Genomic DNA, 72,089 nt, shown 5'->3' with positions numbered 1-72,089 from the left:
CTTCACTTTTCAGTAGAAGAGAGTATTTTGCTGTGTTTCTGTTTATTTCCCTCCCTAGGCTGTTTTCCTGTGGCAAGTATGCTGCCATCTTACACAGAAGTCCAACAAAAATGATTTCAAATGTAAAAAATAAATGGAAGATTGTATTTGTTTAAAAAAAAAATAGTTGGAGCTGGCTGTGGTGGTGTACATGTTTAATCCCAGCACTCAGGAGGCATAGGTAGGAGGTTTGCTGAGAGTTTGAGGCCACCCTGGGAATACAGAGTGAATTCCATGTCAACCTGGGCTACTGTGAGACCCTACCTCGAAAACCAAACTAAAAAGTAGTTGGGCATGGTGGCACATGCCTTTAATTCCAGCACTTGGGAGGCAGATGTAGGAGGATCACCATGTGTTCAAGGATACCCTGAGACTACATAGTGAATTATAAGTCAGTCTGGGTTAGAGAAAACCCCTATCTTGAAAAAACAAAAAATAAAAATAAAAATTTTTTAAAAATTAAAAATTGGAGGGCTAGGGAGCTGGCTCAACAGGTAACGTGTTTGCTGTGCAAGCATGAGGACCTGAGTTTGGATCCTCAGAACCCACATATAAGCCAGGCATAGCAAAACACACTTGTAATCCCAGTGCTGGAGAAGCAGATACAAGTGGATCCCTAGGGCCTACTGGCCAGCAAGTTTAGCTGAATTGCTAAGGTCCAGACTCAGTAAGATACCCTGTATCAAAAAATTAAGGTAAAGTGTGAATAAGGAAGACATTTGATGAATAACCCCTGGCCTCCACACACACACACACATTTACATGCAACTCCTTACACATGAATATGCATACATGCCCATGCCATGAGTGCACACGAACATACACACACACTAGGTATGCAAAAAAAAAAAATCAAACTAAGAGTGGGGACACATGCCTGCAATCTCACCACATGGGAGGATGAGAAGTTAAAGGACCATCCTTAGTTACATAGAAAGATCAAGGGCAGCCTGGGCTATATGTGACCCTTGTCTCCAAAATAACAACAACAAAACAAAACAAATGGAGCTGTACTATGCATGTCACTTTATAAAATGATTTTTTCTCATTTGGTATTGTCATAAATATTTTCTAATGTATTTGAACTTTCTTCTAAGAACCCTTAATAATACTATAATATTTTATTTATTTTTAAACAGTTTATTTATTTATTTGAGACAGAAAGCGGGAGAGAGAGAGAGAGTGAGAATGGGCATGCCAGGGCCTCTAGCCACTGCAAACAAACTCAGATGCATGCACTACCTTGTGTTTCTGGCTTACCTGGGACCTGGAGAATCAAACCTGGGTCCTTACACTTTGCAAACATATGTCTTAACCAACAATCCGTCTCTCCAGCCCTTATCATAAAATGTGCTATAACTTATCAACAAATGCTATAATATACAAAGATGTAATATACTTAATATTACACAATTGTATAGTTAAATATGATTGAGTAGTCAAAGCAGAACTTCAAAACACAAACCAAAAAGTAGCCTAATTATTGAAGTGTTAGGATGATTTGACTTTTTGCTATTGTAAAGTTTCACAATGAGCAAAATGAGTTATTTTTGTGCATGAATAAATCCCTGCTACCTCTTTAGAAAAATTCCTAAAATTGGAAGTGTTAAACTAAAGGGCATGAACAAGAACAGAGATATCTTCAGTTTTTAGAACATTTTTATTTATTTATTTGAGAGAGAGTATGGGCACACCACAAACCAACTCCAGACACATGCACCACCATGTGCATCTGGCTTACATGGGTACTGGGGAATTGAACCTGGGTCCTTTGGCTTTGCTGACAAGCACCTTAACTGCTAAGCCATTTCTCCAGCCCCATCTTTATTTATTTTTTAAAATTTATGTCAGGCCCTGGTGGCCCAAGCCTGTAATGCCTGCTTCTCAGAAGGCTTAGGTAGCAGGATCAAAAGTTGAAGGCTCTGTCTGAGGAATTTAGTGAGATGCTCTCTCAAAATTTTTAAAAAGAGTAAAAGGAGAACTAGGAATTTAGGAATGTAGCTCAATGACAGAGCGCTTGCCTAGCATGAATGAAATCCTAGATTCAATTCCGAACACTGCCACTCCTCTCAAAAAAACTGTGGGATTTTTTTCCCAGAACATAGCTAAAAGTAAGTAAATGAACTCCATCTCAATAAACAAATACTGATAGACATAGTAACTATACCTGTATTCCCAGCACTTGTGTGGATAGAGACTAGAGGATCAGTAGTTCAAAATCATCCTCACAGAGTGAGTTCAAGGCCATCCTGGGATACATGAAACCCTGTCTAAAAATTGAAAAAAAAAACAGAAAAAGAGAAAAATATTATTAATATTTTGGTGACTATACCTAGATTTTTCTTCTTTTGTATATAGCCATAAGTAGACAATTATATATTTGGTAACCTTAATTTTATCTTTTTGTTTGTTTTTTGAGATAGGGTCTCACTCTAGCCCAAGCTAACCTAGATTTCACTATGTAGTCTTGGGGGGGGGGGCTCATACTCACAGCAATTCTCCTACCTCTGCCTCCCAAGTGCTGGGATTAAAGGCATGCGCCACCATGCCCAGCTTGAATTTTCATATTACAACTCATCATAAACACCTTTTCATACTGACAAATAAAGGCAGAGAGTCATATTTCACTTCTGTAATACATTTTTATGTGTGATTATATCATAAATTATGCAATTAATATTATATATTTTTTAATATTTAGATTTTTTTCCTAGGTTTTCTTTTTTTTAATATTTTGTTCATTTTTTATTTATTTATTTGAGAGCGACAGACACAGAGAGAAAGACAGATAGAGGGAGAGAGAGAGAATGGGTGCACCAGGGCTTCCAGCCTCTGCAAACGAACTCCAGACGCATGTGCCCCCTTGTGCATCTGGCTAACGTGGGACCTGGGGAACCGAGCCTCGAACCAGAGTCCTTAGGCTTCACAGGCAAGCGCTTAACCGCTAAACCATCTCTCCAGCCCTTTTTTTTTTTTCTTGAGGTAAGATCTCACTCTAGTCCAGGCTGACCTGGGATTCACTATGTAGTGTCAGGGTGGCCTCAAACAGCGATCCTTCTACCTCTGCTTTCCAAGTGCTGGGATTAAAGGTGAGTGCCACCATGCCTGGCTGAAATAATCATGTTTTTAAAATATTTTATTTATTTATTCATTCATTCATTCATTCATTCATTCGAGAGAGAGAGTGAGAGAGAGAGAGAGAGAGAGAAAGAGGCAGATAGAAAGAAGGGGCATGCCTGGGCTTCCAGCCAGTGAAGTGAACTCCAGACTCAAGTGCCACCTTGTGCATCTGGCTTTATGTGGGTACTGAGGAATCAAACTCAGGTACATACGCTTTGTAGCAAGTGCCTTAACTGCTTAGCCATGTCGCCAACACTAAAATATATTTTTTGAAGGTTTCACAATTTATTTATGTACAAAGAACTAGCATGATCTTTTACTGAATGTATGGTATTGGAACATTCCATTCTAGGAAGGTCGCTTAGTCCTACTTTATGGAGCTGATGTCCTTTGCATACTGGCGGAAACACTGCCGGCACATGTTCAGCCCCTACTACCAGATCAGACCGAGGCAGTTCGAGCAGACATGGCAAGAACGGGAACTCTGGCCGAATTTTCACGGGTGACTCCAGTAGAGCTGTTGGTGACCCATCTTGCCTTCAGAAGTCAAACAAGGGAAAGGCAATGAACTCCAGATGTATGTGCCACCTTGTGCTTCTGGCTTATGTGGGTCCTGGGAAATTGGACCTGGGTCCTTTGGCATTGCAGGTAGCACCTTAACCACTAAACCATTCCTCCAGCCGTAAAATATATTTTAATAAATATACTTGTAAACAAATATACATATAAATACATTATAGTTTAAAATTGTAAAGAAAACTGATTAATGGACAAAGGGATTTAACAAAACTTAAAATACAGAAAGGATTAACTAAAGTTGGGTCAACACTAATTGATTCCAGGGGCAGGTGCTTGCAAGTCTAGTGGAGGGAGAAATGCCAAAGGGACAACCAAAATAAGTCTTGCCTATCTGCTGCCTTTGCTCAGGGTCAGAGATATTATTAACCATATTGGTGTGTCTTAGATATTCCACCTCATCTTGTACTGTTTTGTATTACATTAATTCCCATTAATTAATTAATGGGAAGAATGGTAAACTGTACAATTTCAATTTACATTGTTGAATAAAATTTATAAGTGATCATGGTCTTAGACTTTTGTATAGTAGGTCCCAACAGATCAGATTAAAATTCAAAATGAAGTCATTTACACTAAATTTTCACTCAACCAAACATGAACTAAATTTTCATCTGATCTCTTCAGAAATCAGGAGAGGTAATAATGAAATTTCCCAAACAGGGCAGTTTCAGTCAACATGATCACAAAATTCCACCTAAGGCTGGAGCGATGGCTCAGCTGTTAAAGGCACTTATTTGCAAAACCTGACAACCTGGGTTTGATTTCCCAGTACCCATGTAAAGCCAGATGCACAACATAGCACATGCATCTGGAGTTCATTTGCCTTGGTATATCCATTCCCTCTCTCCCTTTGCAAATAAATAAATAAAAGCAGGTTTTTTTTTAAAGTTCCATCTGCTTTAATGCTTACCAAAAATAAAAATAAAAATAAATAAAAAAAAATAACTAGACTTACCTGAGTACTCATTGGTACAACATGTACTTGGCATCAATGTTGCCCTGGATTCAGTCCCTAACCCTGAAAAGAGGGAAAGAAAAAATAACCTATACATTCTTTTCAATTATTCTGGCTCCCCCCCCCCTTATTTACTGTTTGTAAATTTGTCTTTTGACAACACAAATAAAAAACAATGAGTCCATTTCTTGCTGCTGCCTGAGTCTGATGTCCTACTTAGGACTCTAGGACTTCTTGATTAATCAGGAAGTCTTACACCAAAAATGAGACAAGCAGACTCAACTGATGCTAGTGCTGAAGAAAGAAAGGAGGAAGGGCTGGGTGCAGTGGCACACTTTAATCCCAGCACTCAGGAGGCAGAGATAGGAGGATCAGCATGAGTTTAAGACCACCCTGAGACTACAAGGTGAATTCCAGGTCAGCCTGGGCTGAAGTGAGACTCAATCTCCAAAGACCAAGAGAGAGAGAAGATAGGGAAGAAGCAAACTCACTTCTTTCATGCAGGGTGTGGAAGCCTTCAAAGTGAATCTGATTCAAGTAATAACTCCTTCAAAAGTAAAAGTTGGGGAGGGGAACCACACTTGTAATGCCAAGTTTTGGAAGGCTAAGGCAGACGGATCATGATTTCAAGGATTACCTAGCCTACAGGGTGACACTCTGTCCTCCAAAGCAAGAAATCAATTTAAAAAGTGACACTGTGCTGGGTGTGGTGGTGAACACCTTTAATTCCAGCACTTGGGAGACAGAGACAGGAGGATCGCTGTGAGTTCAAGGCCACCCTGAGAGACAACACAGTGAATTCCAGGTCAGCCTGAGTTAGAGTGAGACCCTACCTCAGAACACCAAAAAAAAAGTAAGTAAAATAAATAAAATAAAAAGTGACAGTGTGCCTTCAGTGCACTACTTTCTCCTTTCTTGTCTTTCAATTACTCCTATACTGGATGACACACTTACTTTATTTTAATTTATTCCTTTTTTTTTTTGGTTTTTCAGAGTTTTGAGGTAGGGTCTCCCTCTAGCCCAGGCTGACCTGGAATTCACTATGGAGTCTCAGGGTGGCCTCAAACTCATGGCAATCCTCCTACCTCTACCTCTACCTCCCGAGTGCTGGGATTAAAGGTGTGCGCCACCACGCCCGGCTTAATTTATTCTTTTATTCATTTTATTAACAACTTCCATGATTGTAAACAATATCGCACGGTAATGCCCCCCCCCCCACTTTCCCCTTTGAAACTCCATTCTCCATCATATCCCTTCCCCCTCTCAATCAGTCTCTCATTTATTTTGATGTCATGATCTTTTCCTCCTATTTCTTGTGTAGGTAGTGTCAGACACTGTGAGGTCATGGATATTCAGGCCATTTTGTGTCTGGGGAGAGCATGTTGTAAGGAGTCCTACCCTTCCTTTGGCTCTTACATTCTTTCCGCCACCTCTTCCACATTAGACCCTGAGCCTTGGAAGTAGTGATAGAGATATTACAGTACTGAGCACTCCAGTCACTTTCCAGCACCATGAGGCCTTCTGAGTCATCCCAAGGTCACTGCCATCTGAAAAGAGAAGATTCTCTACCCAAAGTGAGAGTAGCATTAATATAAGGTTATGAACATTAAGAGAAGTGCTTACTGGGCAGTTTGATAAGCATAGTCTATACATTTAGCCAGACAGCAGCAGACGTTACACCCCTAGGGCTCCTGACTACCCCTGTTTTAAGTTTTCAGTATCAGGGATGTATTCCCTCCCATGGAGTGGGCCTCCAGTCCAATTAAAGGACAGTTGGTTTCCACCATGACAGACATGCCACTATTGTACCCGTTGGCTCATTTGGCCTGGCTGGCCAAATATAAGGCTTTCAGTGTCCACTGTTGAGTACTGTCACTGGTGATTTCTCTTTCTCCCATTGAACTGCATGCAGAATGGCTTCTTCTAGCTTTCTATCACCTGGTCTACATGGAGGAGGTTATCAGCTTAGTTCCAGCAGGATTTCTCAGTGGCCTTGCAGCCCAAGTATGTGGAGTCTTCAGCAATAGGGTCTTTCCATCTATTCCTGTGGGAAACCAAGGGCCTTGGCAATGGCCTATAATGTTTTGGGGGCATCAGGGACCTCTCTGGCCAACAACTCACTGGAAGGTATGGGGGATTATTCTTTTATTTTTGATGCAGGGGAGAGAAGAGGTTGAGACAAACACTGGCCCTTTATCTTGTTAATGGAAAAATGCAGCTCTCACCTCAGAGGATAAAAGATAGTTTATTCTGGAGCTAAATATGAGTGAATATGTCCTTGGAGCACAGATTTAGGTTACCTTAAACTCCATGTTCCAAGATGGTAATAGTCTCATGTAATTTTTATAGTAACTGAACGAAGAGAGCCATAAATCAACACACTTTTGAAATACATTGGTGGAAACATCCGGTAGATGGGTTACAGCAACATGGGGAAATCTGTGGTATAGGCCTCAAATGTTATCTAATGATATTCTTAGCCTCTGGGTTTGTGGAAGCTACTGACCTATTAGCACATTCCAAAAGGTTTCACCCGAGAGTCGCAAGGATATTGTAACAAACAGAGGTGGGCAATAAATGGCAATTAACAGACTACAGATAGTCCAAAATAATCTGGCTCAGAACCTAGAACATTCTATCTCTCCACAATCCCAGTTCTAATCATTTAATCAGCCTTGTTTGAAGTAGGTGTAGCTACTTTTTAGGAACTTTAGTGCATAATCCCATGCTGTCTTCAAATTCTAGATCCTACTGCTTAGAGTTCTGGGATTATACATGTGAGACATCACACTATGCCTAGCAAGAAATCAGTAATACCTTTCTGCCTGCCAGTTTGTTTTGCAGAGCTAGAGACTGAACCCAGGGCCTTGAACATGGCAGGGAAAGGGCTCAGCCACTGGGCTGCATCCTCAGCCCTCTAACTTTAAAAAAATAATTATTTTATTTATTTGAGAGAGATAGAGAGAAAGAAAGAGAATGGGCACACCAGGGCATTCAGCTGGTGTAAACAAACTCCAGATGCATGCACCACATTGTGCATCTGGTTTACATGGGTCCTGGGCAATCGAACCTGGGTCCTTTGACTTCACAAGCAAACGCCTTAACTGCTAAACCATCTCTCCAGCCCAGCCCTCTCTCTATCCAATCATCTTTGAGAAAATATATTTTATCTAGCTTAGTGTTAGATAGAAGATGTGTTTAATATATTCAAAGCCCTACCTGGAAAAAAAAATACAAAATATAGCCAGATGTGGTGGCACATACCTTTAATCTCAGCACTCGAGAGGCAGGGGTAGGAGGATCACCACAAGTTCAAGGCCACCCTAAGAGTACATAGTGGGGGCTGGAGAGATGGCTAAGTGGTTAAGCGCTTGCCTGTGAAGCCTAAGGACCCCAGTTCAAGGCTTGATTCCCCAGGACCCACATAAGCCAGATGCACAAGGGGGCGCACGCAACTGGAGTTCATTTGCAGTGGCAGTGACTGGAGGCCCTGGTGCACCTATTCTCTCTCTCTCTTTCTCTCTCTGTCTGTCTCTCTCTCTCTCTCTCTCTCTCTGCCTGCCTCTCTGTCTGTCACTCTCAAATAAAAATATAAAAATATTAAAAAAAAAGAGTATACAGTGCATTCCAGGTCAGCCTGAGCCAGAGTGAAACCCTACCTCAATCCCCCCCCCCAATTAAAAACATATATATGCAAGGCAGTGGGTACCATCCTCAGAAAGTGATTTTTTTTCTAAAAAGCTTTTTACATTAATGTGATGATTGAGATATGCCTCCCTCAAAACTTGTTGTGACTGGACACATTATACTTCTGGTGTGAAAAAGAAAAAGAAAAAAATTTATGTATGATTCACTTGACATTTTTTTTGTTTGTTTGTTTTTCGATGTAAGGTCTCACTCTGGCCCAGGCTGATCTGGAATTCACTGGGTAGTCTCAGGGTGGCCTCTAACTCACAGTCATCCTCCTGCCTCTGCCTCCTGGGTGCTGGGATTAATGATTTAAGCCACCACGCCCGGCTTCATTTGACTTTTTATTGAATCTATTTTGTCAGAAGCAGTGCACACTTAGAAGTTTAAACTTAGCTCCATTATTTACTAATCATATAATAGGTAAATTTTCATTTTAGTATCATTTCTCACTTATATGGACTTTATTATTCTTCACTTATAAAATATTCATAAAGCCAAGTATGGTGGCCATAAGTTTAATGCCAGCCTGAGACTACATAGTGAATTCCAGGTCGACCTGGACTACAATACGAAGCTACCTTGAAAACTTAAATAAATAAATAGAATGTTCATAATGACTTCCAAGGTTTTTGATGAGAACTAAATGAGATATGTGCTTGTTTCTCTTACATAGCATGAACACAATACATGGTGGCTATTATTGTTTGACTGAAGTCTGCCTTCCTAGCACTCCTCTGCAAATAAACAAATCATGTGGAGGAGAACATCATTTAAAATGAAAATTCCCAAATTGGCGTGGTGGTATAACTCTGTAATCCCAGCATTCAGGATGCGGAGAAATGAGGAACAGTTGCTACAAATTCTTTGAGGCCAGTCTGGTCTACATTGGCAAGTTCTACATCAGCCAGAGCTGTAGAGAGAGACCCTGTCTCAAAAACACAAAATGTATAAATAAGTAAGTAACTTGTTTAAAAATGAAAACCCCTGAGTTCTACCCTAAAACATCTGAATGAGAATCTTAGGGTAGGATTTAAATCTGTATTCTAATCAGGCACTATTCCTATCTCCCTGGGAGCATTGAGAGACAAAGAGTGTGAATGTGGCTTTGGGATTTTTCTCTTGAGCCCCTGGGGGAGGAGTCGCTAAGAAGGGAAGGTCATCATGATACTGGGAAAGCTGGGGAGGGAACTTGTATTAAAGGAGGGCCCCAGAGGAAGCAATGGAAAGTATGGGGTCATGGAGAACAGTACAGATGGAAATGGCAGTGGATTCACAGCTGACCTCTATGGAAAGGTGAGTTGAAATGGGTGTGGACCAGAAGGGTTTGAAGTTTAATGGTGAACAAGGAGACTGGAGATAAGAAGCAAAGATGTGAGACAGCTTTGTCTCCAAAGAGAAACTTGGTATGTAGTTGTTTGAAGTGAGAGATAGTCCATGATCAACCTGATTCAACTTTCAACATTTTATTCTTCACAACTTAAATAACAGAGAACCCATGTATTAAAATAGGTTACTAATTTGAGATAACATGAGTATATCTTTTCTAATTCCACCCATCCATTGTCTATTATACTGCTCTTAATTTGTTGTTGAATTCGTTTGCAACTTTCTAATGACTTTAGCATGAGTTGGAAAATTGTCCTGCGTTTTTTTTTTTTTTTATGTTTGGGTATGGAAGGCCCACCAGACTGCTTCACTTTGGTGGGTAACTTTAAAATTCTCAGAAAGCATAAAGTATAAAGAAAACTCTTTCATGGCTGCTTGACTAGGAAAAGGTATGGTTATAAGCATACTCTGAATACCTCTAATAGAAATGTAATTAGGAATCATTTTATTTCTGGTATGCTGAATATTAACAATTGTTCCTATTTCTATAATATATTTTGCTGGGGTTAGCCATGCCAGTTAATTAAGTTACCGGGCATTGATGAGAGGAACAATAAATACCACAATGAACTTTTCACTGAGAAACAGTTCTTAAGGATTGAAAGGTTTTCAATAACAATGCTAGTATAAACAGGACATTTGCCTGGCGCGTGTCTCCAATCCCAGTTGAAATGGGGCATTGTGCTGTTGAAATGAAAGCAGTTCTAATCATTACTGATAGGCTCAAGCAAAGATGCAAGATGCTGGTTTAAGGCATCTGGGCTAGAAACGCCTCCCACAGACTGTGAAATGGCTGTGTGCTTGGTATGCTTTGCTCCATAATCATCCTTTTTACTTTGTTTTCTTCTGTTTCCTTGGAGTGTAATAATAGTACAAAATAATAGGTTTCATTGTGACATTTTCATGCATGCATATAATTTCTTTTTGTGGTTTTTCGAGGTAGGATTTTACACTATGTGGGAATTCGCTATGTCATCTCAGGCTGGCCTCAACTCACAGCCATCCTCCTACCTGTGCCTCCTGAGTGTTGGCATTAAAGGCGTGCACCACCATACCCGGCTGAATTTACTTTGATCATAATAATGCCTCCAGTACTCTTTGATAAATGCAAACCTATAAGTGAACTCCAAAGAAGTGTTTGTCCTGGGTTTGGGCAATGGAATCAACACATCAGCATTAGCTTGTGTGCATCTTGACAAGACAACATAAATCATAAAACATCCATAAAGAGCTTTAAAATTGTTCAGTCAGTTCTTAGTGTAGTGGTTCACACCTTTAACAACAGCACTGAAGGAAGATCACTATGAGTTTAAGGCCAGCCTAGGCTAGAGTAAGACACTGCCTCGATGAAAACTTTAACTAGTTAATATGACTTTTATTTTAAAACCTCCTCAACAATTTCCCATTGGTTTAGGATAAATCCAAAATATGTAATAGGAGCTACATGCTAATTTGTTGATTCATTCAAGAAATAGTGATTAATACCTATTATGTACTTTAGGCATAGAAAATGCAGCTGTGAGGGGGTGGGGCAACGAATTCAGTTCCCACGGAGCTTAAGCTTGGCCAGCAGGAAGACTGACAGACTCCAAACATCTAAATAAAATCAGTAAATAAACTGGCCGGGGTGGCACACACCTTTAATCCCAGCACTTGGGAGGCAGACGTAGGAGGATCACCATGAGATCGGAGGCCACCCTAAAACTACATAGTGAATTCCTGGTTAGCTTGGGCTAGAGTGAGACCCTACCTCAAAAAAAAAACAATAAATAAGCAAATAAATCAGATAGATTCTTATGTGGTAAGGGCTGTGAAGAAAATGAAATGACATCTTTGCTAGCCAAAACAAACTACTCTTTCAGTACCCCAGTCTACATTTTCTTACCCCTGGGGAATTCATAGGAGGCTATTCCCTCTCTCAGGGTTTCTCACTTATCTTGATCAACCATTCTTTCTTTAGGTCTCAGCCACAAATGGCGGTTTCTCTTGGTTAAAGATTCCCTTTATATACTTCCATTTGTACACCTTTGTGATGTTCTGTACTTTGGTATTTGTTTAATGCCTATCATTAAATACCTATCACAGAGCCGGTTTAATGCCTATCATTAAATACCTATCACAGAGCCGGGTCTTCTTGTGTATGGTTTTATTGACACTCACTGAGAGATCCCTTACACAGAAGGCAGATGCTTGAACAGAAAGAAAAAGTATGTGAGCAGGAAATGCAATTAAGCTTAACAGAAACTAAGTATTGGATGATTGTTTCAGAGGGTTCTAGAGTTAATTGAATGGCATCATGGGCTAAATTTTGAAATTTAATCTTTTTCTAGATTTTGGAAATAAGCAACTCCATACTTTCATGAGCATAGAAGAATAGATGGAAGACAAAAGGAAAGTGTATATTTGAGTCATGAAAGGAATTAGTGGTTGGGGAAATAATCCATTTTCTTCTGTTCTTTTTTTATATTTTAAAAGGATTTGTTTATTTATTTATTAGAGAGAAACAGGCAGATAGAGAAGAATGAGAATGGGCACACAAGGGTCTCCAGCCACTGTAAAGGAACTCCAGATGCATGTGCTACCTTGTGTGTCTGGCTTATGTGAGTCCTAGGGAATCAAACCTGTGTCCTTAGGCTTCTTAGTCAAGCACCTTAACCCCTAAGCCATCCCTCCAGCCCCATTTTTCTATTTAGATATTTTATCTTTCTAAATGAAAGTGGTTCTCACCGTTCAATACCAAGTAATACATATGTTTTAAAATGTTCAAGACAACATGAAAAAAGGTAAAAAAAAATTAAAATGATTAACAACCATCACGTTTTACATATATGTACATTACACCTTTTTCTAGGTGTTTTCTTCTTCTTGGTTTGGTCTCAGCTTCAGGTGTGCACCTCCATATTTGGCTTTATCCATGTCTTTTAATCTAAAAAGTAATCATACTCTTCTGGGAATTGCTTATTTCAACAGACATGCTACTGAACAAATGCTACTCATTTTCAATGTCTATGTAGTAATCTATCATGTAGGGTTCCTGTACTTAATTATTATTTAGTAATTATTTTTCTTGATTTTACATTTTAATATTACAAACTACACTATTAAAAGAACTTGACTATGGTTAGTGTTTTTAAAGACAGGGTTTCCATAGTGGCACATGCCTTTAATCCCAGCACTTGGAAGGCAGAGGTAGGAGGACTGCCATGAGTTCAAGGCCACCCTGAGACTACATAGTTAATTTCCAGGTCATCCTGGACCAGAATGAGACCCTACCTTGGAAAAAAAGACATGGTCTCACTCTATAGCCCAAAATGTGCTGGAATATGTACTACGTAGCACTAGCTGGCCTCAAACTTGTTGCATGCCAACCTTGCCTCAGCCGCTTGAATTTTGGGATTACAAAGGTGTGCTATCACATTTGGCTATGATTCATGAGGTGAGTTTGAATAGATTGAGGCCTTTTAAATTTCTTTTTTTAAAAAAAAAAAACTGCAGGTGGATCAAGCATTTAATATAAAGTGACACCAAATTATTACAATGCTGAAAATTATCTTAATACAGCAATAGGAAGAAGCCTTACAGGAAAAGAAATAAACAGGCTGGGGAGATGACTCAACAGTTAAAGGCACTTGTTTGCAATGCCTGCCAGCCATGGTTGGATTCCCCAGTACTAATGTAAAGCCAGATATACAATGTGGCATATATGTCTGGAGCTCCATTTGCAGCAGCACGAGGCTCTGCGGTGCTCATACTTGCTCTCTTATCCTTTCTCTCAAATAAATAAAATATTGTCTATTACCAGCCCAATTTATTTTAAAAAGAGAGAAATATTTGTGTATATGGAAATTGGGTGATGGAGAATGGAGTTTCAAAAGGGAAAGTGGGGAGAGGGAGGGTTTTACCATGGGATATTTTTTATAATCATGGAAGTTGTTAATAAAAATTTGAAAAAAAAGAACATAAAACACTTTATTTTTTTCCTATTCCTAAAGAGTCATGGGAGGAATCAACTTATCACAAATAATTTTAATGTTAGAATGAAATTTTAATAAAGTAAGATTTCTCTTGAAATTGTTAATAGAAATGAGAATAATTAGCCACTTAAATATATATGCATATAAAAAAAGAAAATTGGGGAGGGGGAATCCAGGTATGGTGGTATATACCTTTAACCCCAGAACTTGGGAGGCTGAGATAAAATGATTACCATGAGTTCGAGGCCACCCTGAAACTACATAGTGAATTCCAGGTCAGACTGGGCTAGTGCAAGACCCTATTTTGGAAAAACAACAGCAAAAAAATGGGGGGGGGAGGGTTCTGGAGAGATGGCTTGGAGGTTAAGGTGCTTGCTTGCAAAGCCTAAGGACCCAGGTTCAATTCCCAAGTACCCACATAAAGCCAGATGCACAAGGTAATGTATGCACGTGGAGTCTGTTTGCAGTGGCTAGAAGCCTTGGCACACACGTCCATTGTCTTTCTCACTCTCGCTGCCTCTTCTGTCTCTCTCTCTCTCCCTCAAATAAATAAACATTTTTTAAAAATTGGGTAAATTTAAATTTTTTTAATTGAAAATTTCAGAATGGCAGAAAAAAAAACTTAGACAAGGTGAAAATGAAACTGTAACATCAAAATGCAAAATGACAGTCTAGAAAAAAAAATTATTTGTACCACAAAAAAATGACCTATTGCTTTAAATCAGTAAAGAACCTAATCAAGAAACAAAAAATGGGACTGGTGATTTAAATTTTTAGTTTAGGTTTTAGGCTTTTAATTTTAAATTTCTATTTACTTATTTGCATGTGTGCGCACATGCCAGGGTCTATTGCCTCTGCAAAAGAATGACCATCCAAAAACCAAAAGAAGTAAAAAAAAAAAAAAAAAAGACCATCCAGCATTACGTGGGTGGCTGGGAAATTGAACCTGGGCCAGCAGGCTTTGCAAGCAAACACCTTCAAGGGCTGAACAATTTTCTCAGCACCTGTTTTAAGTTTGTAGAGAGTATCGTTCTACATAACGCTGGCTGGCGTGGAACTTTCTAGACCTAGGTGGCTTGGAACTTAGAAGGATCCTGCTGTCTCTGCCTCCCAACTGCTAGGATTATAGGTGTGATTTACCACACCCTGCCCTGTTTTTTTTTTTAATTAGTGGAAATTCATTGTGCTTTTAAAAAGGGATAAACAAATTCGAAAATTAAGCAGGGCCAGGGGAGATAAGGGTGGTCAGGGAAGATGTCCCTTGGGAAATGACCTGAAGCCTGGATAATGAATGCAGCCTAGGGTCAAGTAGTGGAGGTGGGAAACAAAAAAGTAGAAAAACTGGGGAAATAGAAGCACCCTAAAAATCTGTTAAGGTCGAGAGGCAGAGGTAGGAGGATCGCTGTGAGTTCAAGGCCACCCTGAGAAGACAGAGTGAATTCCAGGTCAGCCTAGAGTGAAACCCTACCTCAAAAAACAAAAAAACACCACAAAAAATCTGTTAAGTATTTTTCCCTGTCGCTGTGACCAGGGGAATTTGGTGCTGTATGACGCATTCCCTTCATTCTTTCCGGTGGACATTACCATCTGAAAGGAGGCTTCCCTAACCTCTCCTTTAGCATTCCACAGCTATCAGATTTTCCCATCCGTTCACAATCACCGCCCCCTTTCAAGGATTTCACAGACTTAGCGCTTTGCAGTATACCCTCCCACTTCTCCTCCATTTATCCCCCAAATATTTACCAACAAACGTGATGCTTAAAAAAAAAAATATTTGCCCATTGCAGATTACAACATCCATGGGAACTAAAAATTTGTCATCTATTTTGGTTTAACTTCCTCAAAATCTACACATGTGCTTTACCTCAGCGCTCGGTAAATACATGTTGAATAAAATGTAGGACTGTGTGGACCAACGCCAGGTTAGACTAACAGTGCAGTTCTTGCTCTGTGAGAGACTTCAAGCTGCCAGACAGTGACGTCCTTCAATTTTCAAAATGGGAAAGCCAAGGTTCCCACAATTCTCAGAACGCGAATTTCTCGCCACAGTTCAAAATGGCGGAGGAGGGTGGGGCCTGTCACATGGTGGGCGTCACAGCAGCTTTCCTTTTCCAAACCGCCGCCTGCCTCGTCGCGGCGTCTGCTGTCCCTCTTCTCAGCCCCTCGAGCCCTTTCTAAGAATCGACTGGGATTGGCTAACAGGCTGGGAGTGGGGCTGCGGAGCCTGGACGCGGCAACATCACTTCCTGTTGTGGGCAGTCGTTTCCTGTCACTGCTTGGTAACAATGGGGAAGATAATGGCTGCTTGAGCAACGTCTCGGAGCAGGCACCGGGCTAGAGGCGGGTCTCGAGCAGAGATTCCTTGGAGGCGGGTTCGAGAGTGGCGGTAGCGGAGGCGCGGGGAGCCTCAGCGGCGACAGCAGACACAAAAGAGTCACATCCTGACCCTGAAACTGAGTAAGTGAAGCCGTGGGAATCCTGAGACGTGAATGCCTAGCTAGAGGAACATCGAAGAGCCGCGGCTACCGCGTCTCTCAAAATGGCCCGAGTGACTGGTTGCGGCTGAGGCTCAGCACCGCCTCCGGGCCTGGCCTCGTTCCTGCGGGGGGCTCCGTGGCGTAGCCGCCGCTGCCATTTTAGTTGGGTGGTAAAAGTCGACGGGTTCATTGAAGAAGGGGAAGAGGTGGGTAGGACTTCCTCTCCGTGGCCCGGAGCTGAGCCCGGCCTTCTGGAGGCTTAAGGATTCGGAGGAGGCGATTTGCGAGTTTTGGCCTTAGGCATGAGAATCTTGGGCTCTCGGGTTTTTGGTTTCTCTGTTACAGGGAGTTTTCCTTCGTCTCCCCGCGTTTTACTTGTCCGGCTTTGGTTAGGGAAAATGGAGGGGGCACAGGCTGCTCTAAGTGAGATACTCTTTTTAGAAAATTTTCCCAGGGTTTGCAAAACCCCATTTTGAACCCTGCCGTAGAGCATTACCAATTAGATGCCCCCTGGGGCCGCGATGACAATCTTCCCTCAGGATCTGGGACAAATGTGGCTTGCTTCCTTACTCCTTTAACTCTTGTGTGTCCTTTGCCAGATATTACTGGGGGGGAATCCCTTCTCCCCCTAAACCGGAGGGAAAACCAGTTGCGAGTTGGTTTTCCCTGGGTTAGGGTGGGAATTGGGCCAATTTATTTACAACTTAATTTCCATACAAACTGCCTGAAACCCAACCCCTCCCCCTCAAAAAGAGCCTTAGGGTCTTGGCGTCTGCCGGGCGGTACCTGCCACGTACGCCTTAGCTTAGTAACTAGTATTAACCGGTTGGGCTTCTGCTTCCTGAATACTCAGTCCCTTTTTCCCTTATGCTGATTAATTTCAAGATGGAGGAGACAGCCACGTTCCTTCCCTGGACAGTTTCACCATACTTATTCCACAGGTTAGTCCGGGAATCTGAGGCCTAGAAGACTGGTTATTTAGGTTATTTTCCCCGTTTTGGGGCCCAGGTATTTATATCAGATTGTCACTTACCATTTTCAAGGCCCACAATATATTTTTTTTTTTTTTGCTGTAAATAAAGAGTCTGAATATCGTGAATCAGAACTATTTGCACTGCTTTGGGATGGTTGAATAGAGGAAAAATAAATAAATCTGCTATTGCTTCTTTGGCTCTTCATGATGTCCAAGTAACTACTCATATCGCTCCATCAGATACGTGTTTAATTCTGAAAGACTTGAGTATGCAGGCATAGTTACAGGCCTTCCTCCTGGTCAAATCAGTTTTCTAAAGTGAAAATACTGGTTAAGTATTAGAAAGACTAAGCCAGGAACCTTTTTAAATATTGTTTTAGGATAGTTTATCTTATTGGAAAGTGTCAACCATTTGTTAGCTTAAGATGTTCTGATAATTTTTAAAACTTTAGGTCCTTTCTTGGGCCAGTGTAAAGTGCCAGATACATCTTTGAAAGTGACTCTTAGAATTTGAAAATAATTACTGGTCTGACAAGGAAAGGCCTATTTAAAGCAAGCTTATATTAAAAGGTAGATTGCCCCTTGGCCTTTAAAGGAAGTTTTATAATCAACTCTCGTTTCCCTCTGACCTTGGTTGCCCCAGATCTCATACTAACATTGAGTTATGTTGGGTTGTGTGTATATCACTAAAATACATAGAACGTGTGTTTGTAAGGATGTGTCTTATTTCAAAGAAAATGTGTATTTTATAAACAAGGAAGAATAATGGATTCTTTTTTTTTCTAGAGCAGAATTGAAGAAAACTAAAATCCTGTTTATTGTATTTCAATACTATGTCATAACAGTCAGGTAATTTATTTTTTGTTGCGTCTCCTGATAATTTATATGTAGAATGCATGTTTTCACATATTCTGTTTTGCAGGTCCTGTGGTTGGCTGGGTTCATTGATAATATGTTAGTTGATACTGGGCATTCTTAATGACGAGAATGGGCACTTTTCACTGGAAATTGAAAGAGTGATTCTTTCTGGCACCTGGAAGTCACCAGTGCTGAAATACCAGTAGAATGGGAACATTTACATTTATGTAGTATTTTATTCTCCCCTTTCAAGATCCAGAAGTCATAATTGATAACATAATACTGCAGTTGGAATTACTTCTAACACTGTAAGTTAGCCACATAAATTGATCGTATTAATCAGGACACTTTAAAAGTAAATTGAACATTAATAATTATTCCTGGACAACAGGTGCAAAACTGGATTGTCTCAGGCAAATTGAGATGGATAGTTAGATAAATTCATAACTAACTTCTCTTGAAGGCTTATGTGATAATTCCTATTTGGCATGTGTTATTTTATAGTCCCCACAACCACACCTTCATGTGGATGTTGACTCTTTTACAGAAGGAACTGAGACTCAGAGAAGAGATTAAGTAATGTGTCACTAGTAAACTGTGGAGCTGTTATTGTAAATCTAGTATCTGTCTCACATTAAAGTCACCAAACTTAAATGCCTCTGTTTGCTGTCTAGTTATATTCAAAATTTAATAAAAATGAAATGGAATAAATCTCTAGGTTTTGCTGCATTAAAATCTCTCATTAGGGGGCTGGAGAGATGGTTCAGCAGTTTAGGCACTTGCTTGCAAAGCCTACTGATCCGGGTTCAATTCCTCAGTACCCACATAAATCCAGCTGCAAGGTGGAACATGCATCTGGAGTTCATTTGCAGCAGCTGGAGGTCCTGGCATGGCCATTTTCTCTATTTCTCTGTTTGCCAATAAGTAAAAAAAAAATGTTTTTTTTTTTAAATCTTTCATTATCTCTAAAAAGTAGTCTGCCTTAGTGAAGCAGGTGAGACTTATCTAGCAATCACTTAAACTTTTGGGGTCTGTTAAGATTCTGGTTGCAACTGTTGGTACTTGATATAATATGGTAAAGTTAATTTAAAATAAATGGAAGCCAGGCATACTGGCATAGGTCTTTAGGCCCAGTGCTCAGGAGGCAGAGGCAGGAATATCATAGCAAGTTTGAGTAAGCCTGGTTTACACAGTGAATTCCAGGCCAGTTAGGGTTATATAGTGCGATTATCTCAAAGAACAAAAACAAATTTAAAGCACTTTAAAAAATTGTCTTAATAATGGTTGATACATACCTTTCAGGTTGGTGAACATGCATTTCACTGTGAGTTAACAGGGAGAGAGAGTGTGTGTGTGTGTGTGTGTGTGTGGAGACAGGGTCTCATGTAACCCCTGCTGCCCTTCCATGTGTAGCTGAGGATTACCTTGAACCTCAGATCCTCCTGCCTCCACCTCCAAAGTGCTAGGGTGACATGCAAGTGCCACCATGTCTGGTTTTATGTGGGCATAGAACCCAGAGCCTCCTGAATGCTATGCAAGCATTCTATTTGTCTATGCTACAGCTCCAGCCCCAGTGTAATTTCTCCATAGGTGAACTGAGAAATAGAATACACCACTGACCAGTGTCCAGTTCCTTTGATTGTCATAAAGTGGGTAGCAAACCAGACTGTCAAACATAAACCAATGAAATGCTAAAGTTTTGGGGTACTACCTATGGTGGCTATGTTTTCTTTTGTGCATGTAGTACTTTGGCATTTGTGTCTAACACATTTCAAAAACTTGAAGTTTTAAGAAAAATTTTATTTATTTGAGAGAGAGAATAAGCATGCCGGGGCCTCTAGCCACTGCAAGCGAACCTCAGACACATGCATCACTTTGTGCATCTGGCTTACATGGGTCCTGGGGAATCAAACCTGGGTCCTTTGGCTTTGCGGGCATATGCTTTAACCACTAAACTATCTCTCCAGCAAAATTTTTTCTCAGCCTTGAATATGGACGTTTTCTAGATGATAAAGTAATTCATTTCTCTTTTAATCAGTCATGACTTTTTAAAAAGATACTTCAATTTTGAGTCTATAGACATTTGAACTCCTGGTTTTCTACCTGAAATACATAATTCTCATTTTGCTCTGTATTCTCTCATATTACAGTGCTTCAACCCAAGATTAATCATAACACCAGTATGTATGTATGACAAATATCTGTAGATAGCACATCTATGCATATATGTATGTACACTGATGGTAGTTATGCAACTACAGATTGCACAGCTGTGACAAGTCTAATGGAATTTGGAGATGAGCATGGTACTCCCTGCGTGGGGGGAGGGATTTGTGTTTAATAATTTAAGTACAAGTATAAAAGGTTATTAAGTATTGGACAAACCAATGATATGTGGACACACATGTTCCTATATAGCTGGGAAGGACACTTGTCAACATGTTTGGTCTTAAATACTAAATTGTTTTCTTAAATAAAATAGTAGCACTTGGTATAGGGTAATATGCCAACATTTTATGGTCAAGTGGTTATTTTGGTTTTGATATTTTTTGAGGCAGAGGCTCACCCAGTAGCCAGACGGGCCTTGAATTTGTGGTACTAATCTTCCTGCCTCAGCCTCCCAAGTGCTGGAATGTGGGCATGAGCTACCTTGTCTATCTGGTCAAGTAATTTTGGTTTTAAAAATTGGCTTTGGCTGGGCGTGGTGGCACACACCTTTAATCCTAGCACTCGGGAGGCAGAGGTAGTAGGATTGCTGTGAGTTCGAGGCCACTCTGAGACTCCATAGTGAATTCCAGGTCAGCCTGGGCTAGAGTGAGACCCTACCTCTAAAAAAACAAACAAGTTTAAAAAATGGCTTCATTCATTTTTAAAAAAAGCTGTTTTGCTTTTTGAGATAGGGTCTTGCTGTGTAACTCAGGCTAGCCTCAGCCATTCAAGCTCTGGGATTACTGATCCATCAGGCCCAGCTTGATGAGAAATCTTACTACTTTTTAAAAAATACTTTTTTATTCATTTGCAAACAGAGAGAGGGAATGGGCATGTCAGGGCTTCTTTTTGCCACTGTAAGTGGGTTTCAGATGTATGTACCACTTTGTGCATCTGGTTTTTCCTAGGTAGTGGGGAATTGAACTCCGGGCTTTCAAGTGCCTTTAACTGCTGAGCCATCCCTTCAGGCTCAAATCTTGTTATTGCCTTAGATTTTCATTAACTGATGAATACCAATACTGCCAATAATCACTGGGTTTACATTAATCACTTTTAATAGTAAATACATGAGCCTTATTGATATTTTGAGTTTTATTTATTTATGTGAGACAGAGAGAGAGAGAATGGGCACCACTGGGCCTCTAGCCACTGCAAATGCATGTGCCGCCATGTGCATCTGGTTTACATGGGTCCTAGAGAATCGAACCTGGATTCGTAGGCTTTGCAGGCATGCACCTTAACCTCAAAGCCATCTCTCCAGCCCCGATATTTTGAGGTTGTTTTTACATGGAAATAAAAATTCTGATGTACTATAATAGAACAATAATGCAGGAACATGAACTGGGTAATTGAAAATTAAATTCACTGTCTAAATTAAAATACTTAAGTAAGATGAAATGTCACCATAATGGTTTCCTACTAACTTTATTTTATAGATAGGCAGCATAACATGATCTTCTGCCCCTCAATTTCCCTTACTGGAGTTCTTAATACCCTTTCAATGTAACTATTATAGAACTGTAGTAATCAGAATTCCTACCAAGAGACTAAACAGGAGAGATGTTTTTTAATATGTTTTTTCAGATGCCCTTTACAAGTAACAAAGATAGTATAATGTATGCAAAGCTAAACTACCATTACTATTCAGGTAGTGTATAATCTTGTTGCTGTGGTAGGGTCTGCAGTATTGGCATACTGGATAGACCACTGGTGGACAGTCTCGGCAAATCATGTGATTGATGAGATGTATCTTGCAATAAGTAAAGGTAGTAAAACATCAACCCTGCCCTGTTTTTAATTATTTTATTTCATTAAAAAATTATTTGAGCCAGGCGTGGTGACACATGCCTTTAATCCCAGCACTCGGGAGGCAGAGGTAGGAGGATCACCATGAGTTCGAGGCCACTCCGAGACTACATAGTGAATTCCAGGTCAGCCTTAGCTAGCTAGAGTGAGACCCTACCTAGAAAAACCAACAAAAAAATCATTTCAGGCAAGTTCTCACTCTAGCCCAGGTTGACCTGGAACTCACTCTGTAGCCCCCGTTGGCTTCCAGCTCATAGCTAGCCTATTAACGTCAGCCTTCCCTGAATACTGGGATTAAAGATAGAAGCCACCATGCTCTGCTTCCTGCTCTGCTTACTTTAAAGAACTTAAAAAAAAAAAAAAATATATATATATATATATATATATATATATATATATATATATATGATGAAAATCACAATTGACAGGAAAGCACAGCTAAGGTTAAATCCTGGATGTTTTTGTTAATAAGCTTTTTGTGACTTGATGCTGTAATGTGGCCTTGACTATTTTATTACAGTACAGATTGATAGAACTGAAAGCAACTTGTAGATTTAATCTAATACTGTAATGTTGATAGAAATTCTGAGGCACAGGATATTAAAGGAATTGGCTAAGTTTTCGTAGTCGGGTTATAGTCGACACTAGAATTCATGATCACTTTCTCCTTTTCACAGTGCTAAAGTCTCCCTTACTGCTCATGTAGAATGAAAAATGAACTGGTGTCAGATATTTTTGTCTATTACAAATTCCAAGACATTTTAATTAAGGGTTCTACATATGAAGAATTATGAACACTTCGGTTACCTTTATATATTGGTACTTTATATCCTAATTTCAATTTTTGTTCTTTATGATTTAACTTTTTATATTTGTGGTGCTGGTTACTGAACTTAGGGTCTTGAGTATCCTAGGCATGCGCTCTATTATTGTGCTGTATTCCTGACCCTCTTTACATTTTATTTAGTTTTTTATTTAGTTTTAGATGGGGGTTCTCACTAAGTTGTTCAGGCAGTCATTGAACTCAATATCCTCCTGCTTCATCTACCCAATTAGCTAGGATTACAGACCTGATCCACCAGGCCTGCTTGTGATTTAACCTTTTTTGTTTACATATTTATTTGAGAGAGAGAGAGAGAGAGAGAAAGAGAAGGAAGCAGAGAAAGACAGAATGGGCGCACCATGACCTGTAGCTGCTGCAAACGAACTCCAGATGCATGCCCCACCTTGTGAATATGGCTTACATGAGCCCTGGGGAATCGATCCTGGGTCCTTTGGCTGTGCAGACAAGCACTTTAACTGCTAAACCATTTCTTCTACCCTGATTTAACTTCTTAAAAACTGAGCTTCCCCCCCCCCATTTTGGTGATGGTATTATTGAACTAATATTATATGGCCAGAAATCACTTAACATTCCTACCTACTTTGTAATATTTTGGGGGCAGTGCTGGGAATAACCCAGAGCCTTTTGTGCATGTTAGGCAAATACTTTCTACCACTGAGGTATATATCTCTAGTTCTATTTTTATTTATTTAGTTTTTGAGGCAGGGTATTATTTTAGCCCAGGCTGGCCTTAGAATTATAGGTGTGAACCACTACACCTGGCTATCTCCAGTCCCTTTGTGAGGCTTTTAATGATCTGTTAAAACAAAATGATACTATCACATGCCTTTATGTTGATGTCTATGATTTTAAAAAAAAAAATGGAATGAACACATGAGAAAGTTAAAAATACCCAGCATACTGTAGCTGATGATGGCAGGTTACTCATTCCTTACTCCTACCTATCCCCTTTTGCTTTTAATTCCTTACTCCTACCTATCCCCCTTTGCTTTTTTTTTTCAAAATTTTTTTATTAATAACTTCCATGATTATAAACTATCCCATGGTAATGCCCTCCATCCCCCCCCTGCTTTCCCCTTTGAAACCCCATTCTTCATCATATCCCCTCCCCTTGTCAATCAGTCTCTCTCGTATTTTGATGTCATGATCTTTTCTTCCTGTTATGATGGTCTTGTGTAGGTAGTGTCAGGCACTGTGAGGTCATGGATGTCCAGGCCATTTTGTGTCTGGTGGGAGCTGCTTCTTAAATTTTTTAAATTTATTTTTATTTATTTGATAGAGTGAGAGAATGGGCATGCCAGGGCCTTCAGCCACTACAAACAAACCCCAGATGCATGTGTCACCTTGTGCATCTGTCTTACATGGGTCCTTGGGAATTGAACCTGGGTCCTTTGACTTTGCAGCCAAGTGCCTCAACTGCTAAGCCATCTCTCCAGCCTCCGCCCCCCACTTTTAAAAAATATATAATTTCTTCCAGGCTTAACAGGTAAAGCATATTATTTTTTAAATATTTTTTTTATTTGCAAGCAGAGAGAGAAGGGGGAAGAGAGAATGGGAGTGCCAGGGCCCAGTGCCACTCCAAGTGAACCCCAGACACATGAACCATCTTGTGCATCTGGCTTTACACAGGTACTAGGGAATCAAACCTCGGCTGTCAGGCTTTGCAAACAAGTTCCTTTGACCACTGAACCATTTTTCTAGCTCTTAAAGTTTTATTTTTTTGGTTTTTTAAGGTAGGATCTTGCTCTCTAGTCCAGGCTGACCTGGAATGCACTTTGTAGTCTCAGGTGGTCTCAGATTTACAGTGACCCACCTCTCTCTGCCTCCTGAGTGGAGTTCTGGGATTAAAGGCATGCATCACTGCATCTGGCCCTAAAGCTTATTTTTAAATTGGTATTTACACAAGCATTTAACTTGGATAATTCACTTTTATTGTCTGATTTGTTAACAATTTTTTACTAAAAATTTTCTAGCCAGCATGGTGTGTCGTACATCTGTAATCCCTGTAATCTATAGACAGAAGCAAAAGGATTGTTTCAAGTTCAAGGTCAGCCTGGTCTACATTGTGAGCTACAGACAAGACAGAGCTATATAGCAAGGCTTGGTGTCAAAAAGATAAATTAGAAACCAGAAACTTTTAGATGCCTTATCACTTTTTTTTTTTTTTGTGGTAGGGTCTCACTCTAGCCCAGGCTGATCTGGAATTCACTATATAGTTTTAGGCTAGCCTTGAACTCAGCAATCCTTCTACCTCTGCCTCCCAAGTGCTAGGATTAAAGGCATGTGCCACCATGCCTAGCCTTTATGAATCTTTAATTAGGTATTATGATGTAGTATGTCAATTGAATATGAGTGTGTTTATGCTTGACCCTAGGTCTCTTAGCCTGTAAGTACTAAACAATATAAGTGACTTTTTACCCTAACACAACATAAATATTTTGCAAGGTCTAGGGAATTAAATGAACTGAGTAAATATAGTAGCATATAGCATATATAATAGTGACTATAAGAAAGTTGAGATTATTATTGAAGCAAGGTCTTTCTATGTAATCCAAGCAAGCCTAGAACTTGATATGAAATCCAGGCAGGCATCTTAACTAAAAATTTCTCTACCTCCTTCCAATGGTTAGAATTGTAGATACATATATCCCCCCAGTCAGAAGGTGGAACTACCAGATGTCTTGTGGGCTAGGGTTATAGGTCAGTGGTAGACTGCTTGCCTAGTATGCACAAGGCCCTGGAGTCAATCCTCAGTATCACAGAAAAATGATAGGTTTTATTTTTGGAAGTTTTAGTGCATACACTAAACAAAGTTTAAAAATCTCTTGGTGAGATTTAGTAGTCAATTCTGTTGGGATTGACAGAATGGAATCTTGGGATATATTTGGAGGCACGTTGAGTATGAAATCAGTATACCTGGATTTAGTTACTGGACATTTCTTAGCCACATAGTCTTGATAAATCTCCTTCTCTCATGCTTTTGCTTCTCACCTATAAAATGGAGGTGGTGATTACTACTTCATGGAATCGTCAGGATCAAGGGCGTTATAGGTGAGAAAGATCCCATATAGGGTGATCAGTAAAGCTTCATAACCAGGAAGAGAGCTAAATGATCTCTGAATTATGCTTTATTGGTAATCTTTTGAAAAAATGATTGCTTAAAATGTCTGAAGCTAATGATGTGCACAAGTACATGGCTTGTGCACAAAAATGTTACACCTTGAGAATAAGGTAATGAAATGAAAAGATTTAAGATCCTGTCTCCCAGTAATATTGAACAAGTTTGCTCTTCCTGCCCCTCAGTGCTAGGGATGGAAACCAGGGCCTTGTACCTGCTGGACTATACCCAGGAGGCTCTACCCCATCCCTCTCTTTTCTCTTACTAGATAAACTAGAAATGTATTGCAGTACTTCCCCCCTCCCCAAAGGGAGAATTACTAGCTTCCCTAGTTTTTCAATTCTTGCCTCTAGTTTTTGTTTTTTTGTTTTTTTTTTTTTTGATACTATGCAAGCAGAGAGAGAGGGAATGGGGCATCAGGGCCTCCTGCTGCTGCAAACAGACTCCAGATGCATGCACCACTGTGTGCATCAGGCTTTACATGCATACTGGGGCATCGAGGGTGCTTAAGCTTTACAGGCAAGCATCTTAACTGCTGAGCTATCTCTCCAGCTCTTGGCTCTAGTTTGAAACTATGATTGTGTTCCTTTCTTGTTATTGTTTTGTTTTTTTGAGGTGTAGGGTCTTACTCTAGCCCAGGCTGACCTGGAACTCTGTAGTTGGCCTCAAACTCACAGTGATCCTCCTGCCTCCCCCCCCCCCCCCGCCTCCCTGCAGTTCTGGGAACAAAGGTATGCGCCACCACGACCAGCTCTGGTTATATTCTTTTTAAACACAATTTAGTTTACAACACTTTTTTTTTTTTTTTTTGGTTTTTCAAGGTAGGATCTTGCTCTAGCTCAGGGTGACCTGGAATTCACTATGTATTCTCAGGTGGCATTGAACTCACGGCATTCCTCCTGCCTCCTGAGTGTGGAATTAAAGGAGTGAGCCACCACGCCTAGCAACACTTTTTTTTCCTTTTTTGGTTTTTCGAGGTAAGGTCTCACTCTAACCCAGGCTGACTTGGAATTCACTATGTAGTGTCAGGGTGGCCTTGAACTCAGGGTGATCCTCCTACCTCTGTCTCCCAAGTGCTGGGATTAAAGGCATATACGACCACACATGACTCAGTTTACAACACTTTTTAATTAATATTTATTTCTGAGGGGGTCAGGCTCCTGCCACTCCAAATGAACTCTAGATGCATATACCACTTTGTGCATATGGGTTACTTGGGTACTGGGGAATTGAACCTGGTCAGTCGGGCTTTGCAAGCAAGCACCTTTAACTGTTAAGCTACCTATCCTGCCCACAACAATCTTTTATATGTGTATATAATGTATTTTTATTAAAATACTTTTTATTTTATTTATTTATTTGTGGGGGGGCAGATTGAGAGAACAGGCACACCAGGACCTCTAGCCCCTGCAAATAAACTCCAGACGCATGTGCCACCTTGTGCATCAGGTTTATTCCAGAACATGGGTCCTTAGGCTTTGCAGGCAAAGTACCTGAGCCACTAAGCCATGTCTCCAGCTGCACAGAATGTATTTAGATCACATTCACCCCCGTTACCTTCTTGTCCTTCCTCCTCTCTCACTGAATCTCTTCTTCCCAACTAGTCCCACTTTTAACTTCTACTTTGATGTCTCTTATTTTTTCATTTTGGTTTTTCAAGGTAGGGTCTTGCTGTAGCCCAGGTTGACCTGGAATTCCCTATTTAGTCTCAGGATAGCCTTGAACTCACATTGATCCTCCTACCTCTGCCTCCCGAGTGCTACCACTCCTAGCCTTTTTAAAGGGTTTAAAGAAAGAGAACAGATTCTTCATGGAGGAGGGGATTCTAGAGCTGGAAAATCCCACGCCTGATTTATTATCAAACTAGTATTAGCTAAAACCTTTGTCTTATCTGTGAACTCTCAGGACAGATTCTTCCTGCGCTTTGTGCTTTTGCTATGGGTTATTTATTTAGTCTTATTATCTTTAATATGATATGCAAAGCAACATATTTTTTAATTTCAGTACACCTTTGTGTGAATCCAGAACATTATTTTATGCCATCTCCTAGTTTTGAGTTACCTGCATTTAATAAAGGTGTCTTTGGCTTAGTCATCCAATTGGTAAATTTTTTTAATTTTTTTAAATTTTTTTTGGTTTTTGAGGTAGGGTCTCACTCTCGCTCAGGCATACCTGGAATTCACTATGTAGTCTCAAGGTGACCTCGAACTCACAGCAATCCTACCTCTGCCTTCTGAGAGAACTGGGATTAAAGGCATGTGCCACCACACCTGGATTTCCCTGAGTTCAAGGACACCCTGAGACTACAATTGTGATTTCCAGGTTAACCTGGGCTAGAGAGAGACCCTACCTCAAAAACCAAAATACATACACATATATATTTGCAAGTGGGGTGGAGGGAGAATGGGCTCACCAGAGTCTTCAGCCACTGCAGATAAACTCAAGATGCATGTGCCGTTGCATCTGGCTCTACATGGGTACTGGGTGATCGACCTCAAGTGGTTAGCTTTGCAGGCAAGTGCCTTAACCACTGAACAATCTCTCTAGTCCTTTTTTAAAAAAAAGATAAAATAAATATACATTGTTTATTTGTATGTGTGTGGGTATATGCTTACTGGGATTTTTTATCATTGGAAATGAATGCTGGATGCACGTGCTACTTTTTGTTTTTTTGAGGTAGGGTCTCACTCTAACCCAGGCTGACCTGGAATTCATTCTCCTACCTCTCCCTCCCAAGTGCTGGGTTTAAAGGTGTGTACCCGGCTACTTGTTTTTAGTCTTGAGGCAGGATCTCACTTGAACTCTGGGTTGACCTGGAACTCAGTTTGTAGCCCAGGCTACATGAGGGTTCTCTTACTTCAGCTTCCACAGTGGTGGCATTAGAGGCACACACCACTATGTTTAGTTCTGCATGTGCCACTTTTAGCCTTTGGCTTTATTTGGGTGCTGGGAAATTGAATATAGGCAAGCAAGCTTTGCAAGAAAATATCTTCATTTCCACCTAGACTAGGTAGGTGTTCCTCAGCTACACAGTAAATGAATTTTGAAATGAGAAATTTCACTTCCCATTTAGCTTAACATTGGCATCAAAAAATGCTTTTGGAACTGAAGTTAAGCCCAGAAAATAACTGCTAAGCATTTGAGGGAATTGATTTGTTTCTTTGATTAGCTTGTGGTGCTAGTGCTAGTTATAATTGCATTGACTATACCATGGCAGAAGTTTTGTATGGAAACATTGCTTTTCTTGTTATTCATTAAGAAACATTATCAACTTGGTAGCAAAAGCCAATTTCCTAAGCCATTTGTAGTTTGAAAGTAGAAATTGAAAGTGTTCTCATTAAGAATGTGATCTTTGCCCTGAGTACCATGAATCACAATAAAATTTAACCAATATCAAGCCATGTAAATGCTACATGTGGCTTCTGTTTGTAATCTCGGTACTTGAAAGGCTGAAGTGTGAGTGCTGTTGAGTTTGTGGCAAGACTGGGGTATGAAGCGAGATCTTCTATAAAAACAAAAGTACTACCTGGTGGATCAAGTCATGATTTATTTTATTTTTATTTTTTTGGCTTTGGGAGGCTCTAGTCACACTCTAGCTCAGGCTGACCTGGAATTCAGTATGTAGTGTCAGGGTGGCTTTGAATTCATGATGATCCTCCTACCTCTGCCTCCCAAGTACTGGGATTAAAGAAGGCATGCACCACCATACCCAGTATGATTTTTGACAAAAACAAAAAAAATCAATAGAACTGAGGATCCACAAGAGAAAGTTCACCATTGACACTACTGGTTTTGTAGTATGGTGAATTTCAGTATTTTTAGCATAGTATCTTCTGATGAATAATATAATGAATAATCACAGACTTTATAACATTGCATTTTCATAAGCTTTGTAAATTTTCGAAACATTTTCCCATCATTCTACATGTAGTTTTGTTGGTGGTGGTGGCTTTTGTTTGGTTTTTCAAGGCAGGCTCTCACTGTTGCCCAGGCTGGCCTGGAATTCACTATGTAGTCTCAGAGTGACCTCAAACTCATGGCAATCCTCCTCCCACTGCTGGCATCAAAGGCGTGTGCATGTAGTTTTTACTGTTTCATTTCTAAAACATCTTAACAGTTTGTGCAGAATTGTTTGTTCAACCTACTTTAAAAATTTTTTGTTTATTTTTATTTATTTATTTGAGAGTGACACAGAGAGAGTACCAGGACCTCCAGCCACTGCAAATGAACTTCAGATGCATGCACCATCTTGTGCATCTGGCTTACGTGGGTACTGGAGAATCGAGCTTCGAACCTGGTCCCTAGGTTTAACAAGCAAGTGTTTAGCCACTAAGCCATTTCTCCAGCCCCCTCAACCTATTTTTTTAGGCTGTTTATTTGCAAGCAAAGGCTGACAGAAGGGGCATTCTGGGGCCTGTAGCTTCTGCAAACAAACTCCAGATACATGTGCTACTTTGTGCATCTGTTGTTATGTGGTTACTGGGGAATGGGATTTGTTTTATTAGGTTTTGCAGGCAAGCGCCTTAACCGCTGATCCATCTCTCCAGCCTGTGTTTGTTGTGTTTTCAAGGTAGGATCTCTCTGTAGCCCATGCTGACCTGATGCTCACTCTTGCCCCAGGCTTGCCTTGAACTTAATGACTATCCTACTTAAGCCACCTGAGTGCTAGGACTAAAGGTGTGTGCCACCACGCCTGGCTTCAACTTTTTTAAAACACCTGGAATTACAGCATTCATGAAGTTGAAGCAGAAAGATTGAGAGTTCAAGGCCAGCCTGGGCTGCTAGGTGAAACTCTATCTTAAAAAAAGTAATCTTACCTGTTTATTCATACAGATAGTTCATGGGTTCTAATTGAACAGAGTTACTTCAAACTTCTTGAATAATCGTACTTCTGAGTAAGCAACAACTGAATACTGACACATTTGTCAGCTCATCACTAGCAAAGGAAAAGCACTCTATTATTGAATTTTATTTCCTTTGGACACATTTTTACACTCAAACACAGTTTCATTTACAAATGACTTCGTTTGTTTGGGTGAAAACAAGTCATTTGGGAACTTTTTTTCTAACTTTTTTTGAAGTAAGGTCTCACTCTGGCCCAGGCTGACTTAGAATTCACTATGTAGTATCAGGGTGGCCTCAAACTCATGGCAATCTTCCTACCTTTGCCTCCCAAGGACTGGGATTAATGACGTGCACCACCACGCCCATCTTGTGAACTTACTTTGGCTGAATCCTCGTTTTCATTTTATTTTTATGAAAACAGATTTTAGATTAGGGCCTTTACCTCAAATTTTGTACTTTTTCAGACCTTAGCTTTCTTGTATGGGCTTTGGATACAAGTGTTTCACTCTAGTGGTACCAGTTATATTACTTTAGTGCATTTATAGCATCTAAATATTAAATGCAGCCCTTGTCATCTACTTTAATGAAAAGACTGTCCTTTGCTCTGCCTTTAAGCATGATTTTCTTCAGTTGACATGAGTGTGTACTGATACATATTTTTTTAAACTCACAGTATGGTGATACACGTGGTTCTTGAAATACTAAGTTACGATTGTATCATGGCAACTTATGGTGCATACAACAGCAGCACAAAGCAATGAGAGTGCCACTTGGAGTCTGTCACAGTTGCTCAGCTGCCTATAAAACCATGGGTTCACAGTAAATGCTAGTAAAACTATGAAAACTTAAATGAGAACTTCATATAGTTTTTCACACATTATAAATTACCCTTTTATAACCCTTTAAAAATGTGAAACCAGGGGCTTTTTCATTTCCGGAAACCCCCCTTTGTCATCTCTTAGGCACGAGCTCTACATTTCTTCATTCTCTTACATTCTGGTTTTCTCCATTTCTGGGAACCAGAGCATGAACTCTGTCTTCCTTGTCTTAACTTCCATCTGTAATATAATAAAATCTGTAAACTTTAAAATGTGAAATTAGTCATGCATGATGGCACACATCAGTCATCCCAGCACTCAGGAGACTGAGGAAGGAGAACCATGAGTTTGACTACAGCCTGGGCTACATAATGAGACAGTGTGTTTCAAAAAAAGCATACATAAATCCAGGAGCCCAGCTTATATCTCAGTAGTAGGAATACATACATGCAAGTCTTTGAGTTCATTTCCTGGCACCATCCCTCCCCAATTTAAAAAGTCTTTGTATGACAAGGAGAATGAACATAGGCAGCATTGCTAGATTTGGCCTAAGGGTTAGAGTTCTCCAACCTCTGATCTGGTCTTCCTAGTATAACAGTGCTTCTCCAGACTATTAGGACATTTCATATAGTTGAGATCTTAAAATTCACATTCCAACCTGTATTTGGGATTTCATGTAAATAAAAATGTTACTGTGATGCATAGTGACTTTTTTCTCAAAATTGGTTTCCTTTCTTCTAGATAATTTTCCACTTGTTCATCAAGATGGAAAACTCAGATTCTAATGATAAAGGAAGTGGTGATCAGTCTGCAGCACAGCGCAGAAGTCAAATGGACCGATTGGATCGGGAAGAAGCTTTCTATCAATTTGTAAATAACCTGAGTGAAGAAGATTATAGACTTATGAGAGATAACAATTTATTAGGCACTCCAGGTATGCTACATATAGTTTAAGTTATATATGTACATTACCTAGAATGATACTATGACATAGACATTATGAATGACATGAATTTTTCATAAAGTGGTTTAAAAAGAATGGAGCTGAACAATTTCTTTATTCTTAATCTTCATTCTTGCCTTACTTCAGGTGTGAAATAACCAATAGTTTCTAGGTCAGACTTCATCTAGTTTTGTCATCACTGAGTCCCAACTGTAATCCAGAGCTAGCTGTGGTGATTATAATGAGAGCCTATATATATAATTTTTTTGAGGTAGAGTCTCTCTAGCTCAGGCTGGCCAGGAATTTACTCTGTAGTTTCAGGCTGTCCTCAAACTCACAGAAGTTCTCCTACTTCAGCCTCCCAAGTGCTGGGATTAAAAACATGTGCCATCACATCCTGCAAGCCATTGTATTTCAAACCAACAGTAGAAGATTTGAACCAGAATTCCTTAATTGGATTTCTGGGCCTGCTGTTACTACTCCGCATAGCTTCTGGCAAGTCAGTTTAAAATGCAGATTTAAAAAGCTGGGCATTGGTAGCACAACCACACAGCTGCACAGGAGGAGGCAGGACAGTCTTGAGGGCAACCTGGGCTACATACCCTGTCTCACTCCCCCCCCCCAAAAAAAACACAACTAGTTGAGGGGAGGAAGAGAAAGAAAAACTGGTTGTCATTTGCAATTTGGTGAACACTGTTAAACTTTTCAGGTGAAAGTACTGAGGAAGAGTTGCTGAGAAGACTACAGCAGATTAAAGAGGGTCCGCCCCCACCAACCTCAGATGAAAATAGAGGTATATTTTGCTTTGGGAGGTGGGTAGAGGATGGGATGATAGGAACTTCATCATAATAGTAAATGTCAACCAGAGATTATCCAGAAATGACACAATTAAAATTGGTTTTAAGTAACTACTCATACAAAGAGAAGTGGCATTTTCTTGATATTTGATGAGACTGTCAGCATGCATTTTTTTTTCTGCCCACCTTTGGGTTGTTTGTGTTAATTGGGCCACAGCGAGAAATGGCCTATTTAAATGCGATTTTCCTCCCCTTGGCTTTCCACTTCCCTTGAACTTTCCTTTTAAACTCCTTATATATTAATGTGACTTTACCAGCAAAAACACTGTGTCTATGCTAGTACAACTCAATGGGTATGATTTTACTCCCCTTGGATGGTATTGGCAATGTATGGAAATACATTTGGTTGACACAGCAGAGTTTCCTACTACAATTTAGCAGACAGAGGCCAGGTATGTTGCCAACCCTTCTGATATCCTACAATGCACAGCACAACTTCCAGAATTAATTGGCTCAAACTTTCAGTAGTCTTGTTACTGAGGAACCCTGTTGTAACCTCAGGTCTAGTGCTTCCCTGACAGAAGGACATAGGATGTTTCAATGTATGACCTAAGTGCTATGGTAGTAACTTGGTTCTTGAACATACTGTTATATGTGCTATGTTGGGCTTGGTTTGGGTTGTACATTTGATAGTATCTTCATTTTCATTTTGGCTTAAAATCTTAATGATATTAACAAATGCTTACAACCCATTAGTCTTTCTACTTTGCTATGGCTACAATATTCTTTTTATTTATTTATTTATGAATGAGAGAAAGAGAGAATTTGAATGGGTGCACCAGAGCCTCTAGCCACTGCAAACAAACTCCAGATGCATGTGCCACCATTTGCATCTGGCTGATATGGGTACCGGGGAATTGAACCTGTATCCTTAGGTTTCACAGGCAAGCACCTTAACTGCTAAGCCATCTCTCCAGCCCAATATTTTTGGGTTAAAAAAAAAATACTTTATCTGAGAGAGAAAGATACAGAGAGAATGAGATGGGCACGCCAGGGCCTCCTGCCACTGCTGATGACCTCCAGATGTATGTACCACTTTGTGCATCTGCCTTTACATGAGTACTAGGAAATTGAATCCTGGGCCATCAGGCTTTGTAAGCAAGTAGCTTTAATGCTGTGCCATCTCTCCAGCACAGTATTCTTGTATTTTAAAAATAACTTCATGTTATCAAATAGACTTAAGCTAAGCACCTAGACAAAGTAATATAGAGTAAAAATTTGATAAAAATATAATTTGAACCAAAATACTAGTACTGTACCTTAACTAGGAAGTATGTTATGTTAGTACTTTGACAGTGGGCTTAAAAAATGTTGCTTTTTGAAAATCCCACAAATATCTTCTACACTCTTTAACATGAAGTATTGAAAATTCGCTTCTTCTAGAAGCCTCCAAAAATAAAATAATTCTTAATTTCTCTAGGATTAGCTCTTTTTCAGACACAATTGAACTTCTCCTGCTTTTTACTTAACAAATTTACATAGTAAAGCTTGCAAAGATTTATAAATGTGAAGTTTATTAAGAACTATTTATTTATTTATTTATTATTGGTTTTTCGAGGTAGGGTCTCACTCTAGCTCATGCTGACCTGGAATTCACTATGGAGTCTCAGGGTAGCCTTGAACTCATGGCAGTCCTCCTACCTCTGCCTCCCAAGTGCTGGGATTAAAGGTGTGCCCCACCATGCCTGGCTTAAGAATTTTTTATTTGTTCATTACAAACATTTTTGAGTGGTATGGTTTAAGTGCCCTAATTTTAGTAGTACTATTTCTCTTTTTCTCCTTTGTTTTTAAACAGGTGGCGATGCCTCGGATGATGTGTCCAATGGTGACTCTATAATAGACTGGCTTAACTCTGTCAGACAAACTGGAAATACCACAAGAAGTGGTCAGAGAGGAAACCAGTCTTGGAGAGCAGTGAGCCGGACTAATCCAAACAGTGGTGATTTTAGATTCAGTTTAGAAATAAATGTTAATCGTAATAATGGGAGCCAAACCCCAGAGAATGAAAATGAACCATCTACAAGACGTCCTAATGGAGAAAATGTGGAAAACAACAGCCAAAGGCAAGTGGAAAATGTAGGATCTGAATCAACATCTGCCAGACCATCTCGGTCAGAACGAAATTCAACTGAAGCATTAACAGAAGCGCCACCCACAAGAGGTCAGAGGAGGGCCAGAAGCAGAAGCCCAGACCATCGGAGAACCAGAGCAAGGGCTGAAAGAAGTAGGTCACCTCTGCATCCAACAAGTGAAATTCCACGAAGATCTCATCATAGTATCTCATCTCAGACTTTTGAACACCCTTTGGTAAATGAGACTGAGGGCAGTTCTAGAACCCGGCACCATGTGACCTTGAGACAACAAATAACTGGGCCTGAATTGCTAAGCAGAGGCCTTTTTGCAGCTTCTGGATCAAGAAATGCTTCTCAAGGAACAGGTTCTTCAGACCCAGCTGGCAGTGGTGAATCTACAGGATTGGGACAGAGACCTCCAACCATAGTCCTTGACCTTCAAGTAAGAAGAGTTCGTCCTGGAGAATATCGGCAGAGAGATAGCATAGCTAGTAGAACTCGGTCAAGGTCTCAGACACCAAATAACACTGTCACTTATGAAAGTGAACGAGGAGGTTTTAGGCGTACATTTTCACGTTCTGAACGGGCAGGCGTGAGAACCTATGTTAGTACCATCAGGATCCCTATTCGTAGAATCTTAAATACCGGACTAAGTGAGACTACATCTGTTGCAATTCAGACTATGTTAAGGCAGATAATGACAGGTTTTGGTGAGCTAAGCTACTTTATGTACAGTGATAGTGATTCAGAACCCAGTGCATCAGTCCCAAGTCGAAGTACAGAAAGGGCAGAATCACGGAATGGAAGAGGGAACACTGGTGGTAGTGGCTCTGGTTCCAGCTCCAGCCCTAGTCCCAGTTCTAGTGGTGAAAGTTTAGAAAGTAGCTCAGAGGTGTTTGAAGGCAGCAATGAAGGAGGTTCCTCATCTGGCTCAGCAGGGGCCAGGAGAGAAGGTCGGCATAGGGCCCCAGTCACATTTGATGAAAGTGGCTCTTTGCCCTTCCTTAGTTTGGCTCAGTTTTTCCTTTTAAATGAGGATGATGATGACCAACCTAGAGGACTCACCAAAGAACAGATTGACAACCTGGCAATGAGAAGTTTTGGTGAAAATGATGCATTAAAAACATGTAGTGTTTGCATTACAGAATATACAGAAGGCAACAAACTTCGGAAACTACCTTGTTCCCATGAATATCACGTCCACTGCATCGACCGCTGGTTATCTGAGAATTCCACTTGTCCTATTTGCCGCAGAGCAGTCTTAGCTTCTGGGAACAGAGAAAGTGTTGTTTAATTAAGATCTGGACTCAGCTGTGTAGCAAGAATAGTGATGGGCAAACAGGAATCATTTGCTTAATGTCCACTTTTTTGAGTGTTGCTTAAATGTAAGAACCTGAATTGAGTCATTGCTTTCTGAAGGAATTATGTCTTTTAATTTCTCTTCCAGGATGAAAGGGATACTTAAAAAGTGATATTTTAGGACTTAACAATCTGATTTCAGTACCAGGTGAATCATTAGTATCTCTGTTACTGATAATTTATCCATATACACTTGTCAGTTTCTCCTTTGTTAAGATCTGCCTTAGGAGTGGCTCCTTTCAACATCATGTTGACCCTTTTAAAGTTTCCCAGTCCATAAAAGAGACACGAAGAAAAGTCCCACTCAAGATTAAGTTACACTATATGTTTCATAAGTAATTATGATTATGCCATTTCCAGTTCATTAGGTAACACAAAGTCACATTCTGAATATTTGTTCACCTTTCAGACTAGGTGATACTGGACATGTCAGTGTAAACACTAATGATGGCCTAAGCCCATCACTGTGGCACACAATAGAGTGAGCTTATAGTTTAATTGAGATATTTATCTTGTGGAAATATTAAAAAGCCTATGCTTGTGTAAGTGAAAAACACATTCATTTGTTTAAAAATGTAAAGCTATTTTGTAGAGGCTCAGTACTTTTCCAATGCACTGTTGTATTAATGCATTAAAAATTGTAAAGCACCATGCTTAGAAATGAGAAAACTGCTTTTTGTGAGCCAGCATAGTAAAAAACCACACCAAACAGTACGAAGCTGCTTTTGTAAGTTTGTAGATGTCAAGAGCAGAACATATCTATATTTAATGTATGTGTGAACAGCTACTGGGACATGAAAAGGGAAGGACCGTGCAGAATCACACTGCATTAAAGATTATGAAATCATGTATTTTCCCTTGGATTTAGGCAGGAAGTGAAAGATGGGAGTTAAAAAAAGAATTTACACTTTTCATGACAGTAATGCAGGCATGCACTGGTTTGGTGAGAGCAGCAGCACGTTGACCTGGTATTCTACGTGTGTAGATGAAGAGAAGATCAGCTTCCTTTGTAACAAACCACTACCACCTAGCACAAGTTAAATTGATATTTTTACAAATCTGCTTCTCAAAAGAAAGGATGGAGGAAAGAGGGGGAAAACACACTCTTAATAATTTCAGTTGGTACCCATGTGCGTGCTAACAGAAAAAAATAGCAATTTGCTTGTTTTTGAGATTTGTCATATAAGGTACTAGTGCACACTTGCTAATATTTCATTACTAAAGCTAGCACAGATCTAATGTCACATTTAAAGACCTGTTGATGACTGAGGGATTTTTTATCTTGTGCTGAGAGTGAGTCATGTTAGGTTGTTTGAGATTCAAATTTTAATTGCGCTGCCCATATTTGAAGCTGAGATTGTTGACTCACTATGGATGTGCACTTTACTGGTTTCTTAGTATTAAGAATAGATTCATGATGGCCCCAATATTCTTGCCTCTTTTCTCTTTTGAGGCTAATTGGGGTTTGAATTAGTCTGACTGTGGAGCAGATATTTGTTTTTTTTGGGGGGGGCCAGCAGGCTGGAAGAAGTCTAAAGCATGTCCTTGTCCATTAACAGTCTTAACTACCCAGTTTTAGTCAAATATTCTACAAATTAAACAAGTCTGTTTTAGAAGTTACCTGGCTACCATCACTGTTATCACCTTAGCTGTAAGATTATTTCAGAGTTCATTATTTTGTTTTCTTCTAGCTTTCAGTCCTACCTTACTATCAAGGAAATTAACTTGTAAATATGGTAGTTGTTTACTAAGGATATGTACTGCTCTTGCAATGAAATAATGTCCAAACAAAGCTTCACTTATTTTTTTCATATAAGCAGAATTCACTGTTTATGGCGCTTATGTAACACATTTTATCTTTTAAAAAGAGTTGTCCATGTAAAAGTCAGAATTCCTTTATATTTGTGAACCTCCTTGTCTCCTTTCCTAAGGGTATAATCTCTGGTTATCAAATCTGTGGGCTAGTCCTATTTGACTAAAATCAAATTAGTTTTCCTCTTAGTAAAATGTTCTATATAGGGGTGTTTATTTTATGTACTTTAAAGACAGTTGCAGCACATTTTAAGCATAAAAGAAAGTTGACAACTAGTACCTCCCTAACCTCCCAAAATGTATTACTGATTTGTCAAGTATTGAAGTAAGCAGGAAGTTGGTAATGAATGTAGGTAAAGTTATTCATAAACAGGTTTTCAGAAACATCCAGTAGAATACACTTATTCAATGTGCATATGGGCCCCTCTTTCAATATAACTCATATCCATTGGATTGTGTAGAGTATTTTTAGTGGAAATTGCTACATTTTTACTTTGCAGAGTCCATGACTAATACATACTTGTGTTGTGGACATTAAAGACAAGGTTGTATAAGTATCAAGTGTACAGTGGAGAACAGAAATCAATATTTTTCCTCACTAGTATCCCAACATCTATTTTCGAGGGCACGTTTTCTTGCATAAGACTGTACATTACATTTTTTTATCTTTGCACTTTTTCTTTATTACAGAAAGGTTTGGTCTTTAAGATCTACTTTGAATTTCATGTAATAATTTAAAAATGTGAGATTACATTGTTCAAAGCATAGGGAGAATTACTAAAGCCTGAATTCCTTCAAATTTCAATTTTTAAAATTCACTAGTGTGAAAGGTTTGCAGTGTTGTGTTCACACAGCTGACAATATTGAGTTTTATTAGTACTAGAAAACAAAATTGAACAAGTTAAGTTAAAATTTTGCTGGCTGTTTATAGCAACACTAGAAGAGCTGTATTGATTTGGAATATTTTCTCTGAAAATATGTTATACTTCAGTGGAGTCAATGGAGGTGAGGATTAAGAGAGCTGCTCACATTAGTGTTGGAATGTAGGTAATTGTACAATTCATAAGAAAACCTTTAGTGCCTGGCGATAGACACACAATCTTTAGGAATGGGATTATTAGAATTCATCCAAACTTTAGGAAACTGGTTAGCTGTGTTACCTCAAGTAATGTGGGTTTTCCACCTGGGAAAACATTCTTTCTGTGCCAAGTATTCTCTCCTGTTGTCAGTGTCTCATATTTATGAAAGGTTAACATTCGACTGCTTTGTATTTAACCACCTGCTTCTATGAGTCGTGGTCAATTCCCAAAATACCCATGTGATAGGGAGGTCAATGTTGCAAAATACCTATTAAAAGGCCATTCTTAACAGTTTGCTTTAATACAGTGGCACCTTGTGGTTAACATTTTTATTTTACAGATGGAGGATACTTTTTTATTCTCCCTGTATTTTGTGGATGAAAATAATTATAATCTGCCTTAGTTTTTTGTTTGCTTGTTTTACCTTACTGGCTTCCCTGTCAAATGTTTTACCAGTATCAAGTACATAGAAGCCACGTTTTGTTTGCAGGGCACTTTTATTTACTAGTCTTATAAGACTGTACTGCTTGTTACTTTCTGGAGTGTCTATACCTTAGTAATACAAGAGGTTGAAAAGGCACATATTAAAGTGCTGGTGTGTTTTATCCCCTTTAGTATATTTCAGTATGCTCAATACTCAATAACAGTGTTGTAATTCATTAACTAGTAATTAGTTCTTTTTTAAATTTTGGAAATGTAAATTGATGTAACATGCTTCATTTGGGAAGTTAAAGTGCAAGATCTAAATAACTAGTATTTATTTTTTTAATTGGTTTAAGCAAATAAAAACAGCTGTTGAGTTCAGTTCCTGCCCTTTAAATTTTTTTAGCATCATGAATTATTTTGTTTCTTTGAGACAAGGTCTTGTTATGTAGCTCGGGTTGGACTGGAACTCAAATGTAGACCAAACTGGCCTCAAACTTGGGCAATCCTCCTGTCTTTGCCTCTGAAGTACTGGGATTACAGGTGTGCATCACCACACACAGCATTCTGAAATTAAGAACCCTTGTCCTTTACCAGAACATTTTAGGAGACAGGGGCTGAGTAGCTCAGGCTGGCATTGAACTCTAAACTTCATAGGTAGGCAAGGATAACCTTGTTGAACTCCTAATCCTGCTTCCACTTCCCAAGTGCTAGGGTTAGGGTTGTATGCACTGCTCTTGGTTTATGCACTGATGTGGGTCAAACCCAGCTCTTTGTGCAAGCTAGGCAAGGATTATACCAAGCCACATCCCTAGCCCTTTATACTACAGCAGTTCTAAAAATACCAATATACCTAGGAAGTGAGTGTTTAATCAGTTAACCCTAGTTTGTTTCCAAAGGTCTAAAGTTAGCTAGGAGTTAAAACAGTTGTCCAACAGCCGGGCGTGGTGGCGCATTCCTTTAATCCCAGCAGAGGTAGGAGGATCCCTGAGAGTTCAAGGCCACCTTGAGACTACAGAGTGAATTCCAGGTCAGCCTGGGCTAGAGTGAGACCCTATCTCGAACCCCCCCCAAAAAAAAAACAGTTGTCAGTTTTGTGAATGCTTTCATATCCACATTTAGATTCAAATCTTAAAGAGAGGCATATTGATCAACACCCAGAATTAAAGTGAGATAGGGTTTTTGTTTCGTTGGTCTGAGACCGGTTCTCACTATATCCAGGCTGGCCTGGAGCTCAGGATCCTCCTGAGTGGTGATCACAGGTGTGCACCACCACGCTTGGCAAGATGACTTTTTTTTTTTTTTTTAACTAGGGCTTGTTTACTAAAGTTTCATAGCTGCTTAATAGTCACGAGGTTTGAGTGGTAGCTGTCAAGAGACATGATGAAAGTGAACCCCACCATACCACTGTGCCTTGTTACTTCAAGGTTCCTCTCAGTAACTCATCTTCCTGATTGATTCCAATACCAAGTTACAGTTGAACCAGCTGCCCAGCCTTAACTGCTTAGTGCCCTATTGGATTCTTTTAACTGATTTGCATTTCAAGTGTCCCATGTTTGGATTTTACCTCTTGATAGCTCCATTTGTCCCCCCCCCCCCCGCCCCCATGCTGCCTTTAAATATTTAGGGCCCTGTGGTTAGGTGTCAGTTACGTAGGTACTCAGTTGGCTTGTTAGGGATCTGTGCCTGTCTTCTCCCAGGAAGAGCTGCTTTGGTATAGTTTACTTGGATTCCTAAAAGATCTGGGAAGCCCATGAGAAGGGCTGGTAACAAAGGCTGCCTTTGTGTCTGAACATGAAGCACATAAATGTATGTTCTGTAAAGACTAAAGTGATTGTTAAACCAGGGCTTCCTGACCTCTGGGAGATACTTTAAAAAAGCAGAGAGGAGCACAAAGTAAAGTGAACTTGGTTGGCTTGCTTTATCTGGTTTCTCATTTTCCTTTCATTTTAAACCTGAACAAAACTCTAGTATTTATCCAGCAAACTCCTGGTTGGGAAGCCCTGAATTAAATTTTGAGAATGTACCCATTTTTTGTACAGTGCTTTACACCTGCTAAAGTTTAACTTGTTTAATGCAAAATGAGACCTTGAAAGGTCGGTTATATTAAATCTGGTTTGATTATTAATAGCTATCTTTAGGAAGAAGCTTTCCCTATGTATCATGTCATACTGCAGATTTAAAATATAGACTATCAATAAAATGCATGAAGTTGATCATTTGTGGGTTTTTTTTTTCATATCTCCTTGGGGTTTTCTTTAAAAAGAATTCTGAGAAATATTCTGTTTCAAGCCTTTCTGTTACATGGACTTGATTTTTAGAATCAAGTGTAATACAGTGCGCCCTTGATTTTGATTCACTGCTATGAGTGTGTACAGATACAGGGTTTTTGTTTTTTCCACCATGGCCTTTTATGCAGTGGAAAATACATTTATTTGAGAAACAAGAGGCAGAGAGTATGGGCACACCAGGGCCTCTTGCCATTGCAAATGAACTCCAGATGCATACACCACTTTTTGCATCTGGCTTTACACGGGTACTGGGGAATTGAATCCTGGCCATCACACTTTGTAAGCAAGCGCCTTTAACTGCTGAGCCGCCCCCCCTTTTTTTTGGTCTTTCGAGGTAGGGTCTCAGTCTAGCTCAGGCTGACCTGGAATTCACTCTGCATTCTCAGGGTAGCCTCGAACTCATAGCGATCCTCCTACCTCTGCTTCCCAAGTGCTGGGATTAAAGGCGTGTGCCACCACGCCTGGCTCCATAATTTTTTGTATTTTTTAAAATTAACGTTGCATGGATACATGTGTTGGTACCATCCTTTCCCTCCTCCCTGCCCCCATTCCACTGTGGCCCTCTTCAGTCATGGGGTTGTTGGTTATGAGTTGTGACAGCAGCAGTCACTGATGGTGGCGCGGGAGGGGGAGGGCAATACCTCTGGATAGTCCCACCCAACCTGTGGCTCTTACAATCTCTCCAACCCCTCTTCCACAAAATTCTAAGTATCTCCTTCCTTCACCCTGGTACAGGTGGTCAGCCTCATCTTGGAAACAGCACTTTTGCTTGTCTGGCCAGTTCCTCTGGTTTCACTTGGGGCCTAGCTGATGTGCGAGGGGTGGTTCATGTCCTAGCAGTGAGTTAGCTAGCTTTCTTTGTCTTGTTGATAGACTTTGGTTATCCTAGGTTCTTGCTACCTTCTGCAAAAGAAATACAAATTCTCCAACAGAGAGATCAGCATAGGTTAAAGGGAATAAGCATTTTTTAAAAATATGTTTTGTTCATTTTTTATTTATTTATTTGAGAGAGAGACAGAGAGAAAGACAGAGGGGGAGAGAGAGAATGGGCGCGCCAGGGCTTCCAGCCACTGCAAATGAACTCCAGACGAGTGCGCCCCCTTGTGCATCTGGCTAACATGGGACCTGGGGAACCGAGCCTCGAACCGGGGTCCTTAGGCTTCTCAGGCAAGCGCTTAACTGCTAAGCCATCTCTCCAGCCTGGAATAAGCATTTGTAATTTAGAGGTTGATGGATGTAGCCCCCCCTTTTAGCCCAAAACTCCTGGGAGCTGCTTGTTGGAGACCATAATCTTGGTCTCCATAGAATTCTGACTTGGTTCCCAATTCCAGCCATTCAAGTAGGCACATCTTGCTTCTTTTCACTGTTGCCCTGGCCACTCCTTTGCTTGACCTCTGTATATACCAAATGGATGTGCATGTATGCTTATGCATTGCCCATCTTCCATCCTGCCTCCTATGTAAGTGCATTCCTAAGCCACTCACGCCTGTTTCTCAGTAGATCACATTGGAATAGGTGGATGGGTAGAACTTCCCCTGGGCCTATGTTTAGGTGGTGATGAGTTTTATCTAAAATCAATTCCTGCAGGTAGTTTTGGCGTGGTCAATTCTTCATTAAATTCTGGGGGTTTAATTTTAGTGTGTCATGATTCTAATTTTTCTTTTTAAGGAGGGCACTGGGGTTTGAACACAGGGTCTGTCTCATGTTCTAAGTTGCCCAGTCTGGCCTTGAAATTATGATCCTCCTGCCTCACCCTTAACAGTAGCTTTGATTACAGACTTGTACTGTTAGGCCCAGCATAATCGTTTTCATCAAAACGCAACATGACCACTGAGAAGTTTGCACTCGACAATGTATACAATGCATAGCTTCTTATTAAGGGAGTCTGTGGGAAAGACCCAGATACCTAGAACAGGATTTGATAAACCTGGGAAGATTATAAACTCCATTATTTTTGTAGGGTTTTGGGGTGTTTTTTGTTTTGTTTTTGAAATAGGGTCTTACTCTATAACAGGCTGTCCTGAACTCTCTACATAGACCAAGCTGCTCTTTAATTCATGGCAATCCACCTGACTCAGCCTGCCAAGTGCTGTGACTGTAAGTGTAAGCCACGAATCCTGGCTTTTAATTTTTTTCTTGTTTTTCAAGGCATGGTGTTGCTCTAGCTCAGGCTGACCTGGAATTCACTATGTAGTTTCATGGTAGTCTCGAACTCTCAGCAATCCTCCTACCTTTGCTTCCTGAGTGCTGGGATTAAAGGTGTGCAGCACCACACCCAGCTTCTGGCGCTAAATATTTTTTTTTTTGAGACAGGGTTTCACATAGCAAAGGCTACGGTTTCGCCCTCTTCATGTGTCTGTATGTGTAAGTATAATATGTATCAGTATCTATTGATACATCAATATATAATGCAATATATATCACCAAAGAGCACACATTGATTAAAGAAATGCAAAAATTTGGCATCATTTCCAAACTTAAATAGTAAAAATAAAAACTACAAAAGGAGCTGCATACCCTAAATGTATCATGTGAAACACGCATATTCAAAAATGTAAATTTACATCCAATTACTCTGGTCTTGTCATATCACATTAGACCCATTTACAATGGCAAAACCCTAAGGCACTGCTGGGAAGAGAGCATGTTTGCTTGCTCTTGGGTGTTCTGCAAATAAACAGCAGAGCCCAAAGCAAAAGCCTGTTCCAGTGATGCCACCCATGCCATTGAACACCACAAATTTGACTCTTCTCATTGGGGGTTGAGATATCAGGTTACATGACAGTCATTTGGACCTCAGAGTACAGAGTGAGAATCAGAAGCTTTACATTTAAGACATACTCCATTCAAGTGAAACAGGATTATTGGAACGATAGGCAGGTCTGTAACCTGGGAACAAGGAGCTGGTTCAGACCAATAAAGCTACAAGTGACTGAGTCAAGTCAGTGAAGAACAGCAGTCAGGCACTAAAGTGTTAAAAGTACCCAATTTGAAAACGCACCCCACTACCCTAAGTCAGTGTGAAGGTGATACCAATTGACTTGTAAAGCCTTTGGTCCTTCAACATCCATTCAGTATACTTTTTTTTTTTTTCTGTTGCTACCACCGGGCATATCCTATACACTTTGTTCACTGCCACCACCTTGAACACACCATGGCCTTGCACTTCAGTTAGGTTCAAGTCCAACTTACAGCCCAGCTGTGAAGCATAAGCTTCAGGTTTTCTGGGCAACTTTTGGATCCAACATGGTTTAGTCTATGGTGCCAGAAACTATGTTCCATCCCATCCCACCCCTGCCCACCCTCCCATAATTTCTTATCCGAGAGGTGCTTTTAAGTCCTACATTTGAAACGGATGCTCCAACCCCATAAGGAGCTTATAATTACATGCATGGTCATACATGTCTGTCATTCCTGTGAAAAATCTTGCAGTTCATTTAAAAAATAAAAACGTTCACATAATCTCATGCCATCCAACACAAGGAAACATGACCACCGCCCTTTACTGAGAGTAGACCCAAGCAAATAATTCTGCAAACAAAATAATCTTTAAATTTTTTGCTTCCACTTAAATTGCATGTTTTATTTCTCCCAATCCCAGCAAGAGCACAGAAGCCCCATCATATCCAACCCAAACTGGTTTGTAGTAGGCTGAGATTATCGGGACCCTTATCAAAGATAGTAATACAGGGCTGGAGAGATGGCTTAGCGGTTAAGCGCTTGCCTGTGAAGCCTAAGGACCCCGGTTCGAGGCTCGGTTCCCCAGGTCCCACATTAGCCAGATGCACAAGGGGGCGCACGCATCTGGAGTTTGTTTGCAGAGGCTGGAAGCCCTGGCGCGCCCATTCTTTCTCTCTCCCTTTATCTGTCTTTGTCTCTGTGTCTGTCACTCTCAAATAAATAAAATAATAATTTAAAAAAAAAAAAAAAAAAAAAGATAGTAATACAAAGGGTTCCCAAATGCTGGACACAAGTGTGCCTGCCAAATAGATGGAGGTAAACAATATACTGACCCCAATGCTTCATCAGTCAATTTAACTTTGTAATGCAAGCTGCATCTCTGAAACTGACAGTCTGAGAGGTGGGGGGAGTATGGAGAAGTGACATCAAAATTGCCTTTTTTTTTTTTTTTTGGTTTTCTAAGGTAGGGTCTCACTCTAGCTCAGGAATTCACTATGTATTCTCAGGGTGGCCTTGAACTCTCAGCGCTCCTCCTACCTCTGCCTCCCGAGTGCTGGGATTAAAGGCATGCGCCACCATGCCCGGCAGTTAAAATTGACTCTTATTAGCTCACCCTTTCAATATTAAACAGAGACCAAGAGAGAAATGGTTCTGACATTTCACCACATGTATTATTTCTTCTTATGCAGTCTAAGCTGAGAATGCCATGTAAATGGGTCACTGCAAAATGCAGCAGTTTAATATTTCCCCCAATCAAAAATAAGAAACAAACCAGTATGATCTCACTTCTATTAACTTTTGAAGGCTCGCCAGAGCTTCCAGCCACTGCAAACGAACTCCAGATGCGTGCGCCCCCTTGTGCATCTGGCTAACGTGGGTCCTGGGGAATTGAGCTTCCAACCAGTGTCCTTAGGCTTCACAGGCAAGCGCTTAACGGCTAAGCCATCTCTCCAACCCCAAATTTTTATAGTTGTTAGCAAACCATTCCAAGAGGGGCATGCTCTCAATCAGTTCATGTTCCTGTCCAGTCTCTTTGTCTGTGAAGTAAGATTTATCCTTCTCTTGTTCTGGAGTTAAATAGAGAATTTTCTTCTCTTCTGTGCCTTGGCAATGAAGAACATATCTCATTATATCCAGATTTTCATAGACTATTAGAATTTCTACAGCTCCCATTTCCAAAGCCTTTAGTGTATCTTTAACTCCAAAGCAGTACTTGCCTGTGTCCTGTCTAATTTCATCAAAGTATCGCCCTATTAATTTCTTCTCTTGAATGAACTTCGCATTGGAGAGGACTTCAGGAGATAACTCAATAGCTTGGTTGAATCCATTTTCACCACCATAGGAAATATCAACTAATTTTAAAACTTTTGATTGCAACCTTTGATCAAACATATCAGATTGACTTAATTCAGTTTTAAAGTCAGCCGAACCAGCTAAAATGAGACCAGCCACATTCACTTTATCCCCAGAAATAAACAGCTGCACAGCAGTCTCTGCTACTTTCCAAGCATAGTTATGTCGCTTTTCCATTCTTAAACGGGCAAAACGCAAGGCTTACTGACCTCCTCTGCCATGTTTCTTTAGAAGATCCACAGTGAACTTGTGCAGTACTTCTCTTGTGTTTCCTTGTAGTGTGTCAAAAAGAGCACCACTGCCATCTATTACAATAAAGCCAAACTTGCTGTCATCTGAAAGTAGTGCTGTAAGAGCCTCTGTATGGAATTTTTTGTCACACAAATATAAGGATGTATTAATTGGTTTGAAGGTTCAAAGTCAATGTTGACTTTCTTTTCCTTTCCTTCACCTGTTACAATTGTTCCACAGTAAACAACCAGACCATTTGGAGGTACTTTGTTATAAAGTTTGAGTCTCTGTTGTACAGATGTAATGGCTCCCAGAACTGAAAGGCGGTTTACTTGTGACTTAATGTTAGATGCAGTTCCAAATTCATCTGCTAACATTTTTGCCACTTGTGAAATCTGGTCTTTGGGAGGCATGATCAATGATATCATGCTCATGCCATTGCTTCGGGCCGCCTCCAAGCTCTTAATGAGCTTCTTGATCTTCCAGATCTCCACGTTTATCAGCAGCGCTGGGGTCGTCCACCATCTTCTTGCCCCCTCCTCCCAGGAGACCAATACCATTCTATTAAGTACCCCACTCCCTTCCTTTCTCTTCCCTTTATATATCTTTTCTACCTGAATTAGCCTTTGCTACTGAGTCTTCTTCCTACTCACACAGAAGTCCAGTCATCTGTAGCTAGGATCCACATATGAGAGAGAACATGTGGCGCTTGGCTTTCTGGGCCTGGGTTACCTCACTTGGTATAATCCTTTCCAGATCCATCCATTTTCCTACAAATTTCATAACTTCATTTTTCTTTACCTCTGAATAGAACTTCATTGAATAAATGTGCCATATCTTCATTATCCATTCATCAGTTCAGGGACATCTACATTTCTCAGCTATTATGAATTTAGCAGCAATAAACATGGTTGAGCAGGTATCTCTAAGGTAACGAGATGAGTCCCTAGGATATATGCCTAGGAGTGCTATAGCTGAGTCATATGGTAGATCTATTTTTAGCTGTTTTAGGAACTTCCACACTGATTTCCACAATGGCTGGACCAGATTGCACTCCCACCAACAGTGTAGAAGGGTTCCTCATTGCCCACATCCTCACCAGCATTTATAGTCATTTGTTTTCATGATGGTAGCCAATCTGACAGGAGTGAGATGGAATCTCAACGTAGTTTTGATCTGCATTTCCCTGATGATTAGGGATGTAGAACATTTTTTAGATGCATATATGCAATCTGTATTTCTTCTTTTGAGAACTCTATATTTAGCTCCATAGGCCATTTTTTAAAATTTAATTTAATTTATTAGTTTTCTTTTCAGCAAATACAGGCAGTTTGGTACCTTTGTTTACATTCATCCATGATCTACCCCCTCCCAATGGACCCACCTTGTTGATGTAAATGGGTCGTGCATTGTGGAGTTAGTCCACAGTTATTGGTACGATAAATGTCTCTGAATATCATGACCCAACATGTGTCTCTGACATTCTTTATGATCCCTCTTCCACAAAATTTCCCTGAGCGATTTTGGGTTCATTTTTGGTCTGCTTCAGTGCTGAGGTGTTGAGGGCCTCTGAGGCTCTGGCTCTCTGATTTGGGAGGAGTTGATTTTTCTCTGTGTCGGTCTCCTTCCCCTTTGTGCTGGTATCCACTTCATCAGGAAAATAGCACCCTTGCTTATTTCGCCAATTTTCTTTAGTTTCAGTCGGGCCCCTTTTGAGGTATGTTGGGGCAGCTTTCTCCTTAGGATCTGCATCTATCTGAAAAAGAGAAGCAGATTCTCCAATTGAGAGTAAGTTAGCACCCATAAAATTGAGATAACACTTACTTTTTTGATAGAGTTTAATAAGTGTAGGCCCTCTTGTACTCCATGGTTAATGTACTTCCAATGGTTATTGGAAGGTGGGCTTATGTTTGGATATGATTCTGACTTGTTTCCCAGCTCCAGCTATGGGTCTCGTACCACTGAGGGGATCAGTTAGCCAAGTCAAGAGCAGTTGGTTCCCCACCATGGCTGTGTGCCGCTATTGCACTTGTGTGGGCATCACACCAGGTTATTTGTTGCTAATTAGGTTAGACCATGAGTTGCTTGGACAGATATTGGTCATTTCCCCCAGTCTCCCATGTAGCCCCTTCTGGCACTAGACACGCTGACTGTCTGGGGACTGACTCTCTCCTGGCTTCCAGCCATGCCGTTCCATTCTACATTTCAGCTGCGTATGAAGTTTTCAGCAATAGGGTCTTACCACTGACCTTTGGTGGGTCATCAAGTACTTTGACAGAAGTCTGTCATTGTTTTAGGAAACCTTGTAGGTTTCTCTGATCAAAAGCTCATTGTGGATGATAGCCCCATGCTGGTAGTGGGGTTTACAGGTCAGTGCCCACTAAGAAAATGAGGAAAAACATAACTAATATACAAGAGTTAGAGAAGAGAGAGGGGGAGGGGTAGAGGGAGGGGGATAAGATGTAGAAGATTTAGGTTAGTCTTGATCCTACCCTCTCCAGTGTCTTGTGGTTCAGGTATTTCCTGTAAGAGTCTAGTGAAGGTTCAGCCATTTGGTCTGCCTTTTAGGAAGTAGAATTTTGTGGTACCATTGCTGTTTGGATCCAGATTAGTGTTTCCGACCACTTCAATGCCCTCCTCTCCCTCCCCATCCCTCCTAGTGTCTAGTCCATGAGGTGCTTGCTGGGTATGTAAGGCATCTTGGGTAGATTCAGGTTAGGTGCTGTAGATGAGTGAGACTATGTGGCTTTTTTTTTTCTGTGATTGGGTAAATTCACTGAGAATGATCTGTTCCAGGTTCAACCATTTTTCCTCAAATTTCTTTGTGTCATTTTTTCTTACTGCTGTATAGAATTCAATTATGTAGATATACCACATCTTAGTTATCCATTCTTCTAGTGATGGACATCTGGGTTGATTCCAGCTTTTAGCTATTACAAATTGGGCTGCTACAAACATGGTTGAGCAAATCTCTCTGGCCTGTGGTTTGAAGGTTTTAGGGTAGATGCCCAGTAAGGGTATAACTGGGTCTGTTGGTATCTCTATAGTCAGCTTTTTCAAGAGTGTCCATATTGCTTTCCAAAGTGGTTGTACCATCCTACATTCCCACCAACAGTGAATGAGTGTTCCTGCTTCTCCACATCCTTGCCAGCATTTATTTTCATTTGATTTTTTGATGTTGGCTGTCCATATTGGGGTAAGGTGGAATCTCATAGTTGTTTTAATTTGCATTTCTCTGATTAGGGATGTTGGACATTTTCTTAAGTGTGTGTTTGCCATTTGTATATCTTCCTCTGTGAACTGCCTGTTCAACTCTGTGCTCCATTTTGTGAGTCGGGTGTTTGTCTTATTATTATTTAGAATTTTGAGTTCTTTGTAGATTCTAGAGATTAGGCCTCTATAAGTTGGATAATCCACAAATATTTTCTCCCATTCTGTGGGTATTCTATTGACTTTGCTTATTATATGCTTGTCTGTAAAGAAACTCTTCAGCTTCATATGATCCCATTGGTTGAGTGACTGTTTAAGAACGTGAGCCAATGGGGTTTTGTTCAGGAAGTCTTTTTCCATTCCTATATCATGGAAAGTACTTCCTAAATTTTCTTCCAATAGCATTCGAGTTTCTGGTCTTATATTGAGGTCTTTGATCCATTTGGATTTGAGTGTAGTACATGGTGAAATGTGTGGATCAAGTTTTAGTTTCCTGCATGTGGTTATCCAGTTTGTCCAACACCATTTGTTGAAGATGCTATCTTTTTTCCAGTCTATATTGTTCGGGCCTTTGTCGAATATCAAGTAGCTATAGTTGCTTGACCCAAAATCCAGGTCCTCAAGTATATTCCATTGGTCTATACTCCTGTTTTTATGCCAGTACCATACTGTTTTTATTACTATGGCTTTGTAGTATAGCTTTAGATCAGGTATGGTGATGCCACCAGAGGTATTCCTATTGCTGAGGATATGTTTGGATATGCGAGGTCTTCTGTTTTTCCATATGAAATTTGAGATCATTTTATCTATCTCTGTGAAGAACACTGTAGGGATTTTTATTGGAATTGCGTTACATCTATACATTGCCTTTGATAGGATTGTCATCTTCACAATGTTAATTCTGCCTATCCAGGAGCATGTAAGTTCTTTCCATCTTCTCAAGTCCTCTTCAATTTCTTTTTTGAGAGTTTTTATATTTTTGTTGTATAGATCTTTTACTTCCTTGGTTAATGTTATTCCAAGGTATTTTTGTTGTTGTTGTTGTTGCTATTGAAAATGGGACTATGTCCCTTCTTTCTTTTTCTGTATCTTTGTCCTTTGCGTACAGAAATACTACCGATTGTTGTGCATTGATTTTGTATCCTGCTACTTTGCTATAGGAGTTAATCACCTTCAGGAGTTTGGGTATGGAGTCTCTTGGGTCTCTTACATATATTATCATGTCATCAGTGAATAGAGCTAACTTAATTTCTTCCTTTCCAAATTGTATCCCTTTTATTTCCTTCTCCTGTCTTATTGCTTGAGCTAGGACTTCCAGAACTATATTGAAAGCAGAGGTGAGAGAGGACATCCCTGTCTTGTTCCTGATCTTAGTGGGAATTCCTCTAGTCTCTCTCCATTAAGTATTATTTGGGCCTTTGGAGCTTTGTATATTGCCTTTATTATGTTAAGATGTGAACCGGCCATGCCGATTCTCTCCAATGTTTTGATCATGAAGTGATGTTGTATCTTGTCAAAGGCCTTTTCTGCATCTATCGAAATGATCATGTGGATTTTATGTTTAAGCTTGTTTATGTGGTGTATTACATTGACAGATTTTCGTATGTTGAACCACCCTTGTGTTCCTGGGATAAATCCCACTTGGTCAAGGTGGATAATGCTTTTGATGTTTTGTTGGATTCAGTTTGCGAGTATTTTGTTCAGGATCTTTGCATCTATGTTCATTAGGGAAATAGGCCGGTAGTTTTCTTTTCTTGTGGCATCTCTGCCTGGTTTTGGAATTAGGGTGATACTAGCTTCATAGAAGCAGTTGGGTAGCTTTCCCTGTTCATCAATCGTGTGGCACAGTTTTAGGAAGATTGGTTTGAGTTCTTCCATGAAGGTTTGATAAAATTCGGCTGTGAATCCATTTGGTCCTGGACTCTTCTTTTTGGGGAGGTTTTTTACTACTTTTTCAATCTCCATGAGTGTGATGGGTTCATTGAGGTGATTAATCTGCTCTGAATTTAGCTTTAGTAGATGATATGTGTCCAGTAATTTACCCATCTCCTCCACATTTTCCAGTTTTGTGGAGTAGAGGTTTTTGAAATAAGTCCTGATGATTCTCCCAATTTCACTTATGTCTGTTGTGATCTCTCCTTTTTCATTTTGAATTTTGTTAATTTGGAGCCTCTCCTTTTTTTTGCTTGATCAAATTGGCCAGAGGTTTGTCAATCTTGTTTATTTTTTCAAAGAACCAGCTCTTTGTTTTGTCAATTGCCTTAATTGTTTCCTTGGTTTCCAATTCATTAATCTGCTCTGATTTTAATTATTTCTTTCCTTCTGGAGCTCTTTTGGTTGGATTTTTCTTGTTTCCATAGGCCATTTTTTAATTGGCTTGTTTGATTTCTTATTATTTAATTTTTTGAGTTCTTTGCATATCCTAGATATTAATCCTCTATCAGATGTATAGCTGGCAAAGATTTTTCCCCATTCTGTAGGCTGCCTGTTTGCTTTATTCATGGTGTCTTTTCCATACAAAATCTTTGTAATTTCATGAGGTCCCAGCAGTTAATCTGTGGTTTTATTGCCTGAGCAATTGATGTTATATTCAGAAAGCCCTTGCCAAGACCAATATGTTGAAGGGTTTCACCTACTTTTTCCTCTAGCAGTTTCAGAGACTCAGGTCTGATATTAAGGTCTTTAATCAATTTGGACTTAATTTTTGTGCATGGAGGGAGAGAAGAATCTATGTTCATCGTTCTGAAGATACATATCCAGTTTTCCAAGCATTATTTGCTTATGAGGCTGTCTTTTCTCCAATGAGTATTTTTGGCATTTTTGTTGAATATCAGGTGGCTATAGCTACGAGGACTTACATCTGGGTCCTCTATTCTGTTCCATTTATCTACATATCTGCTTTTGTGCCAGTCCCATGCTGTTTTTGTTACTATAGTTCTGTAGTATAGGTTAAAATCAGGTATGGTGATACCACCAGCCTTATTTTTGTTGCACAAAATTGTTTTAGACATTTGAGATTTTTTTGTGCTTCCAAATGAAATTTTGGATTGTTTTTTTTTTTCCCTTGAAGAATACCATTGATATTTTGATGGGGATTGCATTAAATGCATAGATTGCTTTTTGTATTATTGCTATTTTCACAATATTGATTCTTCCTATCCAAGAAGAAATGATGTTTTTCCATTCCCTAGTGTCTTCTGCAATTTCTCGCTTGAGCGTTTTAAAGTTTTCATTGAAGAGATCCTTCACTTCCTTGGTTAGGTTCATTCCAAGGTAGTTTATTCTTTTTGATGCAATTGTGAATGGGAGTGATTCTCTGATTTCATCCTTTGTGTTAGTTTTTAGCATATAGGAAGGCTACTGATTCCTGTGAGTTTATTTTGTATCCTGCTACATCACTATAGGTATTTATCAACTCTATCAGCTTGCTGGTAGAGTCTTTAGGGTCCTTTATGTGTAGAATCATGTCATCTGAAAATAATGATAACTTGATCTCTTTCTTTCCAATTTGTATCCCTTTTATGTGCATCTCTTGCCTGATTGCTATGGCTAAGACTTCCAGTACTATAGTTAATAAAAGTGGGGACACTGGACACCCTTGTCTTGTTCCTGATTTTAGTGGAAAAGCTTCCAGTTTTTCCCCGTTTAGTAATATGTTGGCTATAGGCTTGTCATAAATAGCCTTTACTATGTTGAAATATATTCCTTCTATTCCCTGTCTGTGTAGAACTTTTATCATGAAGGGATGGTGGATTTTGTCAAATGCTTTCTCTGCATCTAATGAGATGATTGTGTGATTTTTGTCGTAAAGTCCATTTATATAATGTATTATATTTATTTTTTGCATATTTGCATATGTTGAACTATGCTGCTTCTCTTGGATAAAGCCTACTTGGTTGTAGTGAATGATCTTTCTGATATATTCTTATATTCTGTTTGCCAATATTTTGTTGAGAATTTTGCATCTATGTTCATGAGGGGGATTTGTCTGTAATTTTCTTTTTTGTTCTATCTTTTCCTGGTTTTGATATCAGGCTGATGCTGGCTTCATAGAAGGAGTTTGGTAGGATTCCTTCTTTTATATTTTATGGAAAAGCTTAAGAAGCAATGGTGTTAGTCCCCTAATATTCAGCAGAAGACAAAACAAAGCCACTATAAATCAAGAAGCAATAAATAACAAGTCCAAAATATAGCTTATTTAAGAATGGTAAATCCAAGCCGGGCGTGGTGGCACATGCCTTTAATCCCAGCACTCGGGAGGCAGTGGTAGGAGGATTGCCATGAATTCAAGGCCACCCTGAGATGACAGAGTTAATTCCAGGTCAGCCTGGACCAGAGTGAGACCCTACTTCGAAAAACCAAAAAAACATACAAAACAAGAATGGTAAATCCAACTATCCATCAGATTTAACATATAATTTATCCTGATATGGAAGGTGCAATTGACACTTCCAGTTAAGGCCTATGTACCAGCCTTATTTGGTGGGTACTGATCTGGTGTAAGCCCAGTTACCTTTAGCAATGATTTTGGTCTCAGTGATGCTATGCTCCTGCTTGGGTCCCTCTTTGGTGCACTGTGGGTCCAAGCAGGATGGCTGGGTCATTGTATTGCTGCTCTGGTCACCGGTGCTGGGTACTGTGAGCTCCCTTCCCCAGGTCTCTGGTGCTTGCAGGCACTTGTGCTGGCAGTGGGGGTGGGGAGGCTGTGGATGGTGATTCTAATTCTCCTGCTGGTCCACGTGATCCTCTCCCTTGTGATCTGCTCCTCCATTGTTGGCTGCGGTTCTCCCTTCACATTTCTGAGTTTGTGAAGAGCTCTGGTATGAGTGGAAAATCCCCTCACCTGGCTGTTCCTGTGGCTCAAGCCAAGTCTTCTACCTGGACCTGGCGCCACCACTGCTGGAGCCATTTCTGCCTGCCTATGTAGGCTCTAGACACTCTGGATCTCTCCTACTTCCCTGCTAGAGTTGGTAATTTCTTATACATCTCACTTTTTAGTAGATGAGTGTATTTTGCTAATCTTTTTTTTCTTTTTGCCTTTTTCTCCCCTAGTCTGCTTTGGCTTGGTTCCTACAATGCCATCTTTACTGGAAGTCCACACGCTGTTTTCTAAGTGACACAAGTAAGATACAGACATTGGATAATTTGCCCAGGTCCACAGGAAGTGGCAGAATATTTCCACTGACAGTTGATTCCAAAATTCTCCCATGTGCTTATAATCCTGCTTCTATGTGACATCTTGTTTGTGTTTGTTTTAATTATTTCCCCCAACATCTAGTTTAAGTTACATTGGTGGTATGATTTCTTAGAAAAAAAATTGTCAGTTTTTGACTGATTAGCCAAGGAAAACTTAAAAAGATAAGTAATTTCTTTTGAAGGGGACTAAAAATATAAATTTTATAAGTCACCTTGGGCAGTACCAAATACATCTTAGACTGTATAAATAATATGGCCCTTCATTTTAGTTAATTGTGTGTGTTAAAATCACCCCTAGGGCAAAAAGCTATCAAGGTGTTTTCTGAAAGTCTGGAAGTAGGATAGAATAAAATTTGGGCAAATATTTTGTGGTGCTGGGGATTGACCTCAGGGCCTTGTGTATGCTCGGCAAGCCCTCTGTTAATGAGTTACAGTCCAAGCCCAATTTGGGCAATATTTAAGGCCCATTTCAACCCCTTATATTACATGTCCTCTTAGTCTCAATTATTCCTTGATTTGAAATATGAAATGACTAGAAAGAACTGCAGCTGACTCTGTTTTAGTACTAAAGCCAGCCAGCTTATTGGCTGCCAAGTAATTGCCATTTAAAGTTGTTTTCTTGAGGTGCCATAGGCATTGCAAGCATGTCATGGCTCAGAAGAAACTTAGACCTTGTTTAAACTGCTCTTGGGAACACTTTCATGAGCCACTGTTAGAAACAACCCTTTTCACTTTGTTCACTTTACTTGCTACCCTTAAGATGAATCTTGGCTACTTCCCAGAATTATCTTTTTCACAATGGATAGAGATGTGACACTCTAGCATATTCAGAAATATGCTCTACATTCTAAGGCAATTGCCCACAAAGCATTTCCAAATAATAGAAGAGGTTGTGTTTGGACTAAGTGCATGGCTGTTGAGGTGAGTACTTTGAGAAGATGATCAAGTCTCAGTCAACATTCAAAGACAAGGTAAAGAAACAGGGAAATGGCTCAGCAGGTTGTGAGCATTTGCTGCACAAGCATGGGGTCTCAGATTGCCTGAGTTTGATCCCCAACACCCACATAATAAAAAGCTCTGGATGGGCTGGAGAGATGGCTTAGTGGTTAAGATGCTTGCGTGCGAAGCCTAAGGACCCATGTTTGACTCTCCAGATCCCACTTAAGCCAGATGCACAAGGTGACACAAGGACAAGGTTGCACATGCCCACAAGGTTACAGGTGTCTGGAGTTCAATTACAGTGGCTGGAGGCCCTGGCACGCCAATTCGCCAATTCTCTCTCGGTTGCTCTCACTCTCATCAATAAAGGGCCAGTCTGTTGGGTTTGCCTCAAAAACAAAACAGAACAACAAAAACAAACAAACAAAAAAGCTGTGCATGACCATGCAATCTTATAAGTATGGTCTGTAAAGAGCAGAGACAGGAGAATCACTAGTGCACATTGCTCAGCCAGTCTGATTGAAAATGGAAGCTCCAGGTTCAGCGAGAGACTCTGTCCCAAGGAAACAAGTGGAAGAATGATATAGGAGGACACTGAACATTCTCCTCTGGCCTTCTGCACGCATCTGCACACGTGCATTTGCCACACCACACATACCACTCAAAAAAGATGAAACTCCTTATCACAAGGAAGCATTACAATGGGAATCACATAGATAAAAGATTAATGAAACCCAGAGTTGGACATACTATAATTATTTCTGTTAAAACGCATCATAATGGTGAGAGTACATGATATTTGGAATGGAACACTGAGGGATAAGGGCTGAACAGTAATTCTGAATTTCAAATGTTTCTCCTCTTTCCCCTTCCCTTCCTCCCCTATCCTCTTCCCTTGTTTCCTCAGCTATAGATGTTAGTTGTGTTCTTACCTACATCCTAGACATTGTGTCAGTCTGAGGTTTGCTTTTTTGTTTTGGAAGAATGGGGACATGAATTCCCTGAAATACTGTTGACTTTCCTATTACTTACTAAGCCATTTCTCCAGCCCTGTTGTTTGGTTTTTCGAGGTAGGGTCTCACTCTAGTTCAGGCTGACCTGGAACTCACTATGTAGTCTCAGGATAGCCTTGAATTCATGGTGATCCTCCTACCTCTGCCTCCCAATTGCTGGGATATAAACCATGCACCACCATTCCCAGCTTATTTAGAATTAAAAAAAAAATGTTTAAGAGAAGCCGAAAAGACTGGCCTTTTTTTCCCCTCAATTTTTATTAACATTTTCCATGATTATAAAAAGTATCCCATGGCAATACCCTTCCCTCCCACACACACACTTTCCCCTTTGAAATTCCATTCTCCATCATATCCCCTCCCCATCTCAATCAGTCTCTCTTTTATTTTGATGTCATGGTCTTTTCCTCCTCTTATGATGGTCTTGTGTAGGTAGTATCAGGCACTATGAGGTCATGGATATCCAGGCCATTTTATGTCTGGAGGGAGCACGTTGTACGAAGTCCTACCCTTCCTTTGGCTCTTACATTCTTTCTGCCACCTCTTCCGCATTAGACCCTGAGCCTTGGAAGGTGTAATCAAGATGTTACTCAGTACTCCAGTCACTTCTTTCCAGCACTATGATATCTTCTGAGTCATCCCAAAGTCACTTCTATCTGAAAAGAGAAGATTCTCTGCCCAAAGTGAGAGTAGTGTTAATATAAGAGTATAAATATTAAGAGAAGTGCTTACTGGGCAGTCTGATAAGCATAGTATGTACATTTAGCCCGACATCAGCAGATGTTACACCCCTAGGGCTCATGACTACCCCTGTTTTAAGTTTTCAGTATCAGAGATGTGTTTCCCCCCATAGAGCGGGCCTCCAGTCCAATTGGAGGGCAGTTGGTTTCCACCATGACAGACGTGCCACTATTGCACCTGTTGGCTCATTTGGGCTGGCTGGCCAGTTATAAGGCTTGCAATGTCCAATGTTGAGTATCTTCACTGGTGATATCTCTTTCTCCCATTGAACTGCATGTAGAATGGCTTCATTCCAGTTTTCTGTCAGCTGGTTTACATGGAGGAGGTTATCAGCTCAGTTCCAGCAGGATTCCTCAGTGGCCTTGCGGCCCAAGTATGTGGAGTCTTCAGCAATAGGGTCTTCCCATCTATTCCTGGTGGGAAACCAAGGGCATTGTCAATGGCCTATAATGTTTTGGGGGCATCAGGGACCTCCCTGGCCAACAACTCACTGGAGGTATCCCACCCCTGGCACTGAAAATTTTCTAACAACAATCTATAGCTCCTGAGTGTTCCATTGTCTGAAACTGGAGGATTCCATATGATTTATTTGAATACTCTTGATTTTGATTAGCCCTCCCTCTGGCCTTTTTTTTCAAGTTTTTATTAAGAACTTCCATGATTATAAAAAATATCCCATGGTAATACCCTCCTTCCCCCCACTTTCCCCTTTGAAATTCCATTCCCCATTATATCCCCTCTCCATCTCAATCAGTCTCTCTTTTATTTTAATGTCATGATTTTTTCCTCCTATTATGATGGTCTTGTGTAGGTAGTGTCAGGCACTGTGAGGCCATGGATATCCAGGCCATTTTGTGTCTGGAGGGAGAACGTTATAAGGAGTCCTACCCTTCCTTTGGCTCTTACATTCATTCCGCCACCTCTTCGCATTAGACCCTGAGCCTTGGAAGTAGTGATAGAGATATTACAGTACTGAGCACTCCAGTAACTTCTTTCCAGCACCATGATGCCTTCTGAGTCATGCCAAGGTCACTGCCATCTGAAAAGAGAAGGTTCTCTACCAAAAGTGAGAGTAGCATTAATACATGGGTATGAACATTAAGAGAAGTGCTTACTGGGCAGTTTGATGAGCATAGTATATACATTTAACCAGACAGAAGCAGACATTACACCCCTAGGGCTCATGACTACCCCTGATTTAAGTTTTCAGTATCAGGGATATATAGTCCCTCCAATGGAGTGGGCATCTGATCCAATTAGAGGGCATTTGTTTCCCACCATGACAGACGTGCCACTATTGCACCCATTGGCTCATTTGGCCTGGCTGATCAAATATAAGACTTGCAGTGCCCATTGTTGAGTATCTTCACTGGTGGTTTCTCTCTCTCTCATTAAAAATTTGTTTATTTATTTGAGAGAAAAAGAATGGGCATGTCAGGGCCTCCAGCCACTGTAAACACACTCCATATGCATGTGCCACCTTGTGCTTCTGGCTTACTTGGATCCTGGGGAATCGAACCTGGATCCTTTGGCTTTTCAAGAAAGTGTCTTAATTGCTAAGCCATTTCTCCAGCCCAAGCCCAACAGACTGGCCTTTTTTATGCAAGAGAACAAGAGTGAGAATGAAAGAGAGAGAGAATTGGCATGCCAGGGCCTCCGGAAACTGTAATTGAACTTCACATGTGTGTGCATCACCTTGTGTGCATGTGCAAATTTGTGCACTTGCATCACACTGTACATCTGGCTTACATAGGATCTGAAGAGTTGAACGTGGGTCCTTAGGCTTCACAGGTAAGTGCCTTAACTGCCAAGCCATCTCTCCAGACCTTGAATTTATTATATACAATTGCTTGGCTAAAAACTTTGTAAACATTATCTGAGTTCATATTCAGGCTAGTTTTTCAAGCTGTGTCTTTATTTCCACTTTCTCTAATGGAGAATCTAAAGCTTATGATCTGTAAGCAGTTTTGACACACTTCAAAAATTCAGCAAATGAGGAGAGTGAAACTTACATCAGAAGAACCTGATCACAAAGGACCAGATACACAGGTTTTGGAGACCATGTCTTGGAGGGAAATTTGATTCACAGGAAGGACAGGTGCAGCAAACAGCTTGGGGCCAGAAAACGAAGCCTACAGTGTGTGCAGTGGGATGTCTACACTATTATCTTTTTTTTTTTGGGGGGGGGTTTCGAGGTAGGGTCTCACTCTGGCTCAGGCTGACCTGGAATTCACTATGTAGTCTCAGGGTGGCCTCGAACTCACTGCGATCTTCCTACCTCTGCCTCCCGAGTGCTGGGATTAAAGTCGTGCGCCACCACGCCCGGCTACACTATTATCTTTACATAAATGTGTCTTGGTACGTTAAGTACTTCTATATTCCCATTCATCTCATCCACAGAATTTTTCACTCCCATCCCTTCCATGTTCCAGGAAATGTAAGTTCTAGTGTGGCCTTTCTCTAAGAAGTATATCCAGTTGTAAGGCTAATAACAAACAAGCATAGGCTTTGTCATTCATGCCTAATGGCAGCAAGACCAAGCAAATCCATTTCCCCACCAGGATTTCCCAGGGTCCATGTGACAGCATAAAGAAGATGCCAGCTGAGGGACAGGAAAATATCACTAAATGGTTTAAAGGGTACAGTCCTTCATGTCTGGGAAAGTATGACACCAAGAACGTCTGGATGCTGTGCAATGGTAACTTGCTCACATCTTGGTAGACAGGGAAGCAGAGATGGGATAAGAAGGAAAGGGTTCTCATTTTGGTTCTTCTTTTGTGAATAATTATTCTTTAAAAAAATTTTTTTTTTATTGACAACTTCTATACTTACAGGCAACAAACCATGTTATTTCCTTCCCCCCACTTTCCCCTTCATAGCTCTGCTCTCCGTCATATCCCTTCCCTCTCTCCATGTGTTTCTTTTAATTTGATGTCATCATCTTTTTCTTCTATTTTGAGAGTCTTGTGTAGGTATTGCTAGCCACTGTAAGGTCATGGATATCGAGGCCAAGATCTGTTCAGACAGTTGTATGAGGAGTGGTACCCTTCCTTTGGCTCTTACATTCTTTCCTCCACCTCTTCCGCAATGGACCTTGAGTCTTGGAGGGTGTGAGATGTTTCAGTGCTGGACATTCCTCCATGCCTTCTCCTCAGCATTATCGTGCCTTTTGGATCATTTCAGTGGTCATCACCATCTGAAAAGAGAAGCTTCTCTAACCAGAAGTGAGAGTAGCATTAATATATGAATATGAACATTAAGTTTAGTGCTTTCAGGGCAATTTGGTGAGAATAATATATGCATTTATCCTGACAAGAGCAGGCTTTATACCCCTAAGGCTCATGACCTCCCCTGACATAAGCTTTTGATTAGGTTTTCAGTACCAGGCATCTATTCCCTCCCATAGAGTGGGCCTTCAGTCCAGTTAGAGAGCAGTTAGTATGCCCCAGAGCAGATATGCCACTATTGCACTCTTTCAGTCATTTGGCCTGTCTGGCCAAACTTGAGGCTTCCAGTGTCCACTGTTTTCATCACTGATGACGTCTGTCTCCCATAAGGATGCATATAGTGTAGCTTTTTCCAGCTTTCCATTGGCTGGGCTACAGGGAGAAGATTTTCTGCTCAGCATCAGCTTGATTTCTCAGTGACTTTGCCACTCAGGCAAGTGAAGTCTTCAGCAATAGAGTCTTACCATCTCTTTCTTAAGGGAAACCAGGGAACATGGCAATAGCCTGTAATGTTTTGGAGACAACAGTGACCCCCTGGCCAACAACTCACTGGAAGGTATCCCATGTCTGGCAATGAAGATTTTCTACTAACAATATATGGCTTCTGGACTTGTGATTATTCAAAAAAGCAGGTTTTTGTATGTCTTATTCAGAATATATTGAATTTTCATTGACTGTCCCCCCCACTCTTCTTTTACACAATCTCTTATGACCTCACTTAGACCTTTCCCCTCCCTTTAACCTGTTCTTCTACATACATATATACCATCCACTTAAGTCCTTCCTTCTCTTCCCTCCCTTATAGCCTTTGTCTTTTTTTTTTTTTGCTTTTTTAAAAAAATTTTTTTATTTTTATTATTTATTTATTTATTTGAGAGCGACAGACACAGAGAGAAAGACAGATAGAGGGAGAGAGAGAGAATGGGCGCGCCAGGGCTTCCAGCCTCTGCAAACGAACTCCAGACGCGTGCGCCCCCTTGTGCATCTGGCTAACGTGGGACCTGGGGAACCCAGCCTCGAACCGGGGTCCTTAGGTTCATAGGCAAGCGCTTAACCGCTAAGCCATCTCTCCAGCCCCCTTATAGCCTTTTTCTAGATTACTGGCCTCTGCTACAGATTTTTGGTTCCAGTTCACACACAAGTCTATACATTTGTAGCTAGGATTGACATGTGAGAGAGAACATGTGACATTTGGCTTTCTGGGCCTGGGTTACCTCAATTAGTATAATACTTTCCAGACCATCCATTTCTCTGCATATTTCATAATTTCATTCTTCTTTACTGCTGAATAGAACTCCATTGTGTAAATGTGCCACATCATTATTATCCATTCATTTGTGGAGGGATATCTAGGCTGGTTCTATTTCCTAGCTATTGTGAATAGAGCAGCAATAGACATAGTTGTGCAAGTATCTCTAAGGTAGTGAGAAGAGTCATTAGGATATATGCCTAGGAGGGCTGGATCATATGGTAAATCTATTTTTTCCTATCTCAAGAACCTCCACACTGATTTCCACAATGGCTGTACCAGATTACATTCCCACAAACAGTGTAAAAGGGCTCCCCTTTTATTGCATCCTCGCCAACATTTTTTTTTTTTTTTTTGGTTTTTCGAGGTAGGGTCTTACTCTAGCCTAGGCTGACCTGGAATTCACTATGGAGTCTCAGGGTGGCCTCGAACTCATGGCAATCCTCCTACCTCTGCCTCCCAAGTGCTGGGATTAAAGGCATGAGCCACCACGCCTGGCTCCTCGCCAACATTTATTGTCATTTGTTTTCTTGATGGTAGTCATTCTGACAGGAGTGACATGGAATCTCAAAGTAGTTTTAATTTGCATTTCCCTGATGGCTACGGATGTAGCGCAATTTTTAGATGTTCATATTCCATTTGTATTTCTTACAGTGAGAATTCTCTATTAGTTCCATAGCCCATTTTTTAATTGGGTTGTTTGATTTCTTATTGTGCTGGGTTTTTTTTTTGCATTTTTTTGTACATTCTGTATATTAATACTTTGTCAGATGTATAGCTGGCAAACATTTTCTAACCTTCTGTAGATTGTCTCTTTGCTCTATTCACTGTGTCGTTTGCTGTACAAAAGCTTTGTAATTTCATGAGATCCCAGTGGTTGATTAGTGGTTTTATTTCCTGAGTAATTGGGGTTACATTCAGAAAGTCATTGCCTATACTAACATGTTGAAGGGTTTCCCCTGCCTTTTCCTCTAGCAATTTCAGAGTTTCAGGTCTGATATTGAAGACCTTGATCCACTTGGATTTGATTCTTGTGCATGGAGAAAAACAACAATCTATTTTCTTCCTTCTACATATAGATATCCAATTTTCCCAGCCCTACTTGTTGAAGAGGCTGTCTTTTTTGCAAAGAATGTTTTTGTCATCTTTGTTAAAAATCACATGGCTGTAGCTGCCTAGATTAACATCTAGGTCCTCTGTTCTGTTCCATTGATTTACATGTCTGTCTTTGTGTCAACACCATGTGCTTTTGGAACTATGGCTTTGTAATATAGCTTAAAATTGGGCATGGTGATAGCACCAGCCTTATTTTTGTTGCTAAAATTTGTTCTGGCTATTCAAGGTTTTTTGTGATTCCAAATGAATTTTATGAGTGTTTTTTCTATTTCTGTAAAAATGCCATTGGAATTTTGAAGGGGATTGCATGAAATGTGTAGACTGCTTTTGGTAAGATTGCCATTTTCGCAATATTGATTCTTCCAATCCAAGAACATGGGACGTCTTTCCGTTTCCTTGTGTTTTCTGCAATGTCTCACTTGAGTGTTTTAAAGTTCTCATTGTAGAGGTCCTTCACTTCCTTGGTTAAGTTTACTCCAAGGTACTTTATTTTTTTGAGGCAATTATGAATGGGAGAGATTCTCTGATTTCATCCTCTGCGTGTTTGTTGTTAGTATATATGAAAGCTACTGATTTCTGTGAATTTATTTTGTATCCTGCTACATTGCTAAAAGTGTTTGTCAGTGATAACAGTTGTTGGCAGAGTCTTTAGGGTCCTTTATGTGTAGAATCATATCACTTGCAAATAATGATAACTTCATCTCTTCCTTTCCAATTTGTATCCCTTTTATGAGTTTCTCTTGCCTTATTGCTATAGCTAAGACTTCCATTACTATATTACATAAAAGTGGGGACAGTGAACACCCTTGTCTTGTTCCTGAATTTAGTGGAAAATCTTCAAGTTTCTCCCCATTTAGTATTGTGTTGGCTGTAGGTTTGTCATAAATAGCTTTTATTATGTTGAGATATGTTCCTTCCATTCCCAGTTTCTGTAATACTTTCACAATGAAGGGATGTTGGATTTTGTCAAATTCCATTTCTGTACCTATTCAGATCATCATGTGATTTTTGTCCTTCAGACTATTTATATGATGTATTACACTTATCGATCTGTGTATGTTGAACCATCCCAGCATCCCTAGGATAAAGCCAACTTGGTTGGGGTGAATGATTTTTCTAGTATATTCTTGTATTCTGTTTGCCAATATTTTGTTCAGAATTTTTGCATCTATGTTCATGAGGGAGATTGGTCTGGAAATTTCTTTTTTGTTGTTGTTGTTCTTTATTTGTCTAGTTTTGGCATGAGGGCAATGCTGGCTCCTTAGAAGGAGTTTGGTAGAATTCCTTCCTTTTATATTTTATGGAAAAGTTTGAGAAGCAGTGGCGTTAGTTCTTCCATGAAGGTCTGGTAAAATTGACCAGTGAAACCATCTGGGCCTGGACTTTATTTTTAATTGGGAGACTTTTTTTCGGGGGGGAGGGGAGACTTTTTATAACTGCTTGGATCTCTGTACTTGTTATAGGTCTATTTAAATGGTTTTATCTCATCTTGATTTAATTTTGGTAGGTCATATGAATCAAGTAAATCATCCATTTCATTCACATTTTCAAACTTAGAGGGATATATAATCTTTTTTAAAATCCTTTTTAAAATTTTATATATTTGAGAGAGAGAGAAAGAGAGAGAGAGAGAATGGGTGCATCAGGGCCTCCAGCCATGCAAATGACCTCCAGACGCATGCACCACTTTGTACATCCCACTTATGTGGGTCCTGGAGAATCAAAACAGTGTCCTTTGGCTTTGAAGGCAAATGCCTTAACACTAAGCCATTCCTCCATCCCAGGCATATATATTCTTAAAGTATATCCTTATAATTTTCTGAGTTTCTTTGGTATCTGTTGTAATGGTGCCCTTTTTGTATCTATTTTTAAATTATCTATTAGAGACAGAGAGGGAGAGAGAGAATGAGTGCACCAGGGACTCTAGCAAATGAACTCCAGACACATATGCCACATTGTGCATCTAGCTGACATGTTACCTTGAGAATTGAACCTGTGTCCTTAGTCCTCACAGGAAAGCGCCTTAAGTACTAAGCCTCTATCCAGCCCAAGTTTTATTATTTTTTATCTCCTTTCTCTTTCTTTTCTTTTTGGTCAGATTTGCTAAGAGTTTTATCAATCTCATTTATCCTTTCAAAGAACCAACTCTTTGTTTCATTGATTCTTTCTAAGTGACTTGCTTTTTCTAATTGCTTTCAATATATCCTTTGGTTTGCATGTTTAGGAGTTTAATTATAACATGGTGAGGAGAGGTTCTTTCCAGGTTTTGTCTGGTTGGTGTTCTAAAAGCTTCTGGTATCTGCATGGGCATTTCCTTCCCAAGTTGAGGAAAATTTTCTTCTATGTTTTTTAAAATGCCTACTAAGCCTCTGGATGGAAATTCTCCTTCAACTACACCCTGAATTCTTATATTTGATCTTTTCTAGTGTTCCAGATATCTTGGAATTCCCATTCATACCTTCCTATTAGCTTGTATTTCTCTTTGTTGTAGTGTATTAGGTCTGTCACCTGGTCTTATGGTTTAGATATTCTGTTCACTCTTTTATCCATTCTACTGGTGAGACTTTCCAGAGTTTTTGTTTTACTGGATGTATTCTTCAGAGCTAGAATTTCAGCCTGGATTTTCTTCATGATTTTGATTTCCTTACTCATATTTTGTAATGATCTCCTTATTTCATTAAGCTGGCTTCCTGTGTTCTCTTTCAGTTTCTTTCTTCTTTCATTCATTTGTTATCTTCTATGAATCCTTTCATTACTTCTTTGATTTGTTGAAGTATAGATACAATCACTTTTCTGAGATCTTTGTAAGGCATTTCATGTAAAACAGCCTCATTAGTTATCATTTCTAAAGGATTTATAATTTTTGGTGAGATTGTATTGTCTTGATTCTTTGTGTTTCTTGTATTATACTGTAGCAATTGTTTTCTCAATTTTTATTAACATCTTCCATGATTATAAAAAATAACCCATGGTAATACCCTCCCTCCCACCACTTTCCCCTTTGATATTCCATTCTCCATCATATCCCCTCCCCATCTCAATCAGTCTCTTGTATTTTGATGTCATGATATTTTCCTCCTCTTATCATGGTCTTCTGTAGGTTGTGTCAGGCACTGTGAAGTCATGGATATACAGGACATTTTATGTATGGAGAGAGGACGTTGTAAGGAGTCCTACCCTTCCCTATGCTCTTACACTGTTTCTGCCACCTCTTCTGTATTAGACCCTAAACCTTGGAAGGTGTGATCGAGATGTTACTCAGTACTCCAGTCACTTACTTCCATCACTATGATACCTTCTGAGTCATCCCAAAGTCACTACCATCTGAAAAGAGAAGGTTCTCTACCCAAAGTGAGAGTAGCATTAATATAAGGGTATGAAAATAAAGATAACTGCTTACTGGACAGTTTGATGAGCATAGTATAAACATTTAACCAGACAGCAGCAGACATTACACCCCTAGGGCTCATGACTACCCCTGTTTTAAGTTTTCAGTATCAGGGATATATTCCCTCCCATGGAACAGCCCTCCAGTCAAAATAGAGGACACTTGGTTTCCACCATGACAGACATGCCACTATTGCACCTGTTGGCTCATTTGGGCTGGCTGGCCAATTATAAGGCTTGCAGTGTCCACTGTTGAGTATCTTCACTGGTGACTTCTCTCTCTCCCATTGAACTGCATGTAGAATGGCTTCTTACAGCTTTCTGTCAGCTGGTCTACATGGAGGAGGTTATCAGCTCAGTTCCAGCAGGATTTCTCAGTGGCCTTGTGGCCCAAGTATGTGGAGTCTTCAGCAATAGGGCCTTACCATCGATTCCTGGTGGGAAACAAGGGCCTCGGCAATGGCCTATAATGTTTTGGGGGCATCAGGGACCTCCCTGGCCAACGACTCACTGGAAGGTATCTCTTCCCTGGCACTGAAAATTTTCTAGCAACAATCTACAGCTCCTGAGTGTTCCATTGTCCAAAAAGGTAGGATTCCATATGATTTATTTATATCCTCTTAGATTTTGATTAGCCCTACCTCCATCTTTCCTTTACTCAATCTCTTCCCTTGACCTCACTGTAGGCCTTTTTACCCCGGGTAATCTATACTTCTACTTACATATATACAATACAATCCTATTATGTACCTGCCTCCCGTCCTTTCTCTTCCCATTATATCTTTTTTTATCTTACTGGCCTCTGCTTCTGAGTTTTTTTCCTACTCACACAGAAGTCCAATAATCTGTAGCTAGGATCCACATATGAGAGAGAACATGTGACACTTGGCTTTCTGGAACTGGGTTAGCTCACTTAGTACAATCCTTTCCAGATCCATTCATTTTCCTGCAAATTTCATAACTTCATTTTTCTTTCCTGCTGAGTACAACTCCATTGTATAAATGTGCAATATCTTCATTATCCACTCATCAGTTGGGGGACATCTAGGCTGGTTACATTTCCCAGCTATTGTGAATTGAGCAGCAATAAACATGGCTGAGCAAGTATTTCTAAGGAAATGAGATGAGTCCTTAGGATATATGCCTAGGAATGGTATAACTGGGTAATTTTCTTTTTTTTTGTTCTATCTTTGCCTGGTTTTGGTAGCAGGGTGATGCTGGCTCCATAGGAGGAGTTTGGTAGGACTCCTTCTTTTTTGATTTTGTGGAAAAGATTAAGTAGCAGTGGGGTTAGTTCTTCCCTGAAGGTTTGGTAAAATTCAGCAGTAAATCCATCTAGGCCTGGACTTTTTTTAGTTAGATTTTTGATAACTGCTTGGGTCTCCATAGTTCTTTTAGGTCTATTTAAGTGATTAATCTCATCTTGATTTAATTTAGGTAGGTCATATAAATCAAGGAAATCATCCATTACTTTCAGATTTTCATACTTAGTGGAGTATATGCTTTTATAGTATGTTCCTATGATTTTTTTAATTTCTCTGGTATCTGTTGTGATGTTACCTTTTTCATCTCTAATTTTATTAATGTGTACCTCTTCTCTCTTTTTTCTGGTCAGATTTTCTAAGGGTTTATCAATCTTGTTTATCCTTTCAAAGAACCAACTCTTTGTTTCATTGATTCTATGGTTGTTTTTTTTTTTTTTTTTTTGGTTTTTATTTCATTAATTTGTGCCCTAATCTTTATTATTTCTTTCCATCTACTGATTTTTGGTTTGCCTTGTTCTTCTTTATCCAAAGCTTTAAGGTGAAGTATTAGGTCGTTTATTTACGACCTTTCTAATTTCCTAATATAGGCACTTAAAGCTATAAATTTACCTCTTAGGACTGCCTTCATTGTGTCCCATAGATTTTGGTATGTTGTGTTCTCATTATCGTTTGACTCTATGAATTTTTTCATTTCCTCTGGGATTTCTTCATTGACCCATTCATCATTTAGTAGTGTGTTGTTTAATTTCCATGATTTTATGTATACTCTATAGCCTTTCTTGCTATTGATTTGCAGTTTGATTCCATTGTGGACAGATAGAATGCAAGGAATTATTTCAATTTTCCTGTATTTGTTAATATATTCTTTGTGTCCTAATATGTGGTATATTTTAGAGAATGCTCCATGTGCTGCTGAAAAGAATGTATATTCTGCAGCATTTGGATGAAATGTCCTGTAGATATCTATTAGGTCCATTCCTTCTATGACCTCATTTAGTCCAGATGCCTCTGTTTTTATTTTTTGCTGGGATGACCTGTCAATTGATGAGAGTGGTGTGTTGAAGTCACCCACTACCACTGTGTTTGGTGTTATTCATGACCTTATCTCTAATAGTGTTTGCTTGATGAACATAGGGGCCTACATGTTAGGTGCATATATATTTAGGATTATAATGCTCTCCTGTTGGAGGGTGCCTTTAATCAATATAAAGTGACCTTCATTGCCTTTCTTAACTAATGTTGGACTGAAGTCTACCTTGTCAGATATTAGGATAGCATCCCCTGCTTGTTTTCTAGGTCCATTTGCTTGAAACAACATTTTCCAACCTTTCACCCTAAGATAGTGTCTATCCTTTGTAGAAAGGTGGGTTTCTTGGAGGCAACAAATTGAAAGATCCTGCTTTTCAACCCATTCTGCAAACCTATGTCTTTTGGATGGGGCATTGAGGCCATTGATATTAACAGACATTATTGAAAGTTGTGTTTTTATTTTTGCCCTTTTTTTGTAATACTTCTGGTTTTATCTTTGCTCTCTTGTGTTAACTAGTATTTGAGTACTGTTTATTTTTTCCAGGTTCCTTATGTGTGTGCTTTCCTTTCTCTTCAGCATGGAGGAATCTTTCATGTGTTTTCTGTAGAGCTTGTTTTGTCCTCAAATACACCTTTAGCCTGCTTTTGTCATGGAATGCCCTTATTTCTCTCTCTATTTGAATTAATAGGTTTGCAGGATAAAGTAACCTTGGTTGACAGTTGTTAATCTTTCAGAACTTGCAACACATTACTCCAAGCCTTTCTGGCTTTTAAAGTTTGTGTTGAGTAATCTGATGTAATCCTGATAGGCTTGCCTTTGCAGTTACCTTGATTTTTCTCTCTAACGGCTTTTAATATTTTTTCTTTGGTTTGCGTGTTTGGTATTTTGATTATAATATGGCAAGGAGAGGTTCTTTCCGGGTTTTGTCTGGCTGGTGTTCTAAAGGATTCCTGTATCTGCATTGGCACATCTTTCCCAAATGGGGGGAAGTTTTCTTCTATGATTTTGTTGAAGATACCTACTATGGCTTTGGAGTGAGATTCTTCTCCTTCTACTATGCCCTGAATTCTTATGTGTGATCTTTTCATGGTGTCCTTAATATCTTGAAATTCCCATTCATACTTTTCGATTAGTTTTTCTTTCTGTTTGTTGAAGTGTATTAGATCTGCTACCTAGTCTTCTATCTTAGATAGTCTGTCCTCTTCTTCATCCATTCTACTGGTGAGATCTTCTGTGGAGTTTTTTATTTCATTAACTGTGTTCTTCATTGCTAGTAATTCTGACTGGCTTTTCTTTATTATTTCTATTTCTTTATTTATGTCTAGTATTGACCTCTTTATTTCATTAAATTGGTGTCTTGTGTTTTCTTTGATTCCTTTGATTTTCTCATTTATTCCTTTTATTTATTCTTTGACTTCTTTGAACATATTTATAATCATTCTTTTGAAATGTTTTCAGGCATTCCCTCTGACTCGTTCTCACTGGAGGTCATTTCTGATGAATTACTACTTTTTGGTGGATTTATATTGTCTTGATTTTTGGTGTTTCTTGGGTTATAATGTATATATTTTTGCATCCTGAATATTTTAATGATTGGATTTTCTAGTTAGCTGGGTATTATTAGACGTATCAATCAATGTGATGTTATATATCTTCAGGGTAGGAGCTTAAGGCACTAGGTGTGGCTCTCCAGACTCTCAAAGCATCTACAAAAGTGACCCTAGTTGTTGGCTTTGCCTTCTATGAGAGTATTCATGTAGGCTGAGTGAAACTTAATACAGATAGTTTCTAAAATTTAACTAAACAATGTATACTTTCAATGAAAAACAACACAGAGTATTTATCCAAGAATAGGTACTATGACAACCAGATCCTCTGTTTGTCCCATAGGCTGTGTTGTGCCTCACCCACTCCCTTAATACTGA

At 39.9% G+C, this 72,089-nt stretch overlaps 1 protein-coding gene and 1 pseudogene across 4 annotated transcripts; one reads left to right on the top strand and one right to left on the bottom strand.

Moving 5' to 3' along the window:
* Window positions 1-15,978: 15,978 nt before the first annotated feature.
* Rlim (ring finger protein, LIM domain interacting) lies at window positions 15,979-42,451 on the top strand. 4 transcript variants are annotated; one of them, XM_045140082.1, is made up of 6 exons: window positions 15,979-16,200; window positions 17,106-17,161; window positions 17,980-18,042; window positions 32,432-32,624; window positions 33,343-33,426; window positions 35,286-42,451. In XM_045140082.1, exons 4-6 carry the CDS (start codon window positions 32,456-32,458, stop codon window positions 36,854-36,856), a joined length of 1,824 nt encoding a protein of 607 aa, XP_044996017.1. In that variant the 5' UTR covers window positions 15,979-16,200; window positions 17,106-17,161; window positions 17,980-18,042; window positions 32,432-32,455; the 3' UTR covers window positions 36,857-42,451. The 4 variants fall into 4 exon arrangements, with proteins under 4 accessions (XP_044996017.1, XP_044996016.1, XP_004667046.2 ...); XM_045140081.1 differs by lacking the exon at window positions 17,106-17,161 and having other exon boundaries at window positions 15,980-16,200; XM_004666989.2 differs by lacking the exons at window positions 17,106-17,161; window positions 17,980-18,042 and having other exon boundaries at window positions 15,980-16,200.
* A 4,109-nt stretch (window positions 42,452-46,560) lies between these two features.
* LOC101603427 lies at window positions 46,561-48,316 on the bottom strand (annotated as a pseudogene).
* Between the last annotated feature and the right edge of the window lie 23,773 nt (window positions 48,317-72,089).

Source organism: Jaculus jaculus, chromosome X (genome assembly GCF_020740685.1).
Source record: "Jaculus jaculus isolate mJacJac1 chromosome X, mJacJac1.mat.Y.cur, whole genome shotgun sequence".
In the NCBI taxonomy this organism is placed as follows: domain Eukaryota; kingdom Metazoa; phylum Chordata; class Mammalia; order Rodentia; family Dipodidae; genus Jaculus; species Jaculus jaculus.
The sequence above is the reverse complement of the archived record's forward strand: the minus strand, read 5'-3'. Positions and strand labels throughout refer to the sequence as shown.

Excerpts from the sequence above, each read along its gene's own strand:
- Rlim (XM_045140082.1), top strand. The coding sequence starts at position 32,456 with ATGGAAAACTCAGATTCTAATGATAAAGGAAGTGGTGATCAGTCTGCA. Across the intron at positions 32,625-33,342 it reads CAATTTATTAGGCACTCCAG|GTGAAAGTACTGAGGAAGAG; the intron begins GTATGCTACATA and ends TAAACTTTTCAG. Across the intron at positions 33,427-35,285 it reads AACCTCAGATGAAAATAGAG|GTGGCGATGCCTCGGATGAT; the intron begins GTATATTTTGCT and ends GTTTTTAAACAG.